Source organism: Rosa rugosa, chromosome 2 (genome assembly GCF_958449725.1).
Source record: "Rosa rugosa chromosome 2, drRosRugo1.1, whole genome shotgun sequence".
Classification (NCBI taxonomy): domain Eukaryota; kingdom Viridiplantae; phylum Streptophyta; class Magnoliopsida; order Rosales; family Rosaceae; genus Rosa; species Rosa rugosa.
Genome location: NC_084821.1, coordinates 66,247,376 through 66,308,596, shown reverse-complemented (window position 1 = coordinate 66,308,596; position 61,221 = coordinate 66,247,376). Strand labels below are relative to the sequence as shown.

General features: G+C 40.1%; 8 protein-coding genes across 12 annotated transcripts; 5 read left to right on the top strand and 3 right to left on the bottom strand.

Moving 5' to 3' along the window:
• The first annotated feature begins 5,629 nt into the window (after positions 1-5,629).
• Positions 5,630-11,011, top strand: LOC133729447 (protein MALE DISCOVERER 1). 4 transcript variants are annotated; one of them, XM_062156979.1, is made up of 14 exons: positions 5,630-6,062; positions 6,206-6,634; positions 6,737-6,869; positions 7,027-7,098; positions 7,604-7,747; positions 7,829-7,963; positions 8,056-8,157; positions 8,260-8,315; positions 8,399-8,806; positions 9,289-9,479; positions 9,579-9,711; positions 9,814-9,971; positions 10,071-10,262; positions 10,380-11,011. In XM_062156979.1, exons 2-14 carry the CDS (start codon positions 6,532-6,534, stop codon positions 10,632-10,634), a joined length of 2,082 nt encoding a protein of 693 aa, XP_062012963.1. In that variant the 5' UTR covers positions 5,630-6,062; positions 6,206-6,531; the 3' UTR covers positions 10,635-11,011. The 4 variants fall into 4 exon arrangements, with proteins under 4 accessions (XP_062012963.1, XP_062012965.1, XP_062012962.1 ...); XM_062156978.1 differs by having other exon boundaries at positions 5,631-6,062; positions 8,254-8,315; XM_062156981.1 differs by lacking the exon at positions 8,056-8,157.
• Positions 11,012-18,163: 7,152 nt separating this feature from the next.
• Positions 18,164-18,930, bottom strand: LOC133729455 (protein DOG1-like 4). The gene has a single exon (XM_062156993.1). It carries the CDS (start codon positions 18,901-18,903, stop codon positions 18,193-18,195), a length of 711 nt encoding a protein of 236 aa, XP_062012977.1. The 5' UTR covers positions 18,904-18,930; the 3' UTR covers positions 18,164-18,192.
• Positions 18,931-24,484: 5,554 nt separating this feature from the next.
• On the top strand, positions 24,485-27,405 carry LOC133729454 (protein WUSCHEL-like). The gene is made up of 2 exons (XM_062156992.1): positions 24,485-25,495; positions 25,585-27,405. The coding sequence occupies exons 1-2, from the start codon at positions 24,907-24,909 to the stop codon at positions 25,800-25,802; spliced, it is 807 nt and encodes a 268-aa protein (XP_062012976.1). The 5' UTR covers positions 24,485-24,906; the 3' UTR covers positions 25,803-27,405.
• Positions 27,406-30,909: 3,504 nt separating this feature from the next.
• Positions 30,910-31,679, top strand: LOC133731322 (protein DELAY OF GERMINATION 1). The gene is given in 2 exon segments (XM_062158721.1): positions 30,910-31,206; positions 31,209-31,679. Coding segments are annotated over 2 exon segments (768 nt in total).
• A 4,241-nt stretch (positions 31,680-35,920) lies between these two features.
• LOC133729451 (CBL-interacting serine/threonine-protein kinase 20) lies at positions 35,921-38,029 on the top strand. The gene is made up of 2 exons (XM_062156986.1): positions 35,921-36,079; positions 36,323-38,029. The coding sequence occupies exon 2, from the start codon at positions 36,445-36,447 to the stop codon at positions 37,831-37,833; it is 1,389 nt and encodes a 462-aa protein (XP_062012970.1). The 5' UTR covers positions 35,921-36,079; positions 36,323-36,444; the 3' UTR covers positions 37,834-38,029.
• A 3,270-nt stretch (positions 38,030-41,299) lies between these two features.
• Positions 41,300-43,210, bottom strand: LOC133729450 (CBL-interacting serine/threonine-protein kinase 12-like). The gene has a single exon (XM_062156984.1). It carries the CDS (start codon positions 43,114-43,116, stop codon positions 41,644-41,646), a length of 1,473 nt encoding a protein of 490 aa, XP_062012968.1. The 5' UTR covers positions 43,117-43,210; the 3' UTR covers positions 41,300-41,643.
• Positions 43,211-46,865: 3,655 nt separating this feature from the next.
• On the bottom strand, positions 46,866-57,407 carry LOC133729449 (lysine--tRNA ligase, cytoplasmic-like). 2 transcript variants are annotated; one of them, XM_062156982.1, is made up of 13 exons: positions 57,095-57,407; positions 50,153-50,218; positions 49,892-50,054; positions 49,711-49,804; positions 49,081-49,166; positions 48,879-48,970; positions 48,591-48,794; positions 48,202-48,484; positions 48,005-48,101; positions 47,749-47,908; positions 47,452-47,595; positions 47,285-47,353; positions 46,866-47,206 (listed from the first exon to the last, which is right to left on the bottom strand). In XM_062156982.1, the coding sequence occupies exons 1-13, from the start codon at positions 57,290-57,292 to the stop codon at positions 47,003-47,005; spliced, it is 1,860 nt and encodes a 619-aa protein (XP_062012966.1). In that variant the 5' UTR covers positions 57,293-57,407; the 3' UTR covers positions 46,866-47,002. The 2 variants fall into 2 exon arrangements, with proteins under 2 accessions (XP_062012966.1, XP_062012967.1); XM_062156983.1 differs by lacking the exon at positions 50,153-50,218.
• Positions 57,408-58,165: 758 nt separating this feature from the next.
• Positions 58,166-60,679, top strand: LOC133731320 (uncharacterized). Its single transcript, XM_062158720.1, has one exon. The coding sequence runs from the start codon at positions 58,166-58,168 to the stop codon at positions 60,677-60,679; it is 2,514 nt and encodes an 837-aa protein (XP_062014704.1).
• The last annotated feature ends 542 nt before the right edge of the window (positions 60,680-61,221 follow it).

Here is a 61,221-nt window from a genome sequence, read left to right as displayed (position 1 = left end):
AGAGGATGTCAACTCAGCATCCCACAGGACACCATTAGGATAATACTTAGCTCTGTACAAGCGAACTATTCCTTCAAGGCCTTCCAAATTGAACCCTTAACACTAACTATTCCTTGTAAAAAGATAATTATAATAATTACCTTAATTAATTGCCTTAATGTATAAAATTCTATAAAATATTAATTAATGAGTGCATTTAAAGGAGAATATTAATGCATGCTTGATATATGGCTTCGACAATGAAGAAAAAATAGTGATTCTTTTTCGTTATTTAATATTTTGTATATTTGAATTTTATAGTAAATTTTGATTGTAGAAAAAAAAAATATATAAATATTTTTGCCTCCCACCACTGAGAGGAACCCTAACCTAGCTAGGAAAATGCATTCAACCACTATATAGATCAATTTGTGATAAAATCAGTGCATATGATTGAATAGTTATCCTTTTTCGTTATTTAATATTTGTTTTTATTTAAATTTTATAGTAAATTTCAATTGTAGAAAAAAAAAAACTATAATACACCCCCCAAAGAGAAGTTTCAAGTTCTGCCCCTGAGAGGAACCCTAACCTAGCTAGGAAAATGCATTCATCCACTATACAGATCAATTTGTGTTAAGATCAGTGCATGATTAAACTATGGGGTTGGAAGAAAAGCATTTGCTCTCTTGTCTTCACGTATGCATGGGAAGTTGACAATTTCAATTTCTTTTTGAAGTAGGAATTAAGAATGTTTCGGTTACTGGTTTGCTGTTATTATTCAACGTACAATGTGGACGTCCAAACTAGCTAGCATCTGATCACACTATGCAATATCATGGTGTCTGTAAATAATTGGGATAGAATTAATATATAGTTAAATTAACGATAAAGGAGAATCATGTCTGATTATACTATTGTAATGGAGTTTATTAATGTTAGTGATGCATCTCCGGGTATTAATCTGTCGATCTGTTTGTTTCCTATCATTGCAGGAAGAAATATATAACCTCAAAGTTCTTTATGGATTATTTGGGAATCCATCATTGACTAGCTAGAAAATGAGTGAACTGTCTGACCACCGTTCAACGATGACATGCATGCATGTATAATGGTGTTGTTTTTTATGAGTGCCTGTTTCACACCGTCCCTTAATTTAAGGAATACAAGAACAACCTTTGTGTAACAGTGAACCGACTGCAAAGTTGTTGATACTCTACGGATGATGCTAGGTCAAGCAGAGTAATCATTAAAGTTACCGCAGGTTCAACCTACAGTTAATTGATAATTAATAGAGATGTCCAAAGTCTTATAAATTATAGTGGAAAATCTTGAATCTGGATGTGATTAAGATTTTTACTCTATAGATACAGGATTGAATCCAAAGAATTTCTCTTATTTTATTGGGGAATAATGGCACAAAGTACATGTAAGAGCAAGTTTACTCGTTGGGTCACCAGGTCACCTACTATTCACTGCTTTTTAGTGTATATTTTCATTCTCTGAGTCACGAAATACACTGTGCCCGTGACCTAGGGCACGAAATACACTGTGTAGGTCACCATGGTGACCCAAAACACTGTACAGGGTGAGTGACCCAGGGCACGAAATACACTGTGCTCGTGACCTAGAGGGTGAAATTAACACTAAAAAGTAGTGAATAGTGGGTGACTTGGTGACCCAACGGGTGAACTTGCTCTAAAGGCTAGCTAGCTAGTTAGTGATCGATCCACTATCTGCTCATTAATTTTAAAGCTTTTAGCAGATGCTAATCAATATACTAGGGCTGGGCGTCCGGACCCGAAAGACCGAGGACTCGACCCGAACCGAGGAAAAAAGCCCGATTCGGTTCGGTTTTAGAATAGAAATTTTCGGTTCGGTTCGGTCTCGGGTTCCATATTCATGTAATCGGTTCGGTCTCGGGTTCCATATTTTCAGGGCCCGAAAGCCCGAACCGACCCGAAAGTTTTCCTTACATAAGTTTTCCTTTCTCTTTTCTTTGCAGGATGACTTGTAAAACGTTCCAATGTACAACCTAGAAAGGTTCCCTTATAGTTTCCATTAGGATAGTTATATTCTTGTGATACTTTACAATTTATATATTACAACACAGTGACACACCTTATATTAGGTTGCCAAAAAGAGACCCATCCAGGGGCCCCGTGGCTGCTGGTGACCTTTGATTTTGTAGCTAAATGAAATCTTTATCTTGATCACATGTAACATATACAATGATGTGGTGTTGGGCATTAGAAAAGGAAAAAAAAATGTTTCGTTTTTGTTTTTCGGTGGAAAACTGAAAATAAATGTTTGGGCCCAAAAAAGACCGAAAAAGCCCGAAAACCGAACCGGCCCGAATGGGTTCGGTTTCTGTAGGTTTTCAGTTTACAAAAAGACCGAACCGGCCCGAACCGACATTTTCGGGTTCGGTCTCGGTCTCACTAATTTTCGGGCCCGGCCCGACCCGAGCCCAGCCCTACAATATACAGTTCAGAGTCTTGTTGATTGATATTAATATTTTAAGGTTTTGTGTGTCCAAGCAGATATCTATTACACAGGTTATATATACTAGAATTTGATTCGGACATTAGAGCAAGTCCACCCGTGAGTCACCAAGTCACCTACTATTCACTGTTTTCTATGTGTATTTTCACTTTATGGGTCACGAGTACAGTATATTTCGTGCCCTGTGTCACTCTGGTGACTTGCAAGCTGACCTGGTGACCCAGGTCTTATTGGAAACTATGTCCATGACCCAGAGAGTGGAAATAAACACTAAAAAGCAGTGAATAGTAGGTGATCTGGTGACCCAACGGGTGAACTTGCTCTTTATAAAACTCATAGTTCCCTTGCTTTTTATTTTTCCTCTCTTGCAAATGATGAATAACTACAAACAGAAGCCTTGAATCAAAAAAGAAAAAAACTACAAACAGATTAACAGAAGCCTTGAATCAAAAAAGAAAAAAACTACAAGAGACATGTGCAGATCTATATTCATATGAAATGTTCGCAGAAGATCGGCACCGCCAACATGGGAAGTTCATCAAATGAGGGACAAAAATTCTGACAAACATGTGGGGAAGAGAAGTTGTGAAGGAAGTAGATTGATTAGTTGACCTTCTTCCATCTGCTTTTCTCTTCTCAAAACCCCAACAATAATACCAGTCTGGAAACTGAGAAAACCACTTTGTTAAACACGCCCATCGATCTGAATTGGGCCTTAGCCCTTAAGCAAAAAATGTACGACTATATTAAGCCCACATTAGTAAAATCTAAGCATACTCATGAGCTGAGACTGGATCATGGCAATGGCCCATGTAATCACACCTAATCAAGATTGATATTTTGTAAGTTTGAGTTCGGGGTTATTTTCATGTTTTGGTGGCCAACGAATTATGGTGAATGTCTTAATGATGACATAATTTTCAACAACTCTTAGCAACTATGATTACAACTTAATACTAAAGATCAGTATACCTATAATAACTTAAGGATATTGCAAGTTTGCAACTACATTAGCATTGAGCTCATAATATCCAATCAAGTTTGGAGCTACAGTGCCCACATGACCATAGTGAAATGATGCCAAAACAAAACCTATCACTGGCCTACTCTATATACTTAGGAAGTGAGGTGAATCTAACTTTTTAATGCATCATTCTAACTAAAAACATCAAATGCACGCAGTGTATATAGCTTGTGATGATAGATTTTTTATGTCATACAATCTATAGATCTATATATGCAAAAGGCATAATTTCTGCCAAGGAGATAATCCGGGTCCAATTTCTGGGCTTGTTAAGTTCTTAACTGCGATTGAATATGAATCTTGATCGACCTACATTTCATCCCAGAATTACTACTGCCATCAATCACCGGTAGTGGACGGTACCGATAATGAACAATCATCAATTAAATTTGACCAAATAATATTTTCGAAAAAAAAAAAAAGTTAGACCAAATAAGAAAACAATTATGAATTACGAAACATCCGCTCGCTAGCACTGTTAACCAGCAGCTAGTGTTCTCCATCTTCTTATTCCATCCTCCACATTCACTTTCTCTATATATACAAAGATTCTCATAGCTTCTTAGGTCATCAAGATCCTCGAGTGCTGACGGCGTATTTTCGTCTATGGATATATAAGAGCAAAGCAACAAGAGTGAGTAGAACTTAATTTATTCTCTCTTCATTTTTCATATTATTAATTTTACTGGTATTTAAATCGCTGTTCGTATATATATGTTTGAGTTTATGACATTATTATCATATAGATTATTGCAAAAAAAAATTGTGCTTCTTATCTGTGTAAATAATAAATATTTCGAGGAACCCTAACTCTTAAACATCTGCTTAATTCCTCAAAACAGACTTTTCACAGTTTTTAATGGTAAATAAAGGGTTTAAAAAAATTAGTGATTCAAGTTTGAAACCTATCTAGTTTTGAATTTGATTTATGGATATTTAATGATGATTTTTGGGAATTTGGCATGTGAAGAAGGTACATCAATATCATATCTATTCATCTTCAATTTGGAATGGGTCAGAATGTTTTTGAATCTATTGATTTCAGTTTCCAATTTAATAGTTTTGTATCTGATCAGTTGATATATAGTTATGATCTCGTCACATTATCGACTATTGGAAAGGGCTCTTGTTGAAACTTGAAACGCTAGTTTTGTACTCTCAACTTCTCTTTGTACTCCCCATCTTTCTGTTGGCTATGTATAGTCTTATATTTACATATAAGAAAATAAATACTATCTAGAGTATGATATAAATAGCAAGATATTTATAGCCCACCTGTTTTATAACCAAAACTAACAAGATATTAGTATACATAATATGTTGATGTATGATAAACTTCATTTCCACTAAACTATTTTATATCTACATCAACTAACCAAACTAGTTTAATATATAGTAGTACTGAAGAAAAGGGACAAAAATCACTTTCCAAACTCTAAAGTAGTGGTTGTTAAGATTCAAATGAACACTCACAAGATTCAAATGTAGAATAATAATATTGCAAGATCAAAGCTTTTCAAAATCCTCTAGTGTAGAAAATGGTGGGTGGCGCCATTGCCACCAAATACACTAACCTACCTACGTGCCCAAACTTAAAGAGATGATCATGTCGGGAGATAATAAAAAAAGTTCAGAATTTTAGGAGAACAGGATCACGTATATAATCTTTGATTTTTCTTCCTTAGTTTAAAAAAAAAAAAAAAAAAAAACTAAATTAGGGAGGTTCCGGTCCTTAGAGGGAAGCACGCAAATTAGGTGGGCCCGGTCAGCTATTCACGGAAAATAAACATTGGAAGCGCGTCCGATTACGCCGGAAGTGGGGGCCCTCCCCACCAATCATTGGCTCCAAAATTTCCAAAATGCCCCTCACTCTTTACTGCAAAGCTCTGTAGAGAGTTTCCCGCCCGAATCAAACTAACCCCGATTAACAGCAAAGAAAACCAAAAGTAACCCCTGTGGACCCCACCCTAATCTCTACCCTCCAAATAAAAACATTCATGGGGCCCCACCAGGCCCAATAAACAATGTAGGGAAAAAATAGAAGAGGAGGGGAGGAAAAGAAAAAAAAAAAAAAAAAAAAAAAACAGCTTGTAGGGGGTGGCTGGTGGCTGGTGGGGGTTAGAGCGAGAAAGGAGAGAGAAAGCAAAAAAAAAAAAAAAAACAGGAGAAGAAGAAAAAAAAAAAGAACTGGGAAAAGAAAGAGAGGAGAGAGAGACCCAAAAAGATGGTCGAAGAGAGGTTTGTCCTCTGAGATCATCCTGAGAAGGGCAGTAATAGAAAAAAATCCCAGGGGAATAAAGAGTTTCGAAAACTTGTGCAAGGTTTTAAGGCCATAAATCATATTTGTGTGTGGTTTTTTCTCTTGCTGCCTTTTGAAGTTTTGAGTCTCGATCAATCTTCCCCCCACCAATCCAAACCCCCTTTAATCTTGTCAAATCCAATCCAATTCATATCACATTTCTGGGTTGTTATCATAATCATCACCCACCGCAATAGATGAGAGTAAAAAAGAAACAGAGCTACTTCAACACCTGTTTTGCCCCCCTTCTTTATGGTAAATGTACTCTGTTTTTGCCCTACATTGCTTGCAATGGAGGGCATTCCCTTAATTTTTGTGTCTTTATCGCTTTTGGTGTGTGTGTGGGGTCATTGGCATATTGCTAACATTGTGTTTTTGTTTTGGTTCTGGCTTTTCAGCTCTGCCCTGATAAATTTTGGGCGAAAAATACAATCTGCTAGAGCCTGGGAACAGGGCTATGCGTGCGTTGAAGAACAGGGTATTGTAACCTCGACTCAATGAGTTATCATGAGGGACCTTGATATGGTTCTGGGTTTGCGTTTGTATGTAGCATAGGTTTTGGCCTAGTTAGAAATTGTAAGCAACGTTCCTTTTTGAGCATAGTAGAAGGGGTGCTCGTATCGAAAAACCTGGCGATTTTGTATAGGGATTTTTGTAGCTTCTTGGCTTTCAGAGGAAATAGTTACTATCATCTCCAGCATATCTGCATCTGGTTCATCAGGCAATGGGGGCTAGATGGAACCCTTTGGGGTTCCGCTTGCTCTCTCTCTTGGCTCTGATATTTGCTTCTTCTGGGATTCCGGGTTATTGGTCCGTTAATGATGAAGGTAGTACTTGTTTTCCTGTTATTTTTGGCTTTTGGATTGAACACTCTTTAATTGTTTGTTTTTGTGTTTAACGTGTTGATTTCAATTGGTGTGGACATGCAGGAATGACTTTGTTGGCATTCAGAGAGAACATAAAGTTTGATCCTTTTAGTGCTTTGGAAAATTGGAGTCCTGACGATGGTGACCCTTGCCTATGGACCGGTGTTCAATGTGTGGACAATAAAGTGCAAATGCTGTAAGTCCCTTCTGCATTTGTTCATGTTTTTCACAGTTGGATAGTTTCGAGAGATCTCTTTTGTTTTTGGTGAGGAGTCTCAGTTTAGGCATTTTCAAGAGATGCGCTTTTGTTTTTGGTCTGGTTTTTTGATGGTATTTTAATTGACTTATTGTAGGAATCTGACAGATCTTTCTTTGGAAGGAACGTTGGCACCTGCCCTTGGGAAACTTAGTCACTTAAAATCTCTGTAAGGACTCTCGTCATCACTGAGTTTATGGCTTTTGTTGAATGTGAGGTTTTGGTATTTAGTGAATGGTTTTTTGCACCCTGATGTCTCTTCTTAAACATATATTGCTTGGTCTTGGAGAATTTGAACAATGATTGGACCAAAAGTTGCAACCTTGTTTTGAAGATACTTACAATGATCTAGAAAGCAATGGAACGTTTATTTTTGGTTGAAAATAAAGATTTCTTAATAAGGTAGTAGTAGAAAGCAACGAAGCTGACACTTTTTGCGTTAAAACATGTAGAAAGACTGATATATGTTATTTGATCTCATGGTTATTGTGATATTAAAGTTTTTAGTTGATTTCATGGACCTAAGTGAAAATTCAGTTTATAATAGTCCAATTTTATGAGCAATACTGATTTGAACATTTGATAGATCATGGATCTAGGGTCGTCTTATGTTGTCATTAAGTTACTCTGTAACCTTATAGAGTTTCCTGGTTACTGCTTCCTCTGATTAACAGTGTGTTCTACAAGAACCATTTATCTGGTGAAATTCCCAAAGAGATTGGGGGCCTTGCAAGGCTAGAGCTTCTTGATTTGAGGGACAATGACTTGAGTGGAACAATTCCAGTTGAGATAGGCAGGATGCTGTCACTGAAACGCTTGTGAGTAAGCTGTTGCATCAATCCATCTCTAATTGATTCTCTAGCCTTCAGGTACCTGTGTTAAACTCTTTTGCACCACAGGTTGCTTGGTCACAATAGATTTGAAGGCAACATTCCCCTAGAGCTAAAGAGTCTCAGCTTGGAAACTGATGGTGATCATTTCACATCTACTGGAGTCACTGGATTTGGCTCTGTAAACAGAAAATTTGGACACTGGTACGTACTGTTATTGCATGATTTGGATTTGGATACATTGCTGATTATTGGTTGCTTTCTAGTTTCCTAATTTTTCATGCATTTGTTGGCAGCACCTGGCAGAGCAATTTAAAACATTGGAATAATGCAAATTCCTTAGCATTTATGCTTAAAGGAACTTTTATGCATTATCTCAACTACTTGCGACTGCCACGGTAAGAAGCCAACTTTATCCTTCCCATAGCATCCCAATTATGTTGGTTTGTTTGAATCATGTTCACTTCTCTGAAAATGTTTGCTTTTATTGCAAGGCCCAGTATCATACAGGACTCTCTGCATGTCCATGGAGACACTTGCTGTGATAATTTATCTAGTAAGTGAGAATGCTTTACACATGCAGTACTGAAATTTATACTTCTGAGAAAGTCCATTGACCTTGTATCTTTCATTAAGCAGGTTCATTTGAGTCACACATGAGCTTTGCCCGCCGTAGGCTGCTTGCACAAGCCTCCCTTAACCTCCCAGCTGTACCCTTTGGTGGTGCGAAGCCAGCTATACAGATCATTGCTCTTCCAACCAGCCGAAGTAGTGGCGCCTTCCCAGCTGTACTAGATGCAAAAAAGAAGCCTCCTGCACCTGCACCAGTGCCTTCATCTCCTCAGCCTGCACCACCGAATACTCAACAACAATCTTCCCCAAAATCAAGCAGCAATATGTGGAAGTATATCGTTATTGGTATTAGTGTGGCTGTGTTGCTCATGGTTCTTCTCGTGATGCTCTTCATGTGTCGAAGCCAAGCAGTTAAAACCATAAAACCTTGGAAGACTGGAATAAGTGGACAGTTGCAGAAAGCATTTGTAACAGGTAATATTATGATCGTAGTGGTGATGGCAACAACTGTTCTATTATTTTGTTCACTGAAACACAAGCTGATAAACCCAAGAACAAAGAAAATCAAGGGTGATAAGCACACTAAAATGGAGGAAACAATCATATTAGAATTAAATAACAATGTGAGAGAAGTAAACCAGATCCTCTGTTTTCTAAGTGACTAGGACAATTAGACTAGCGGTTTAATGCATCTAACATCAGAATTCATTTTTAATGCTGCCTTGATTTAACTTAATAAATTAGACATTTTAACAATTAGCATCTAAATATGTTGGTGTGTGCTGGTTTATTTTGTTATGGAACGTTTACTGATGTCAAATCATGGCCTCTCTTTTATAGCTGCTAATTTCATTATCACCAATATATGTTGGCATGCCCTCATTGATACTAAACCGGTCCTGTATGAAGAGATAATGTAAAATAAAAACTGAATTACGTCATTATATGGGTTGCAGGAGTTCCCAAGTTGAACAGATCAGAACTGGAAACCGCCTGTGAAGATTTCAGCAATATTATTAACACAATTGATGGCTGCATTGTGTACAAGGGAACACTCTCCAGTGGAGTTGAGATTGCTGTTGCATCAACCACACTGACTTCTTTGAAAGACTGGTCCAAGAATGCAGAGAAGGCTTACCGGAAAAAGGTAAGCTATTTCTGTAACCAAAGACACCATCCAACGTAATTTTACTCTTTTCTTTCTCCTTCTCAAGTCTAATCATATGTAGTCTCGCTCCTTCTGTAGATCGATGTATTATCACGAGTGAATCACAAGAACTTTGTCAATCTCATTGGATACTGTGAGGAGGATGAACATTTTACAAGGATGATGGTGTTTGAGTATGCTCCAAATGGAAACCTCTACGAACATCTGCACGGTAATGTTCCTACTTATATCAACTACGAGGAGGAGGTTTCTTAAGTCAACTATTTTATTTGGAGGGTGTAAGTGTAACGTTTATTTTCTTTGTTTCTTTCAGTTGAAGAAATGGAACACCTTGACTGGACCGCAAGGGTTAGGATCATAATGGGAACAGCTTACTGTCTTCAGTATATGCACCATGATCTAAATCCACCCGTATCACATCCCAACTTAGTTTCATCTTCTATCTTATTAACGGATGATTATGCTGCAAAGGTACATCTTTCCTTTCTCACATCCACCTTGCGTTAACTCCATTGGATATCATGCACTTTACTCGATCTAACTCTTTCTCATACATGCACGCAAACACAGATTGCAGAGTTATGTTTCTGGGCAGCAACACTGCCGAAGTCAAAGAAGGACTCTGATGAGGACGATAAAGAGCATTCTGAACTACCACCCCTTGCTGATCCAGAAACAAATGTCTACAGTTTCGGACTATTGTTAATCGAGACCATCAGTGGAAAGCGCCATAACTCAGAAGTAGGGTGCCTTGTGGACTGGGTAAGTCTCAAACTAATTTGATGGTCGAAGCCTTCAGAACAATATATATGCATCCTCCTCCGGAAACAAATAAGAATCTAGCATATGTTGACTAATAACTTGGTGTAAACTTTCCAGGCCTCTGCTTATCTCAATGAACAAAGAAGTAGCCTGGTTGATCCAAGCCTCAAATCCTTTAAAAACGACGAGTTGGATGTCATCTGTGAGGTGATCAAAGAGTGCACTCAACAAGATCCAAGAAAAAGACCAGCAATGATTGATGTCACTGAGAAACTGAGGCAAGTGATTCCCATCACTCCAAACCAAGCAGTCCCAAGACTTTCACCACTCTGGTGGGCTGAGCTTGAGATCTTATCAGTGGAAGCAACATAAGCTCAGCCTCCTCTGATTCTCTTCTCCGTGTTGTAAGCCAACAAAGTCTCTCTTTGTATCAGTAAAAATGCTGAAGAATATATAGCTTTTGACAACAACTCTGTGCTCCCCCAGCATAAAAATCATCCTCAATCCCACCCCACATACCTTCATATACTTGTATTCATATCCCTTTTTGTCCTCCTTTTGTTTGTGTCCTTCGAGATTCATCTTATTCTATTCTTTGTGTTTAATCAAAAGTCCCATTGTTTTACTGGAGGAGCGCTGTTGTCCTAATTTAGTTTATACAACATATGTATGTATCTTTGTGTGATCAAAAGCTTGGATGTAAAACTAACATGGCGCTGGCGCTGGGATATGATTATTAATTTTAATTATTCTTAGTTGTTTAAGGACAAGCATAAATTGACAGGAATATAGAGAGAGTAATAATTCAGAGAGGATGGAGATTCATGTGTGTTTATTCATCTCATACAAGAGGGTATTTATAGGAATACATTACAAGTGTGAAAGCTCAAAGATAATCTCAAGCTTGGTATCAACTTGATTTACAGCTGCAGCTCAATCATGGTAGCTGTGATGATGATAATTGTCATGCTTGTTGCCCTTTGGCATAAAGCTTGTCACACAAGTCTCTATACCTATATTATACACTCAAGTACCTTATCTATACACTCAAGTGCCTATTTATACATGATATAGACATTTATACTATGACTCATATATACTACAATATGATTCATGTATACTACAACACTCCCCCTTGGATATTTCATGTTTAATAGCATTGTCTAGGCCGTGCGCTTCGAAATTGCCTCGTTAAAAACCTTGCCAAGTAATAAAACCCTGTGGGAAAAAACAACCTTGGTCGAAGGAGCTAGAAAAAGAGCACAACGCGCGTTGAGTGTGGAGTATGTTTCTGGATACTCCCCCTGATTTAGATACTCCTCCTTGTGTCTCCCAAACGTGGTGCTTCTCTCGTTGCCTCATTAAAAACCTTGCCGAGTAATAAAAAACCCTATGGGACAAAAATAACCTCGGTCGAAAGGGAAAAAAAGAGCACAACACACTCTTCACGTTTCGAGACAATATATGTAGACATCTCCCCCTCTGTTTGATCTTTTAGGAGAGTCTGTTGTTGCTGATTTTATGCTTGATGTTGTCGCTTTTGATGCAGCCTTGCTTCATTTGTTTCAAAACAAGCAGCATTATCTTAAATGCTTGTAGGCTCATCTGTGGTAGACTTCAAACCACAACTGTTCGAACATGCGTAACTATGGATCCAGTCCATATGCATTCACGAACTACTTCGTGAAGAGCAATAATCTCTGCATTGTTCGAGGATATAGCGACTAAGGTCTATTCTGTAGACCTTCAAGGTATCGCGGTCTTACCCATAGTGAACACTTTACCAGTCTGGGAAGGCCTTTGTATGGGTCAACAGATACCAAATATCAGCAAAACCTTCCAAAACACTTCTGTCGTTTTGGGGTAGGAATAGAAAACGCAGGCCAGCGTTTGGCGGCGTTTCTGGTGTGTGATGGGTTTGATTCCATCATTTCTTTGTAGGGATAGAATAAGCCCATATCGATCGTACATCTCAAGTTATCGAAAGATATCTTTTTATACCAATCTAATGGCATTGCGTTGGCGCAGAGCTATACCTTTAGCTAACAAGTTTATGGCAAAGTGAGATGTCCAGTCTTGTGCATTGAGCTAAGTACAATAATGCGCTTTATTGTACTTGAGTAAGGCACTTCAGCCTCTCTAGCACTTCTTCGTCCGATCATCCATTCAGACGAAGAGGATCATTTTCAGGATCAAGACTACGAATGATCATGGGGTGCTTGAAGGCTTGACCTTGTCAAAATGCCTAAGCATCTATCAACACGGTGCTCAAGTTAAACCGAGGCTTAATCGTGTTTCCCCAAAAATCCTTCATCTCAAACTCGGATTTCAAGTGTTCAACGGTTTCCCTTAACTCTTTAAGGGCTTCTAATGAAGATCATGTTTAACATGAAAACCGTGATAGAATCCGAAACTTGTTATGGAAACGCAAGGGCATATCCCTTCCCAATCAAGTAGTCACTTTAGTGAGCGTTTCAATTCTATTGCAAACGCGCTCCGTGGTCTAGAGCCACTTGATTTGGATAAATAAAGTTTCACTATGAACTTTCATGTATATTCCGTATCTAGATCCCCATAGAGATACTTAGTGACCATATTTATAAGCTGCATGTTCAGTTATTTGGAAACTACCAAACTGACAGGGTAGTGGATGTAATGTCATCCATTACGTGAGAATATGTCTCATCGTAGTCAATTCCAGGGCGTTTTGTGAGAAGCCTTGCGCCATAAGGCGAGATTGCCATCTCGTTTTCTCAACACGCTTTCTAACGAAGACCCATTTAATCAATAGGTTTTATGTAAGGAGGTGTTGGCATCATTGGCTCAAAGACCTTCCTCTTCGTTTAATTTGGATCGCATCTTTCCATTTAGGCTAAATTTGTCTACGTTGGTATTCATGCTTCAACGGAGCGTGGTTCGATATTATCAATCTCAACAAACTCATGCGCATCAAAATGCGCATCTACATCATCAATTATGATGGAGTTTCTATTCCACGTCTCATGTACACTAGTGTAATTTTCATAGAGCTCTATATTCTCAGGAATAGGTTCTGACGTTGAGGCGTCCCCAACGATAACCATAATCCAGAAGATACTCATGAGACGGATGTTGAGTGTCGATGATCTAAGGATGCCAAAATATCCTTCGAATCCACGGGCTTCCCACGCATCCTAGCTGGGGCCATGGCCTGTAACGCCAGAATGCCACTTTCTATGGCGTTGGCGCCTTGCCTACCTCTGTGTAGGGTGGCGCTACGTCCTCTTATAGGGACGTCCTTCCTTGCAGGCATTTTTGCAGCAAATGTGTGTGATCTCGTCACTTTAATAGGGATCGAGATGAGACATAGTGGGGACAGACTACGACATTTCCTGTCGTTCCTGCTGAACAGTTTGTGTTCTTATCTCCCCCTAACGACGGGAAGACTGTCTCATCAAAGTGACATCCGTAAATCAAACGGTAAGGAGATCGCCTTGCAAGGGCATTAAGTGGCGGACGATTGTTGGAGTCTCAATTCCAACTAAGTTGCTCACTTGTTTTTAAGGACCTACCATAGGCGCTGTGGCGGCGCAATTGGCACATAAATGGCTCACATTGGCACATAAATGACTCACTCGAATGTGCGTAAGTACAAAATATTTGTACCCAGTCACTAGCTGTAACGCAGGGATACATTGAGTGGGGGTAGGTCATAGAGGAATTAGCATAGTTGTATGCGATATTGCATCACCCCAAGCGGATATAAAGAGATTGGTGCGCATCGCCAATGTCTGAACTACCATCGTAGTTATTTCCACGAGACCATTTAGGTGTGTATATGGGAATGTGATGTCCAACATCACTCCCTTTGCAATAACCATCGAAAATCTTCGATGTATACTCACTAGCATAGTCAAAATCCAAATGACTAAATAGGATGATCCGGGGAGTGAGCCCGTTGTCATATTATATGTGCTATGAGTATAGCATAAGCAGCTTTTATAGATGGACAATGGCACAACACGTGATTAGTGTGTTTGCGTGTCAACCAACATCATGAGATATTTAAACGTCCGCAAGTTAGTTGAATAGGTCCACAAATATCACCTTGAATTCTTTGCAAGAATGGCATATTTTCTTTAGTGTCCTTTGCATAGGATGGTCTCAATCCTATTTTTGCTAAAATAGCAAGCTTTGCAAAACGAATGATATCTTTTAGAAGTAACTCTTTGGACCAATCTTTGGTTCGTACTTCTTTTCGTTGTGAAGAATGGATGTCCGTGTGAAGTCTTTAATATACGGAGCATCATATCACAACCTGGATATCTCAAACGTTCTTGCCAAAGCCTATATGTGTCAGAATCCCATAAGTCATCTCTTATGACATGGTTTGATTCAATGACTTGAATAGTGGTTGCATGCAACCCACTAGAGCGACACATAAGTTTCTCTAATACTCGTTTTATGTCCGTAGTCATTAGAGGTGATGCAAAGGAACTCTTGTCCATTCTCATAATGTGTTTTCACATGAAAACTATTGGCTCTTTATATAAAGTTCGGAATTTAACACATGTCCATGACATTGAATAATAATGCGACACTTTATTAATAAGGAAAATAGCCAATGATTACATCAAAGTTTTCCAAAGTCTATTCCATAATAAAATCAAACTTTAGACAAATTGTAGTTACTCAATCCGTTTGGTAACTCCAATGAAATATGACCAGGAAAGTAGAGAGATGTTGGTGGAGCGAGGCTCGCTTAAGTACCCCGATCTCAATTACTTTCCTAGACATCATACTACATTGGATGCGCCACATGAGAAAAAGTTTTAATACAATTGTCATTTGACTAAGGCACATTTGCCATTCTTGGAAAATAGAAAGGACTATTCTAATCAAAGTCTGCGGCATCCTCGTGCTCTTTATCTGCAGCTTTGAAGTCCTCAGTGGTGAGAGTGATATCTTCACCATCTTCATCTTCAGCAAGATTGATATCTTTACCTTCAGCAAGATTTATATCTTCATCTTCAGCAAGATTGGTTTCTTGCTCTCTCAATTGCCTATACTCCTTGTAGCTTGCAGCTAGTTGAGTACTTGCATAGCATTGCTTGAACCAATGCTCAATTGATCCACATCGATGACACATGTCATTGTGGTTATATCCATCCATTTGAGGTGCAGGTTGTGCACGTTGTGGATATTGCCTAGGAGGGTTGTTGTTACCACCATGTCTCATGGTGCGACCTCCACGGCCCATGGTGCTACCTCGACGGCCCATGGTGTTTCCATATCCACCTCTCCTACGTGTGGAATTGCCACCACGTGTGTCCGCTCTAAAGTTGCGGTTTCCTTCTTTATTGGGGCGGTTATATGGACCCATATGTCCTTCATGTCCCCTGTTATTAGGGTACCGCTCCTTGCGCCCTCTTTTGGGTGCATTATAATTCGCCTCACGAACGCTCTTGGTTTCAATGGGCCTTGAATTATAATTCTTTACGAGGATGTTGTCGTGCTTTTCAGCTACCGACATAATATTGATGATCTCATTAAACCTCGTAATTCGTCCAGCATTGACTTCAGTGCGATATTGCTTTGATATCACAAGTGCTGTGACGGGGAAGGTGGAGAGAGTTTTCTCAATTAGTTCTTCTTCTGTGAGAGGTTTTTCACAGAACCTCAACATAGCTTTGAGGCGAAGAGCTTCTGAATTGTATTCAGCAACATACTTGAAGTTGGAGAAGCGTATATTGTTCCACTGAACCTTCAAGTCAGGGAGGAGGGAATCTTGGATATTGCCAAAGCGCTCTTCTAGCGCTACCCATAGATCTCTTGCATCCTTGATCGACATGTACTCTAATCTGAGAGATTTATCCATGTGGCGTCGCATCAAGATGATTGCTTGAGCATGCTTTGTGGGTGTTCGTTGGAACACTAGGCCCTGATCAGGTGCCTGGATTATGGGCAATATCCCTCTCGCAGTGAGATGGTTCTCAACGTCGATTACCCAGCCATGGTATTCCGAGCCTGTTGAGTCAAGCATTGGGAAGTTGAGTCTAGGTTCATTCGACATCCTGAAAAATAGGAAGAGAAGATATAATAGTTTCGGAGTCTATACTTCCACGAAAACTAAAATAATAAGATTTCCGAGCTATGCTACCAAGAAATCAATTTCCAAGAATATTTGGATTTAGACCAAACAATGATGTTTGCGGACGCTCTTAGTCCGAATATTATGAACACTCTTAGTTCATTGATTTACGAACACTCTTAGTCCATTTAGCGTGAATCCCCACGATTTCGCTTTTAGTCCATAAATTAATACTTGCGGACGCTCTTAGTCCAAATATTATGAACACTCTTAGTTCATTGATTTACGAACACTCTTAGTCCATTTAGCGTGAATCCCCACGATTCCGCTTTTAGTCCATAAATTAATACTTGCGGACGCTCTTAGTCCGAATATTATGAACACTCTTAGTTCATTGATTTACGAACACTCTTAGTTCGTTTAGCGTGAATTTCTATAATTCCGCCTTTTGATTACAAGTCCCTGAAAAGAAGAGAAAAGGAATACAAACTCAAAAACAGGAACTTTTAATAAGAAATACCTTGAAATAGTGTCGCCGGAAAATTTGTCCAGAAAAGGTTGTCGGAGGTGACTTTAAAAGTCACTGGAAAAAGTCAAGAAAATTGTCCGAAAAGTCGCCGGAAAAGTGCACGGAAAGTCGCCGGAAAAGTGTCCCGAAAAGTCGACGGAAAGTTGTCGGAAAAGTGCCCGACAGATCTGTCGACAGATGTGTCGACAGCTGCTCGGCAGCAGCTCGGCAGCAGCTCGGCAGGTGTCTCGGCAGCTGCTGCGCAGCTGCTAGGCAGGGGCTCGGCAGGTCTTCGGCAGCAGCTCGGCAGATCCTTTCGGCAGCTCTCGGCAGGTGCTGTCGACAGCTTCTGCGCAGCTGCTCGGCAGGTCTCGGCAGATGCGCTCGGCAGCTTCTCGGCAGGTCTCGGCAGGACTCGCTCGGCAGCTTCTCGGCAGATCTCGGCAGGACTCGGCAGGGCTCGGCAGGACTTCGACAGCGGTTCGGCAGCGGTTCAATTTTTCCGGTGGCCGGTTCAAGCTGTTTCCGGCCGGTTCTGGCAGTTCTGAAACCGGTTCTGGGCTTCTTGGATTAAGGGCTTTGATATGTGGTAGGATTTGGAGGTTTTTTGTATGGTTGGAAAAATGACTTCGATTGCTTGATGAACTTCCTCTTCTTGTCAATTTTCGATTCTAAATCTAGAGCAATTTCGTGCTGATAACGTGTTTAAGGACAAGCATAAATTGACAGGAATATAGAGAGAGTAATAATTCAGAGAGGATGGAGATTCATGTGTGTTTATTCATCTCATACAAGAGGGTATTTATAGGAATACATTACAAGTGTGAAAGCTCAAAGATAATCTCAAGCTTGGTATCAACTTGATTTACAGCTGCAGCTCAATCATGGTAGCTGTGATGATGATAATTGCCATGCTTGTTGCCCTTTGGCATAAAGCTTGTCACACAAGTCTCTATACCTATATTATACACTCAAGTACCTTATCTATACACTCAAGTGCCTATTTATACATGATATAGACATTTATACTATGACTCATATATACTACAATATGATTCATGTATACTACAACATTAGTCTATTTTTGAACCTTTCTTTGTTAGATGTATGTATTTCTCCACTGGTTCAACTCAAGCTACTGTTTGTCTGCATTATAAATAGCAACCTTGAAACACTGATACTTGGCCCAAAACACCCAAAAGAAATCAAACAATAAGCACTGAATTGATTTTAAATCAGTTGAAGCCTATGTGGGACATGTATTTCCTATTCAAAATTGTGAAAACACAAAACAAGGTAAACATCCACCCACACTATACAAAACTAGCTAGCTAGCTAAGTCCTTAACTTCATTAGTTTAGGTCTATTAGGTTGCTCCTTTTCCTTCCCCATTGCCTCAGCTTAATCTGAACCATGCCAGTAGCAGCCAAAAACTCCACACACTGCAATGGACTCAGCAAATCCAACACACCCTTCAATGCCTTCAGCCTCACACAATCTGCAGCCTTCATGACTCTCTCCAACCCACTCAGCATCACCTTCATTGCAATATCCACCAGCCCTTCCACCTCGGCCACCGCCCCACCGCCGTTCCTGACCCGGGTGGCCAGCCGGGCCAGCTCCACCGTCTTCCGGTCTGCCATGGCCACCTGCTGCCTCTCCATCTCCCTCTCCACCCTCTCCTCCTCGTACCGAATCTTCAGCCTCAGCTCCTCTATCTTCCTCAGCTGCTGCTCGGACACGTTCCGCAGCCGAGCTTTTCTCAGTAGCTGGAACAACATTGAGGGCTTCCAACCTGTCAGCCATGAAAAGGCATTCTCCAAAGGGCTGGACCAGACAGGGCAGAAGAAGGCAAGCACATCTTGATGAGCAGCAGCCCATTTTGCAGTGTAGTATTCTTTGTGCAAATTTGTGACCTTGGACACCAAAGCTTGGAGCTCTGCATCATTATGAAGCAGTATCTTCTCCTGGGACAACTTGAGCAGCTGGTGTTGGACTTGCTCAAGCTGACAAACCCACTTCTCAAGAAACTCGGAGAACCTCTCCTCAACTTGGGTTTTCATTACGAGTTCTCAAATTCTTAAGAGTGGTATTCCAAAGACTAGAAAAGGGTAGGTGGAAAAAGGGTTTAGGGGGTTTTATATAGGGAGAGGGGGGTTAGTGGGGGTGACCAGATGTAGAGATTTGGAGGGAGGTGGGGTGCATGGATTACAAGTTGTAAGTGGTATTTGACGCTTTGCAATAGCGCTAAGGATCAGAGAGACAAGAGTCTAAGCGCTTTCTTTGATTTGGTGCCTTGAAAATTTGAATGAATCAAATTGGTGTACGTATGTAGCCTCTGGCTGAGGTGAAGAGGCATGCAGAGCAACCAGGTGGCGGGTGAGGCTGTGTATGGTGAGACGTGGCAGTGTGGGAATGAATCTGGGTTCGACGTGGAGCATGGTGAGGGCTGAGTTCAAATAAGGTTGACAGGTCCAGACATGTTGACTCTGTTGTCATGCTTTTGGGGGTTCGGGGTACGGCTGCATTTCATGCTCTTTTAACTTCATTGGATTTAGACTATGAATCGAAAACTTTTGTATAGATTACGTATATACTCTTCATTACTTAGATAATCAATACCGACAGAGCACTAGTGTGTGTGTATATAGTCATGTACATAACTTGTGAAAACAGATTTTGGGAAAGATGAATCTGTTCCAATTCAATTCATCAGTATAATTTTTAGGGGACAGGCAAGCTTTTTAACTTGTGTTGTGTAAAACGTACAGAACATTTACAGAGTTTCTGCTGCAGATTTTTCTTTGTATTGGTTTCTAATAATTAAGTTTTTTTTTTTTTCCGACAAATGTTGCAAAAACATCTTGAACACACCTCCTTTCTCACTAAATTCTGACCAATTGTTTAGTATACTTTCTCATTTCACCTCAAACTCTAGAATTAGGCAATTTGTTGCCTAAATCATATAATTTTAATGGTTGTTGTTTGGTTATTTGACTTTAACGTAATGATCATGAAGTGTTTATTAAGCGATCACGTTACATTATGAAGAAAGTTTGAAAGTCAACGATTATATAACATATGTGACGAGAATCTAATAACTAATTAATTAAAATCACACAATCAGAATCAAATAACCAATCAACTAATATCACAATATAACTCTATATTTACTTGCAAAATGCAAAATAAAAGTTCTAAAAGGAAATTATAGTTAAGACTTTCGTCCAGAAACATGCGAGGTTATAAGTTTTTAATTGTAAAATTTAATGTAAAAATAAGATTCAATTGTTAAAATGTTCAAGAGTCAATGAAATTTCCAATTTAATTTTTTTTTTTTTGGCAATCTCCAATTTAAGATTAAAATCAACCTTTTTTACTCCACAATGACACCAAGAGAACCTATGTCACGCCCCGAATTTTGAATAACCAATTCAAATCCGAAACATGAATAAACAATTAATACAAATACGTTCTGAATTTTTTTCTCACAAACAAACACACCACTCGCCACTCAACACAAAAACTCGAAAACCTCGAGTTAATTATTACAATTCACTCTTACAAAGTAAAATTGCAAAGCTCTAAATGAGCATAACAAACCTCACAATATAATGCTGTAATTCACATAACACTACTCTAAGCAGCCCGATCACCGTCCTGGTTCTCCTGACCTGTAGGATTTCCCGCTACACAATTTGAATAGTGTACCGGGAGTTGCAACAACACAAAACCCGGTAAGCTTTTTACAGCCAGTATGAGTAAACAAGAAAGAACTGTTGATTTTAAATTACAATTCTTATAACTCAACAACACAACCAACAATCTCAACATCCACGACGCAAACGTCAAACCCATTCAATATCACCACTTTGGTCTTATCACACAACACTATCACCATTTTTGGTCCTATCTCACAACACTATCACCACTTTGGTCCCATCCCATAACACGTTAGAGCTCTAACTGCCTCGTTACCTCTGACACCTTGGCCTAGGGTCAAGCAACGGCAAAAATACTTCGGTTAACACTATAACCGTCGCGCTTTGGACATCCCCGTCCTCAGCACCATATACTTCGGTTAATAATAAACCGTCGCACTTTGGACATCCCCGTCCTCAGCACACAACTTCGGTTAATAATAAACCGTCGCACCTTGGACATCCCCGTCCTCAGTACACAAACACTCCGGTTATCCTTAACCGTCGAACTTCGGACACCTCATCCTCAGAATCCTACATTCTCTAACTCTATACATCCTCCAATGTAAATCATGAATATTAACAAGAACTCATCAATCATGTTCATCACATATAAATATGGTAAGTTACATGTCAATTCATGATAATTTAATCATCCCAATTCCACACTCTTCAATGTCACACCATTCACATATAATCACGTAAATATATATATACGTAATTATCCGCTCAGGGATAATCACTAATACCAACTATAGTTCACATGCAATAAACCGAGAAATTCATTTGTATAGTAAAAATCATTTTACTTACCCATGGACCGTAGTTGATCAAGTCCATATGATTTTAAAACAAATATTTATTTCATAAATATTTTCACGCAATTACGACAAAATAAGGTAATTAAATTTATTCGGTTCGTAATATGAACCACGTGAGGTTTACTCACCTCTAAATTCCCGCTGCGTCTTCTTAACAGCTCAAAATACAATTTCACGAATCGTCCGCCAAATCAAACCGTCGATCACCTAATCAAACATGACCTTAACTTAGCAAATAACTCAAAAACATAATCAAACGACAATCCAACGGTCGGATTGAAATTAAATGATGATCCAACGGTCGGATCCTCACGGATCGCCTTCCTAATCACTGTTTTGCATTTATACGAAGATCCAACGGTCGGATCTTCGCCCATGACTACACAAAGCCACTGGGACTGTCATAAGATCATCATATCAAAACTACAAGTCCATCTGACGGTACTAACTTCACAGATCACAAATCTAACGATCGAAATCGATCTAAACTTAAAAATTCATAACTTAATCATACGATATCCAAAAATTGCGTATAATATATCGAAATGATCGTATTGAAATATAGAATCTGAAAATGTACAGAAACCATATTTTTGATCCCCGGAGGTGGCCGGAAAGGGCCGCCGGAGTTAGTGGCAGAGCCGCCGCCGACCACCACCAATGGTGTCGGGGCCGGGCTGCTCTTCTTCCTCTCATCATGCTTGACAACTTTCATAACTAGCACGAAGTCTGAAAATGACCGGAAGGGGTCGAAAATTACCTTGAACAGTATGAAGGTGGCCGGAATTTTCCAGAAACCGGCGAGAAACTGCAGAAAACGGCGAGCTCCAATTCGACGTAAAAACGTCAATTTAAGGCTTCGATTCCTTCTGAAGAGTTGTTAAGAAACTCAAGAAGAACTCACTGGTTCAAGAATCACAGAAAAATATGGTCTGTAGCTCGAGATATACCGATCGAAAGCTTCGGTGGTCGGAAAAATTCCAGAATTTTGCAGAATCCGGCAAGGCTTGATTTCGACGTCAAAACTTCAATTTCAGGCTTCGATTCCTTCTAGAGAGTTGTTAAGAAACTCAAGGTGAGTTTACCAGTTTAAGAATCACTCAAAACGATGCACTACAACTCGAGATATACCTATCAAAAGCTTCGGTGGTGGTGGAAAATTTCCAGAATCCGGCGAGCTCCAAAATCGACGTGAAAATTACAACCTCACGCCTCGATCCCTTCTGGAGAATTGTTCAGAACTTCCTTATGAACTCAACAAGCCAAGAATCACAAGAAACGATCGTGTATAGCTCGAGATATCTTGATCCGAAGGTTGGTTGTTCGATCCGCACGGGTCGAGCTCCGACGAACGTGAAAACGTTCGATCCAGTTCCGATCCTTCTTGGTGCTTGTATAGGAAGATGAGGCGAGCTCAATGAGCCAAGAATCAAGTGAAATGGTGCTCTGTAGCTCGAGATATCGAGTTTGGAACGAAAACGAGCTAAACCGGACTCGGGGTCGCCGCCGTCGCTGCCGGCCGTGCCGCCGCGCAAGGTTACCTCCGGTAGCTGCGCAAGGTCGAGGCGAAGCCGTGGAAGGTGGTCTGAGGTTGTTTGGTGGTCTGTGGTGGACGGTGCAGCACGATGAACAAAGCTCTGTTTTGTTTCTTCGACTGTGACGAGAGGAAACGAGAGAGAGAACGAGAGAGAAATAGAGAGGAAAGGAATTAAGTTTCTGCTGTCGGTCGATCGAGTGTCGGCAACAATTCATAGTGCTCTAATCGACAATCATCATGAAAGGTAAAGAATGAAATGATCATGTTCCTTGCTTTTGATTAATTATAAAAATCCGGTTATTACAATCTACCCCCCTTAAACGAATTTCGTCCCGAAATTCAAGCACCCAATTCCACAAAGAGCTGTGGATACTTCACTCTCATGTCAGACTCTAACTATAGAATCTCCATCTTTTCCAAATCTGTAGTAATCTACAAAGCCTCAGCCCTTTGTATAAAAATACATTCCTATGGCCACTAAATCCTTTCATCACAAACGTAAACTCACAACACAACTGCTCAACATCACTCCACATCAATTACACAAAATCATCACATGGATCATCACATAGATCATCACTTAGATCTTCACAGAGATTATCTCATAGATCCTCACATAGATCTTCACCCTGTACTGGCATACAAGCACAGTAAACACTCCCACAAAGCGTTTCGCTACTCAATTAGCATCACTCAAAACAAATCATCCCCAAAAGCACGCCAATAAAATATGTCACCCAGTGACGATGACTTGGGCTTGCTCAATCCTTGGCTAAGCATTAGGGCTGGCCAATTGGGCCGAAGAAACCGAACCATTCACATTTCGAACCGGCCCGAACCAATTTGGGTTTAACATTTGGGCCTACCATTCGGGCCGAACAATTGGGCTTAACATTTGGGCCTACCAATCGGCCCACCGACTTCCAGCTCGGCTACGGTATGAAATTGTACATACCGTAGGTATACCGTATATATGTATGCATACCGTACAGACCGTATATACGTATGCATATCGTACAACTGTATATACGTATGCATACCGTACAGACCATATATATGTATGTATACCGTACATACCGTATATACGTCCGTATATCAAGCATATACGAGATCCAAAAATATTTGTAAGAGGTAAGGTTCGAACTCCCGACCTCGAACACGAAGGTTTTGCTCCCAACCACTGAAGCAAGAGCTACCTTCATTAATATATGCTCACGTGTTATATTTATTATGTCATAAGCGACATAAATAAAATAACAGGGAAGACAAGGTTCGAAACCTCAACCTGCCGCACGAAACCTTTTTCCCCCAACCACTGGAGCACAAGCTGTGCTTAATATAATGTGTACAAATGTTATACTTATTATGTCATAAGCGAACATAATAAAAATAAACGAGAGGCAAGGTTCGAACCTCTGACCTCTTGTACAAGAGCCTTGCTCTTCAACCACTAGAGCACCAGCTGCTCTCGTTACTATCCATGCAACTTCTTTTATTTATTCTATCATAAGCGATAGAATAACGACAAACTGTCGGTACACTCCACGTGCCACGACACGTCTCTTCCGTGATTTACGGAAAGCAAATCACTTTCGGCTAAAGCTGTCTGCCACAGCGTCTCGAGGTTCGGCCTGTCCCCTTACACGCTCTCCACGCGCCAACAACTTTTCCGGGTTTTCGGATGACTTTAATCCAACGCGTAGATTGAATCTCAGAGATCGTCCATCCAACGGTGGAGATCTGCTCACCTCGTTCTATAAATAGGTGCATCCTGGAGAAAAACTGTTCACACCAAAGAAAAGAATTTTTCCCCAGCCATTCTCTCTCAAACTCTGCAGTCTTCCTCTCGAAACTCAAATCCTTTCTTCATCAATTTCAATCCTTCTCTTCTGATCTTCTCTCCCATTTGAAGATTCGATTTCATCTTTCCTCTGAGAATCTCAGATCTCCAATCACCAGTTCAACAACTCCAATCCTTCTAACAAAATCTCCCTCAAACACTAAACCATGTATTCCTCGATATTCACATCCTCTCACCTCATGACCCAAGAGCCACGAACTCTGCAACTAATGGAGCTCCAAACCCCGCAACAAATGGAACCACAACAACAGCAACCAACAGAGGAGGGAGGAAACACCCAAGCAGCTGGAAGTAGTGCCAACATGGATTTCTGGCGAAGCCGTACCAGATGGATTCCTACTCCAGAACAAATAAGAATCCTCAAGGATCTTTACTACGTCAAGGGATTTAAGTGCCCATCTACAGAGCACATTCACGAGATCTGCCTCCAGCTGAACCAGTATGGACATGTTGAGGGTAAGAACATTTACTTTTGGTTCCAGAACGTCAGGGCTCGAGAGAAGCAGATGAATAGGTGTAATCAGGCTGCTCCAGTGCCCATGGGAACTAGTTCTCTTGGTACTGGTGGATCCATCGATCTCAATTTTGGGTCCACTGGTTCTACTGGTGCTGGTGGATCCATCGACATCAATTTTGGGCCAGCTGGTGGATCCATCGACATCAATTTTGGGTCCACTAGTTCTACTGATGATGGTAGATCCATTGATCTCAACTTTGGTTCCACCTATTCTACTGGTAATGAAGGATTTCTTGATTTAAATTTTGTTTCATAATCTTCCTCACACTTCAACACTAATACCAGTACAACTCTTTTGGCACAACAGGAGGACAAACATCCCTACAACAACGAGGAGGAGATCACCAGGAGGTTCAAACTCTTCCTCTGTTCCCCGTGCACGGCGAGGACGTCTTTGGTAACCTGAAGACTACTTCCGAGGAAGGTAGCGCATTTGGTTACTATTCTGGTGGCTCAGGCGGTTACCACAGTGGCTCAAACGTTTCTCTTGAGCTCAGCCTCAACCCATCCGGAGCTGCTGACTAGGCTTAGTATAGAATAGTCCTCGTTTCCCTTTTTGTAATATAAAATCAATAAGATTGTGTGCATGTTTTCTTTTCTTTTTGTTTAACCAACAACAACACCAAGGATCGAACCTTGGTCACTCAATACTCTTTTCAAAAACCATCGAGAACTCTGCTGCACACATCTTTCATAATGATGCAATAAAAACAATCACTCAAAACCTAGCAATCAATTAAGTCACACAGAGGTCAAGCTAGTATCCTCTGAGTCAAACCAAACACAATAATTTCGTCGCTAGAATTAGGGATTAATAAAGCTAAACACTTCCTGAGTTAGTTAGGAAAAACCCACATCTTTAGAGTTACACTTACAACTCTAAAAAAAATCTCGATCATTCCATCTATCAATTGCTTCAACAAGCAATATGTACCATCTTAGCATCCACTAATCGATACTGGTACAACACTCAGTATCTCACCCACGAATCACCTCACTGCTCATTTGGTGGTAAGTCAACATCTAGTGGTCAAAATTCTGTGATTATAGCACTTCACACTAACCACGTCATAATCCATAATCTGTCCTCACAACAGTATCTGGCCTCATAAATTAGTTATACAACCCTAGCACTCCTAGAGTTGAAAACAACGTTATTACCTAAGCTCATACATCAACACAATGTCTCTTCACAGTCAATCCTATCACGAGGTCATATCAATCTTTCCATAAGTCAACCATACACAAAATCCATCATAGTAACAACGAATTATGCATCACTACTCAACAATAGTCAGTGAAGCAGCACTCCACAATAATTTCCAATACCATCCGCAGACCTCAAACCACACCCCGACATTTAGCTAATATATAGTAGCTATCCTAAACACCAAACAACTGAGCATGAATGAATGCTCCATTATAACACAATTCCATCACTAAGCAACCAATAACTGCTAAGTATTCTTCAACTCAAAACATCTGCATATCCAACTAATGGAAAGTATCACAACTACTAGTCAAATACTCGTAACGACTTTAGATACAAGCATTGGTCAAACACCATGACCCCAACAACCAACGACTACAATGCACATAAGGATACTGTTTTTCGTGGAAACCATCCTCAATAACTCCACCAGAGTTTAATCCAAAGGTTCCCATTCCTCAAAGGTTATAACTCAAAGAAGCTACACAAACTCCACCACTTCACTTACAAAGTCAACCTATGCCATGATCACTTAACATACTACCCTTATTAAAGGTAACATAAGTATCTCCCAAATTACATCACTACACTCGTACACCAATATAGTCTTGAGAATTCTGTCTCATAATCTCTCACACTCCTATCATCTTGAGTTGGTGAGATCAATTCTCTTTTCAACTATTCCTAGGGTCTTAATCTCTTTCACCATTTCAACCCAAGAATAACATCCATCACATCAACTACAGGTAGACTAGGCAACTCAACCTCTAATGCCTCCACCTCATCCTCAACTGTCTCCATAGAAAGATCCTGTCCCTACATCAGACTCGACCTCTACCTCACCGACTCATCAGAGTTAAATCCAGAGGTTCCTATTCCTCGAAGATCACAACTCGCGGAAACTAAACTTATTCTAATACGAACTTAGTAGACAACTCTACCGTCCTACGGACTTACACGTTGTCTAGACCCCATACTAAGACATACCCAATGATTATACCAGTACCGAAGAGTATATGATGGGGATCCGCTGCAGACGGGCCATCACTCGGGAGGTACTGATTATCACCAAATATGTACCTTACGCTTTGATACCAAACTGTCACGCCCCGAATTTTGAATAACCAATTCAAATCCGAAACATGAATAAACAATTAATACAAATACGTTCTGAATTTTTTTCTCACAAACAAACACACCACTCGCCACTCAACACAAAAACTCGAAAACCTCGAGTTAATTATTACAATTCACTCTTACAAAGTAAAATTGCAAAGCTCTAAATGAGCATAACAAACCTCACAATATAATGCTGTAATTCACATAACACTACTCTAAGCAGCCCGATCACCGTCCTGGTTCTCCTGACCTGTAGGATTTCCCGCTACACAATTTGAATAGTGTACCGGGAGTTGCAACAACACAAAACCCGGTAAGCTTTTTACAGCCAGTATGAGTAAACAAGAAAGAACTGTTGATTTTAAATTACAATTCTTATAACTCAACAACACAACCAACAATCTCAACATCCACGACGCAAACGTCAAACCCATTCAATATCACCACTTTGGTCTTATCACACAACACTATCACCATTTTTGGTCCTATCTCACAACACTATCACCACTTTGGTCCCATCCCATAACACGTTAGAGCTCTAACTGCCTCGTTACCTCTGACACCTTGGCCTAGGGTCAAGCAACGGCAAAAATACTTCGGTTAACACTATAACCGTCGCGCTTTGGACATCCCCGTCCTCAGCACCATATACTTCGGTTAATAATAAACCGTCGCACTTTGGACATCCCCGTCCTCAGCACACAACTTCGGTTAATAATAAACCGTCGCACCTTGGACATCCCCGTCCTCAGTACACAAACACTCCGGTTATCCTTAACCGTCGAACTTCGGACACCTCATCCTCAGAATCCTACATTCTCTAACTCTATACATCCTCCAATGTAAATCATGAATATTAACAAGAACTCATCAATCATGTTCATCACATATAAATATGGTAAGTTACATGTCAATTCATGATAATTTAATCATCCCAATTCCACACTCTTCAATGTCACACCATTCACATATAATCACGTAAATATATATATACGTAATTATCCGCTCAGGGATAATCACTAATACCAACTATAGTTCACATGCAATAAACCGAGAAATTCATTTGTATAGTAAAAATCATTTTACTTACCCATGGACCGTAGTTGATCAAGTCCATATGATTTTAAAACAAATATTTATTTCATAAATATTTTCACGCAATTACGACAAAATAAGGTAATTAAATTTATTCGGTTCGTAATATGAACCACGTGAGGTTTACTCACCTCTAAATTCCCGCTGCGTCTTCTTAACAGCTCAAAATACAATTTCACGAATCGTCCGCCAAATCAAACCGTCGATCACCTAATCAAACATGACCTTAACTTAGCAAATAACTCAAAAACATAATCAAACGACAATCCAACGGTCGGATTGAAATTAAATGATGATCCAACGGTCGGATCCTCACGGATCGCCTTCCTAATCACTGTTTTGCATTTATACGAAGATCCAACGGTCGGATCTTCGCCCATGACTACACAAAGCCACTGGGACTGTCATAAGATCATCATATCAAAACTACAAGTCCATCTGACGGTACTAACTTCACAGATCACAAATCTAACGATCGAAATCGATCTAAACTTAAAAATTCATAACTTAATCATACGATATCCAAAAATTGCGTATAATATATCGAAATGATCGTATTGAAATATAGAATCTGAAAATGTACAGAAACCATATTTTTGATCCCCGGAGGTGGCCGGAAAGGGCCGCCGGAGTTAGTGGCAGAGCCGCCGCCGACCACCACCAATGGTGTCGGGGCCGGGCTGCTCTTCTTCCTCTCATCATGCTTGACAACTTTCATAACTAGCACGAAGTCTGAAAATGACCGGAAGGGGTCGAAAATTACCTTGAACAGTATGAAGGTGGCCGGAATTTTCCAGAAACCGGCGAGAAACTGCAGAAAACGGCGAGCTCCAATTCGACGTAAAAACGTCAATTTAAGGCTTCGATTCCTTCTGAAGAGTTGTTAAGAAACTCAAGAAGAACTCACTGGTTCAAGAATCACAGAAAAATATGGTCTGTAGCTCGAGATATACCGATCGAAAGCTTCGGTGGTCGGAAAAATTCCAGAATTTTGCAGAATCCGGCAAGGCTTGATTTCGACGTCAAAACTTCAATTTCAGGCTTCGATTCCTTCTAGAGAGTTGTTAAGAAACTCAAGGTGAGTTTACCAGTTTAAGAATCACTCAAAACGATGCACTACAACTCGAGATATACCTATCAAAAGCTTCGGTGGTGGTGGAAAATTTCCAGAATCCGGCGAGCTCCAAAATCGACGTGAAAATTACAACCTCACGCCTCGATCCCTTCTGGAGAATTGTTCAGAACTTCCTTATGAACTCAACAAGCCAAGAATCACAAGAAACGATCGTGTATAGCTCGAGATATCTTGATCCGAAGGTTGGTTGTTCGATCCGCACGGGTCGAGCTCCGACGAACGTGAAAACGTTCGATCCAGTTCCGATCCTTCTTGGTGCTTGTATAGGAAGATGAGGCGAGCTCAATGAGCCAAGAATCAAGTGAAATGGTGCTCTGTAGCTCGAGATATCGAGTTTGGAACGAAAACGAGCTAAACCGGACTCGGGGTCGCCGCCGTCGCTGCCGGCCGTGCCGCCGCGCAAGGTTACCTCCGGTAGCTGCGCAAGGTCGAGGCGAAGCCGTGGAAGGTGGTCTGAGGTTGTTTGGTGGTCTGTGGTGGACGGTGCAGCACGATGAACAAAGCTCTGTTTTGTTTCTTCGACTGTGACGAGAGGAAACGAGAGAGAGAACGAGAGAGAAATAGAGAGGAAAGGAATTAAGTTTCTGCTGTCGGTCGATCGAGTGTCGGCAACAATTCATAGTGCTCTAATCGACAATCATCATGAAAGGTAAAGAATGAAATGATCATGTTCCTTGCTTTTGATTAATTATAAAAATCCGGTTATTACAACCTAAACACTTGTCTTGCCTACAAATTAAAAAACCCAGCTCTTCCATCATGGAACAAGTCCGAACAACGAACAACAAAACAACAAACAAATCAAATTAAGTTTTTGGGTTCTCAATTGTGATGTGTCAATCTCCTCACCTAGGTGTCACGTGCATGAGATCAAAATCTGAGTCTATGGAACTCGAGCTGCTGAAAACCAAGCGAGACTAGTCATCACCATCTCTACGTGTCCTTCCAAAACATCATGAACATCCCTAACACACACCACCGCTTCAATTCTTTCCCTTCTTGCAAGGCAAAAGATGTAATGCAAATACTTCTTTCTTTCACTGCTTCTCCACAATAAATCCCAAACCCTAAAAATGGCAAGCGGTGACAGAGAGGAATCCAAATGCTGCTTCAAAGAATGGATGACAACCCAAGAGAAAGACCTCTCGGAGCTTTCCCAAGCTCTCACCGTCGAGCCGGAAAACATAGACCAACTTAAACAGCTCGCCGAGAAGAGCATCACTCACTTCCAGGACTACATCAAAAAGCGTAACAAACTCGCCCACAAAGACATCTCTGCCTACTTTGCACCGAACTGGTGCTCTCCCTGGGAGAACTCTCTTCTCTGGATCGCCGGCTGCCGCCCTTCCTTATTTTTCCGCCTCGTGTAGTCGTGTACGTCCTCAGCGGCTCGGAAGTCGAGTCCAAGCTCACCGAGTTCCTCCGTGGCACGAAAGAGGGGTACCTCAGCGAGGTCATGAGCTCCACACAGCTTCTGATGATCAACGCCTTGCAGAGCAAGACAATAAGCGAGGAAGAGAGGCTGACGATGAAGCTGGCGGATCTGCAGGAGGACATAGCGGACCAGCCGATTGCGATGATTGCGAAAGGGCTGAGCAAAGTTGGGGAGATGAACGGGGTGGTGGAAAAGGTTCTGGATAATCATGGTCGACAAATGGTAAAGGTTTTGGAGGAGGCAGATGGGCTGAGGATGAACACGCTTAAGGAGCTTGTGAAGATATTGAGTCCTCTTCAGGCAGTGGATTTTCTGGTGGCGAGTAAGAAGCTTCATCTCTGTGTGCATAATTGGGGAAGCCAGAGGGATCAGAAGCACGGGAGGAAAGAAAGCGATGAGGAATGTTAATTAGTTCGATTATTTGTTTTTTTTTTTTTTTTTCTGTTTTATTGAGTACAACTTTTAACCGATTAGTACAATATCTCTTTTTACTTCTTCATGTGTGTCACGCCCCGAATTTTGAATAACAAATTCAAATCCGAAACATGAATAATAATTATTACAATAACGTTCTGAAATTTTTTTTTTCAGAACAAACACACCTCACACCACCCAATATTACATAACCAAATCCTCAAGGAGTTTATTGATTACAGCACACTCTCTCCAAATATAAATGTAGCTCAATGAGCATAACACACCTCACAAAAGAAAGTCAGATTCACACAAATGCAGCTACTCTACGCAGCTCGATCACCTTCCTGATTTTCCTGACCTGTAGGATTACCCGCTACACCGTTTGAATAGTGTACCGGGATTGCAACAATACAAACCCGGTAAGCTTTTTGCAAAGCTCGTATGAGTAAATGAAAGGATTGCACGATTTAAAGTAACCAAATCAACTCAAGCATAAATTCAACTCAAGTATTTTCTTTGCATCATAATTGAAGTGTACAACGTCACTTCAAGCATCAATAAACTCACATCTCACAATGACTACTCAAAAACAAACAACTTCTTACTCAATATATACTCACAGGCTTATGATTTATTTATATAAATCATCCCATGCAGTATATTATACTTACAGGCTTATGATTAATTATATTAATCACCCCATTCAGTATATCATACTTACAGGCTTATGATTAATTATATTAATCACCCCATTCAGTATGTCATACCCAAGGGCATATGATAACTCGTTTATCCCCCAAGCAGTATGATGTACTCAAGGGCATACGATAACTCAAGGTTATCCCCCTAGCAGTATAGTGTACTCAAGGGCATACGATAACTCAAGGTTATCCCCCAAGCAGTACAAAGGCAGACAGACTAGAGCTCTAACTGAATCGTAGAGTGTCACCTTGGCCAAGGTTCACCCTTACGAAAATATTTGCCTCAAATCACTCGACTCCTCATTTAACTCATCTCAACGACTCAACTATAGAACTTTACTCAATTACTCTTTATCACACTCAACTCAACCTATAAGATAAATTATATCTTCTAGAGAGTAATGCTCGAATTGTAAATCAATCGCATCAATTCCACACTTCACCAAATACCACACATCCAATATATATTCCACGTAAATATATATATACGTAGTCACCCACACAAGAATGACCACTAATACCAACTATAGTTCACATGCATTTAAAAATCGATAAATTCATTTTTATACTTTAAATACATTTTACTTACCTATGGACCGTAGTCGATCAAGTCCATATAATTTAAAACAAATATTGATTTTCTTAAAACAGTTTTCACAAAATCACTATAGAATTCAATCACTGAATTTCGGTTTGTAAATGAACCATGTGCGATTTTACTCACCTCGATATTCCCGCTGCGTCTTCAATTCAACACAATACACACCAAAACCGCTCACCCAAGGGAGACCGTCAATCACCTAATCACACATGACCTTAACTTAGCCAATAACTCAAAAACATATTCAAACGACAATCCAACGGTCGGATCGAAATTAAATGATGATCCAACGGTCGGATCCTCACGGATCGCCCTTAGGATCACCCTCCAAAAATCATCACGAAGATCCAACGGTCGGATCTTCCTGAATCGTCCTTACTAACATCTTCACAAATTTATACGAAAATCCGACGGACGGATTCTCACGAATCGCCTCCCTAATCACTGTTTTGCATTTATACGAAGATCCAACAGTCGGATCTTCGCCCATGACCACACAAAGCCACTGGAACAGTCATAAGATCATCATATCAAAACTACAAGTCCATCTGACGGTCCTAACTTCACAGATCACAAATCTAACGATCGAAATCGATCGAAACTTAAAAATTCATAACTTAATCATACGATATCCAAAAATTGCGTATAATATATCGAAATGATCGTATTGAAATATAGAATCTAAAAATGCACAGAAACTATATTTTTGACCCCCGGAGGTGGCCGGAAAAGGGACGCCGGAGTTAGGGCAGAGCCGCCGCCGACCACCGCCAATGGTGTCGGGGCCGGGCTGCTCCTCTTCCTCTCATCATGGTTAACAACTTTCATAACTATCATGTAAGCTGAAAATGACCGGAAGTGGTTGAAATTACCTAAAACAGTCGAGGTGGCCGGAAAATTTCCAGAATCCGGCGAAATTTGCAGAATCTGGCAAGGCTTGATTTCGACGTCAAAACTTCAATTTCAGGCTTCGATCCCTTCTAGAGAGTTGTTAAGAACATCAAGGAGAACTCACTGGTTCAAGAATCAATCAAAACGATGCACTACAGCTCGAGATATACCGATCGAAAGATTTTCGTTTCGGATTGAAAACTTACCGAGCTCCGACGAACGTGAAACCGGTCACTCTAGGTGCAATCCTCCTAGTATGATGATCAGCAGGTTGAGGGGAGTTCATGGAGCCAAGGATCGGAAGTTTTGGTGGCCGGAGCTAGGAGAAAACTGGCGTTGACCAAAATCGAGCTTAAATCGAAACCGGGCCGCCGCCGCCGCTAGGGGCCGTGCCGCCGTGCAAGGCTGCCACAGACAGGTGCGCAAGGACCATACGAAGCCAATGGAAGAAGTTTGGTGAGGATCGGTGGCCGGAGGAGGAAGAAATAGCCGGAAGAAAATCGAAGGCGATTTCCGGTCGGGGGAGGGGCTGCAGCTCCGAGCTTCCATTTTTGGAAATTCTGAAAATATTTTCGGAAATTTCCGAAAATGGAAGCTTTATACTAATTTGGAAACATTTTCAAAAAATCATAACTAATTCATACGAACTTCGATTTTTGCGTTCCGCATATGCACGCGATCGTGTCGACGAGCTCTACAACTTTCATGAAGGAAGTTTCCCCAAATTTTGAACGTATAAAAAGTCAACTTTCGCGAGCCCCTAAATAACGTTCGTTTTCGAAAATTAATCGTTCGAACTAATTCCACAACTTCTCCGAGCCTCGTACTCGCTCCCACTATCGTGAAATCATTTCTAAAAAATCCACGGAATTTAATTTGGATTTTTCGGGGTATTACAATGTGTGTGCTTGAGTTTGATAACTTTGGTTTATGGTGTTGTACATGTCTCCATGAATGACATTAATTATGAGTTTCGGATGTGAAATTTTTGTCACTCATTAATTTTTTTTTTTTTTTGGTCACATACTAATTTTTCTTTGTATGGTATGTGTCTCTGGTAGAATATGTAGAATCTCAAATTGCAAATTAGACAAAATTGACTAAAATTGTAGCCTGGGGATCTTAGAAGATTTTGACGCTATTTCTAAGTGAGTTAGTTGTGAGTTTGCTATTACGACCCTAATTAGTTTTTGGGTTTGTTAATTACTTTGGAGTCAAAGGTTTGAATACATTTAGCCCTTTTTTCGTCGGTAATAGTTTTCGGTCAAGCTTTCATCGATAATAGTTTTCGAAAGACACCTTCACCTTCTGCCAACACATTGTGCGTCGGGCAAAGGATTTCTTAAATGTTTATATTTTACCAACGAATCCTTATTGGCCTTGCAATGGGCTTCTTGATGGCTTGAACTCTGTTTGATGGGCTCATTGAGTGATCCAAATGACAGACCCAAAACCCTGTCCCTGTACCTTCGTCTTCACCAGAGAGAGTTTTTTGATTTGTTACTAGGCCTCCTCTCCATCTTCTGAGTTCTGAATATATACAAACTTGGAAAAACCTAAAAGTTAAAAGTGAATATTCTTGATTTCAAGAACAGAGTCTAGTCAGGAAAGATAACAGGAAAGAATCCTATCTATACAGAGTAACTGGATCACCCCCACCATCACATAGTGCCTTTAAGAGACAAAGATATATAGATATCAGATTGGACTTCGGAGTGGATATTTTGTGGGCAAGCCACTAATTGAACTCATTCCATTTGGCACCATTCTCTGAGTGGACCAACTTTAACCACCTTCCACCGCCACAACCTCTCTCATTCTCTTCCACTGTATCAACTTTGTGGCCAACAATTGGATCATGTAGGTCACACCAGATTACCCACGTGGTATCCACATGGATTCCTTCCTTGGCTCAAGTTCAATGATAGTTAGCATTGTGGTCCAAATTGGACAAACTGTCTGAGACTCAATCTCAACCAGTAGTCCAGATTGGTGTGAGTCAGATTCTAGTAAGTGTAACTTTCTTCTCTTATAATAGCAAAACCACCAACTGTCTATTACTATACATAGCAGCTTAAATCAGGTCCAGTACTCCTTAACAGAGAACATAATATAGTGCTGCTATTTTTACACAGAGAGCAAGACAGCGTGGTGCTGGGAATAGGAGGGTCTCTTTGTTCTATTAAGAGAATGATCGGGTAGGCTTCTTGTTGATATTGCATCGTGTTTCCTTGCGCAAGGGATTTTCTCATGAAGCCATATGGCATGGGTTGAAATCTTTTTGCATTGATTTTGCATTCACAAGGGATTTCCCTCATCCTGCCTTTTGGCATGCATGAGTTGAATTCCTTGTGTCCCCACGCTTTGATTTCTTTCCTCCATTTTAGTGTTTAATACATAATTTAATTTACTTTTTTCTTCTTTTGTATCAATGTGATCAGCATGGGAGACATCGAAGGTGTAATGCAATCGAGTGAACATTTTCCTTGATTGCTCGTCTTAATCTTGTTTCGTTTTCACCATCTGTTTCTGTGGTGAAAAGGGAAGCAAGGTTGGTATCAAAATGTCCAATATGGAGAACAAGAAAGGAAACATATTGATGCAGAAGTACGAGCTGGGGCGCCTTCTCGGGAAAGGTACATTTGCAAAGGTATACCATGCTCGAAACATGAAGACCGGCCAAAGTGTTGCCATTAAGATCATAGACAAGGAGAAGGTGCAACAAGTGGGATTGATTGATCAAATCAAGCGTGAAATCTCTGTGATGCGCCTTGTTAGGCACCCAAATGTTGTTCAGCTCTATGAAGTGATGGCCAGCAAGACCAAAATCTACTTTGCCATGGAGTATGTGAGAGGTGGTGAGCTCTTCAACAAGGTTGCCAGGGGAAAGCTCAAGGAAGACATGGCTAGAAAATACTTTCAACAGTTGATTGGCGCCGTTGATTACTGCCACAGCCGCGGAGTTTATCACCGTGACATCAAGCCAGAGAATCTCCTGGTTGATGAGCATGGTAACCTCAAGGTTTCAGATTTCGGGCTGAGTGCATTGTGGGAGTCGAGAGGTCAAGATGGTCTGCTGCACACAACTTGTGGAACTCCTGCTTATGTAGCACCAGAAGTGATCAACAAGAAAGGTTATGATGGTGCCAAGGCTGATATATGGTCATGTGGGGTTGTCCTTTACGTTCTTTTGGCTGGTTTTCTTCCATTCCATGACACAAATCTCATGGAAATGTACAGGAAGATCAGCAGAGGAGACTTTAAGAGTCCGCATTGGTTCCCTCCAGAGGTTCGTAAGCTTCTTGCACGGATTCTTGATCCGAATGCCACCGCGAGAATAAGTGTGGACAAGATCATGGAGAACAGTTGGTTCAAGAAGGGGTTTAAGCACATTGATGCCCCATTACCGATTCCAGGTGATCCAAACACATCTATCACTGATGTGCATTCTGCTTTTGGATCACCAGACAGTTCTAATAGGAAACCAGCAATTACTACTGCAGCAGCAAGCCCCATGAAGCCAACTAACTTCAATGCCTTTGACATCATATCTCTCTCACCCGGATTTGATCTATCCGGTTTGTTTGAGGGTGATATGAAGCAAAGATCATCACAGTCACGATTCACCACTACAAAACCAGCCTCTACTATTGTTTCAAAATTTGAAGAGATAGCGCAGATGGAGAGATTCAGATGCATGAAGCAGGACGGAACTGTCAAGTTGCAGGGCAGCAGGGAAGGAAGAAAAGGGCAGCTTGGTATTGATGCTGAGATTTTCGAGGTCACGCCTTCGTTTTTTGTTGTGGAGGTGAAGAAAACAGCTGGGGACACATTGGAATACATGCAATTCTATGACCAAGATTTAAAGCCCTCTCTTAAAGACATAGTATGGACTTGGCAAGGAAATGATCCACAGCAACAACATCAGCCAGCAACCCAAGTTATTTCTTAGGCTTTTCGATATCTTGATACATGCTAAACTGTGTATTAACTAATTCTAAACATTTGTATCTATGTTTCATTACATTTTCAGGGTTTTTAATCTTTTTTGTCTTTTTTGTATGTTGTGTTTGTCCTCTCTTCTGATTCGAGAGATCTAAATGTAAGAAGGTACTTCACAAATAATATGGTTTCAAATATTTGTAAAAGGAGATGCTGTGGTAAGGTTCAAACCATACAATGGTAACCTCTGGAAGTTTAATTTCTGCATAGATGGGCAAAGCTGGACAGTTATGAGGTATCAACACATGAAAAAAGAAGCAAATTTATTGGGAGTATCTAAAATCACATGATCATGAATGTCCTGGTGTTAACTGTTAATACCTTACCAAATTTAGTGGCAACTAGACCTTTCAAGTTTCATCAGTAACATGGCTCCCTATATGAGCATTAATTAATATCTAAATTCACGTTCTCTTGTTCTTGGCACCACTAACTCGTTTGGCTCAAGGATTAGAGAATTGGAAATGAAATTCCCTTCCCATGAAATGAAATCCTGCCCATTAGATATGCGTTTCCCTTCCCTGGGGAAAATTGAATAGCCTCCATTCCGCGAACCAAAATGATACACTACTGAAGATTTAAGCTGGTGGGCAGAAGTTTCAACTACACCAGAGTTTCAGTGCTGAAATAGTCCACATTTTTGACAGAGATGCATAGACAGCAAGAAATAGCAGTATAATTAATCTAAACACTTAGGGCACGTTTACTTACTTGGAAGGAAAGGGAATGATTACGGGGTAAAAACATTCCTGCGTTTACTAACACATAAATGGATCGGAATGATTCTGAGTAAAAGAATTCATGCGTTTACTAACACATGAAGGAATCGGAATGGATGTAGGTCCCACCTCCTTATCAGGAATCGATTTCTGAATACTCAGGAATTCGATTACGAAGGGGGGAGATGAGTTTAGGAATCATTCCTCCGGAATCAATACCGATTCATTTCTTCTCCCATTCCACTTGTCTCCGATTCATGATTATTTCCATTCCAAGTAAGTAAACGTGTCATTCCACTTGTCTCCGATTCATGAGTATGATAGGGTTGGGAAGCTTCTGGCTCAAAGAAATAGCATTGAGCAATATATGGTTTTCATTTTAATTATTTAGTCACATTTCATTATTATTTTTTAATAATTTTGCTTATTATTCACAGTCAAGTTTCATTATATATATGTTGAAGTCCTGGTTTCAATAAAATTCTTGCATTTCATAATATAGATTAAGTACCAACTAATAACTGCCACAAAATATGAAACGCTTCAATGACTATCAAACTAGCATCTGTTGCTATCACTCTATATCTAATTGTTTCTATATAGTTCACCCAATTGGTCCACAAACAACAATAAATTGCAGAAAGGAAAATGATGTTTCAGATAACAGTGAATCAGTGATGTCTGTATGTGACTTGGATTTAGCTGAGTTAATAATGAAAGCTGACTCACCCTATGCTTTGACCCAATTGGCAAAAATCTAGGCCACTCAAACTGATACACAAATTAGTTGTCAAAAAAACTGATACACAAATTTTCTTTTCATATAATTTGCAAAAAGAACTCTGAGTCCAACCCTAAACCAATCCAAAAATGAAAGAAGATATAAAAGAGAAGATTGATACCTACCATAAGATGTAAAGGAGAAGTGAGACCTACCAGTCACTTCCTCAATTATTGTTGGAACGGAGAGACTGGAGGTGGAGAAAAGGCAGCCAAGTAATAACATCTGTAAAGCCATACCATACAGATTATAGTTGTAAGTTTTTGTCAAATAAAAACAATTTAGTTTCTTCTACGCCTAAAAAAGGCTAAGATATCCAATCCCTTGAGGATCTCTGCTGTTTTTGGTCCAACAATGACCTTTTTTTCCTGTCCTGATTCTTCTTATACACGTCTTCTTGTTCAGGGTTGCATGTGGAATTTGCTTCGTATTTTTGTCATGGAAATGGAAACTTGTACCAGTCGGTCATTCACCACCAGTTTTTTGTAGATTCGCATGCGTAATATAGATAGACCTAGTCACATGTTTAACTAACGTTTCTAAGTTTCTTCTTATTAGGATAGTTAACTAATGTCTGCGGCATCAGATTCTTTATTAACTCTTAAAATTAACCAGTGGTCATGGTCGAGGTCGTGGTAGCTCCTGGTACTGGTAAAAGAGAAATGCTAACAATTTTCTCATCTCAACCTTGTTCATCGACGACATCCAATCTTCATGGTCGCAAGTTTGAAACTCTTTGTTTTTTGGTAACTTTTTAATATAAATAACACTTTTTTTTTTTTCAAATAACTTTTACCAAAATAATTGGATGATTAAACGAGTTGGTGAAAATAGTCTATTTTTAGACCGCGAATAATAAAGGAAGATGCTAGCATTTCATATTACGTATGAGGATTTTCTTATTATTACTCTAAGCAAAAAGAGGCATATGTGATATGTGTGATGGATCAGTAAAATGACCAAGTGCTGAGGTTCAAAGCTCTATTACCATAAAACAACATTTGATTTAGTCAGCTTATCAATGTCGACCAGTGTTAGCATACAAATTTGAAAGGCAAATCAAACGAGCCGACCCAAATTCGATTTTTCTTTAACATATAATCCTATATTTGTCGACGGCAAACAAAAGATGACAATTCCCTCACAAGATTGAAAATTGTGACATGCATATTTTGCTAATACGACGACTTTTGTTGCAGACGTCAGAACCCCTTATTCAAAACTGAAGAAAACAGCTCCAGAATTCGACAAAATGAGAATAATGCCAAAAGGGCAAAAACTTGTTCACCAAATATAACTGGTAGTTTGCCATCACAAACAAACAGAATTGAAAAAAAAAAGGCAAATTCCAAGCAAGCCAGAATCAGTAATACAAAGATCAAGTAGCCACAACAGCTTAATGTGTTCTTGGTTTTCAAGATGACCTTAACCAAAATGTGCCCATGCCTTTACCCAATCTCATCTCACTGAAGTCTGAACTGTGTCTTCAATTTTGGCCAAAAAGAAAAGACAAAAGACTCTTGTATACTAATTTTTTTTTGGAAATGATCTCGTATACTAAATTTGAATGCAAAATTATGCAGTTATGAAACAAACAATATACTATTAGATTTTTCAAGATTTCAGACATCCCCTAACTGGTCTACATCCAAAAGTTTCCAGCACTTACTGACACCCTTCCTGATGACCATAATTGCACCTAATTTAGGTGATGAATGAAACTGACTTCTCCATGCCTCTCATATGAAAACAAACGTTTCACCTAAACATGGCACTAAATAGAAAAGAAGGAAAATGGAAAACCCAACAAAATGCAACTCAGCACCTACATTTTGCATTCTCATAAAAAAAAAAAACAGATTACCAAAAAATGCCACAAAGAGCAGCAAACATTGTAAAACCCATGGCTAAATGAGTAGCAGAAAGAGCCTTAAAGCTCAGGTATCCAACGAATTTATGTTAGTATGAAGTAGAAGAAGCTTAATGTAAGCATATAGAAGCTTAATGTAAGCATATACAATCATCCATCCACCAAAATTCCGAGATAAACTAGAGAGATGCGCATTCCATTCTCTGTAATTCTAATCTAGGCTCTCTTGATAAACGAACAGGAAATACAATAACATAGAAGTAATATCTAGAGCTCGCCTATTCCCAAAACAAAATAAATCAACAACAAAGGAGGAAACTTTACAGAGGCCTCACTTAGCAAATTAGAGAAGAGACAGAAAAAAAATACCCAATTCCATTCTCTTCCTCCTTATTCAGTATCCGAAGGTAGATGATGAACTGAAGACGGAGAACCTACTGAAACAACGGAACCTCCTGAAGCAAGAGAACCTGCAGCAGAGTCCTCAATCATCAAATTCTGCAACCCGGGTCTCAACTCCGAATTACAAAACTGCTCATACTCTGTTCTGTCCCCTGCTTTCTTCTTCACTTCAAGCACCACCAACGACGGTGTCAACTCGAATATCTCAGCCGCAATGGTCAGCGGCCCCTTCACACCCTCTCTAGACCCTTCCATGCTCACCCTGCAATCCTTCTTCCTCACCGAAAAGCTCACCACTTTGGCAATCTCCTCCAATTTCGATATTATCTTATCAACCGGAGCACCCGACACAAACCTAGCCTCCTCCCCGCGCTCCTCAAACAAGCCAGACAAATCAAACCCCGGCGAAAACGATATTATATCAAACGCATTCAAACTCGCCGGTCTCGGCAAAGATGTAAGCTTTCTCCTGGTCTCAAATTCGGCCTCGGATTCCGACATACACGACTGATCAGACATCACCGAGCTGGCATCACTATCATCCTCCTCATCCTCATGAACATTACATAGCCTGTCATCATGGTCAATGTAAAACTTAATATGCTTAAAACCCTTCTTAAACCACCGATTCTCCATCACCTCCGCAATGGTGATCCGAGTATTGGGGTTCGTATCCAAAAGCTTAGTCAGCAACCTGACAAGCTCGGAGCTGAACCACCTGGGACACCGAAACTCTCCCTTGTAAATTTTCTTATACATGGCCATGACATTGTGGTCGTGGAAAGGCAAGTACCCGGCCATAAGCACAAATAAAACCACTCCACAGGACCAAATATCCACCTTGGCTCCGTCGTACCCCTTCCGGCCGAGAACCTCCGGCGCCACGTACGCCGGGGTCCCGCAAAACGTGTGAAACATGCCGTCCTGCCGGATTTCGTCCGAGACGGCACTCAACCCGAAATCCGAAACTTTGAGATCTCCGTTCTCGTCGAGGAGTAGATTCTCGGGCTTCAAGTCGCGGTGGTAGACCCCGCGGGCGTGGCAGAATCCGACGGCGGAGATTAACTGCTGGAAGTACTTTCTGGCAACCTCCTCCTTGAGGCGGCCCTTGGCGACCTTGTTGAAGAGCTCGCCGCCGCGGACGTACTCCATGACGAAGTAGATCTTGGCCTTGGTGGCCATTACTTCGAAGAGCTGGACGATATTGGGGTGGCGGACGCGGCGGAGGATGGAGATCTCGCGTTTGATGTGGGCGATCAAACCGCCCTTCAGGATCTTCTCTTTGTCGATCACCTTAATGGCGACGCCCTCGTCGGTCTTGATGTTGCGGGCGTGGTACACCTTCGCGAAGGTGCCGTGGCCGAGGAGCTTCCCGATTTCGAAGCGGCCCAGGAGGAGCGGGTTGTTCTTCGTCTTCGACGTGTTGGAGGAGACGGCGCCGTTTTGGGTGAGCTCAGCCATTCCTGACGGCGGAATGGGGTGGCCCGTCGTGAATGAGATTTGTGTTTTTTTTTTTTTTTTTTTTTTTTGAGTGGTGTTGAGTATTGTTTGTTTGTTTTACACAGATGCTCTTTTATAGTAAGGGGAATATACCGCCCTTCTCCTCCACTAGTTTTTCTTGTTTTTGTTTTTTTTTTTTTTTTTTTTTTTTTGAGTTAGTTAAATGTTGTTGCCAGGTATGTAGGTAGAGACGTTTGCAAAATATATAGGAAGAAAAATCTTGGGGGATGTCTACGGTTTGAATTTTATAACCTTTTTTTTTTCTTTATGCCTAGATCTTCCTAATGATTTTGTTACTCTATGGGGTAACTAATTAAGGTTATGACTATTTTGTTGTATATTGAGATCTTTGTTTCGAAAATAATGCACGTTTTGTGTTTTGATAGGTTTAAAGTTTAGTTTTTACGTGTTTCGGTTTTTTTTAGTGTATATGGAGTGTAATAATTCGTTTTTATATATCTAATTTTTTTTATAAATTTTTTTTTTGAAAAAGAAAGATTTCTAAATATGTCATTATGAGGTGTTTGAAATTTAGAGCGTTATTTTCAATTACTAAATGCAGATGTCCTAATATTTGAATAGTTTTGGCACTTGCCAAACAAATAGGTGCCTCCAGGATTATCGAGATTTGCTTTTTTGCAATTGTAGTTAAGGGTAAGTGGGGATATGAACACATAAACTCTATTAGATCTTCCTATGTTTGCATAAGCTCGATAAACCCTAAGACTCCTTTTTTGCAATTGGAGTCTTAGGGTTTATCGAGCTTATGCAAACATAGGAAGATCTAATAGAGTTCATATCCCCACTTACCCTTAACTACATCTTGCACTGCTTGAGAGATTAAATGTTAACGTTCATTTCTCTAATGAAACATACAAACTTTTTTAACGAGTCAAAGTTTTGTGTGTTTCTCCATGTTAATTGTTGAGATACTAAAATGAGTTAACATCAGAGACATTGCATAGAACGATTAGAATAAATTATTTTTGTACCATTAATTTCATTGTGTTATTGTTTTTCTTGCATCATTATTCTTGATCGTTAATTGTGCGCACCATCTTGTGATATGAATGCAATATTATAAGGCGTTATTTCTACATTATAAATTCATAGTCGTCCAACTTCCTAATGTTTGCTAGCAACTTACCAACAGATGTATTAAAATTAATATGATTGTTTAACTATTGGTCATCAATTTAACCTTATTATGGTAGTGGTCACAAACTGCTCGCACAACATTTTTGTTGGCGTCAATTTTTATGTAAAATGCTATTGTCATAACAGGACAACATTATATTCTAAAAGAAGAAAAAATTAGGGACCATTATACTAATTAGTTGCTGATAGTGACTTAATACTTAGATTAATGAGAAGTAGTCTCACTAATCTAACCACTAACTTATCATTAAAACTAATAGTCATACTCTTGTACGATCAAACTTTTATTGTAAACGTACAAGTGTGAAGACATGTTATCATTACAAGTTTACAACTGTAAACCTTACGCGTTAAAAGAATTTATCTTTTTATTTGAAAACAGAGAAGAATTTTATTGAACCAACACTATAGGGAGATATTTAAGAGGCTTTTGTAATTGGCCCTTATAACTTTAATTTCAAGCGCTCTTCCTATTTTCGATGAGTCATGTTGAAAATTAAGTAAGACTCCTTAGCTTAATTTCCAACTAATAATTTAGAGCCACTTAATTGCCACCACGTGTTGCGTACTCAATGCTGGTGGCAACGCGTATGCGTGCATCCCACGTAGGCAATCACGCCTCCCCTCTATTCCAATGAACCCAATCACACGTAACCGAACCTACCTCAACTGTTCCAAGCCGTCGATTATAATTACTTTAACAAGACCATGAACTTGACCAATCAAACTCATCCTTTGACTCACTTGATGAAGCAAAAAGTCAACTAGATGGTCGGTGATGATTTACACATGTACGGCACGGAATTAATAAAGAAAAGATGAACAAGCAACTATAATTATCAAATATTTATTAGCAAACCTTTTTTTTTCTGGGAATATTGGCCCTTGAAGTTTTGATGATTGCAAGTCCATGTGGGTGGAGGGCCTCAAGGGTTTTTTTGTTGATGATGAAGGGATGAAGTGCATATATGAATGATTGGAAGTGTGCCTACCAAGGTTTTGAAAAGAATTTATAATCTTCATAATTTGTTTACCAAACTTCTGGGAATCAAATAATTGTTTGTTTAAAATGAAATATATTTCTTCAACTTGAAATGTTCAAGTTGTACAGTTCATCACAGAACAGCCTCATCTCTACAATGCATTTCTTCTGTTTTCTTCTCTTTGGGACCTGGCTAGCTAGCTAGTAGCAAGTTAGCAACTGTCAATGGGAAAAAAGAAAAATGTAAATTAATTTTGACTATGTTCCTCCTATTAAGATTCTGGAGTATGTTGATTCCATGATTATAAGTTCATTCCATACCAGACCAGATCGGAATAGGGTTATATATATCCTAATTATGAGAATGAGTCATTCGAGCGTGTCAAAATAGATACTATGTTTACATACCGATCTCTATGTCATTACATTTCACATAGGATAAGAATAGAGTTTTTTTTTTTTTTGGAACAATAGATTCTGGAGTAATTAGGATATATCTCTCTTGCTGATGCTTGCTGGTTTTTCAAGTTTCAGGATTTTGGGGCTTTGTCTATCTCTCTTTTGTTCCGCAATTTTTTTTTAACGCTTATGAATTATGACCTAATGGTAGGCTGTGGATAAGAAGATAAGAACTGATGGTGTAATTGACCATTAGTACCGGCATGGCACATATAGGCACACTGCATTTTTGGTTTGCATAATTTTTCCTTTCTGCTGATCTCATCTCATGTGCTTCAAACTTCATGCCAGAATATTGAAACGTAAAGGAGCAACTGCTAAAGCTCCGAACTGTTGAGATTGATGTTCATCCTCATCCAAAAAGAAGTAATGATCCACGTACAGGTATTAACGTGGCAATTATGTTTGACAATTAACATAGTTGGTGTAGAAAACATTGTTGCATGTTTCACGTAGTGCATATGTGGATAAATTGGCAAGGTGAAATAGTTATGTGAATGTATTAATTGTTGTAAGCTATTAATGGAGGTGGCATGTTGAATGAAGACTAGTTTGGTCTTTGTTTGTTGCTCCACGTTATATATTCACAAGATGGGAAACTTGCCACCCATTGCTCTTGGTACGCCTACATATATGTAAGTGTTGTTTACCAGGTCAGTTGCTGACTAAATAAATTGTGCTCAATCATCATTGGATATAAATCTAATGGTGAAAAATAAAACAATTAACTTAATAATAATTCTCTCCACCATTGAATTTACACTCAAGGTGGTTGAGCACAATTTATTTGGTTAGTAACTGACTGGGTGAACATTATTATATATATGTGTAGCAAGCAAGATCTATTAAGCAAGCATCTAACAAGCACATAAATAGTTTGTGGGTTGTGCATGAGAGTGAGAGAGAAAAGAAGTGCTAAGAGGGAAATTCTGTTAGGTGAGATATTGTGTTCTTGGGTAGTCTATGAGTGAGGGTGTATAAGGATTTTGGGATTTAGGTTATGAGATTTAACTCGTGTGTCTTGTATTAGTTTTATTCTCATAGTGAAAGAACATATATCTTGGGTGGACCGTGGGCGTAGGCAGGAAAATTTGCCGAACCACGTTAAATCTCATGTCAAACACAAACTTGATTTAAAGGAAGTGGAGTATTCTTATTCTTAAACACTACATATTTACACACCAGCGCGACGAAGAGCTTCTTGAATTATGTCAAGAGAGTTATTGCAAATTATAAGAATTAGTACTTCTAGCTGGGTCTAGCTGAAGGCTGATCCTGTGGCTTCATGGTTGGGAAGGGGATGACTTCCTTAATGTTCACAGAATCAGTTAAAAGCATACAAAGGCGGTCAATGCCAATTCCCACACCACCTGTTGGAGGTAAGCCATATTCAAGAGCTCTACAAAACCCTTCATCCAAAGGCATTGCTTCATCATCACCGGATTGTCTATCCTGAAATTCAAATCGAACCTCTTCAGGAAAAGATTACCAATAATTGAGATACGGAATAGTTTGTTAGTTAAGTGATACCTTGAGTTGATTAGCGAATCGTTGGCGTTGGACAATAGGATTATTCAGTTCAGTGTATCCATTACAAAGCTGGGGGAGTAGCACAACATTTGTGGTAAGGAGCATTATTGTAGATACGTAAAGTTAATAATTCACTAAGGGGTTCAGTTGATACATCAGAAGCTTACCTCATGCTTGCTGACAAACAATTCAAAGCGTTCTGTCAAGCCAGGTCTTGATCGATGCCACTTTGCCAATGGACTCATTATCTCAGGATGGTTGATTATAAATGTTGGATTCACACATTGCTCTTCCAAAAAGTGATCAACAAGCTGCAGAGAAGAGAGTTTATTAATGGCATAAAAAATGCTGACAATCAACCAAGATCAGCTCAACATAAGAAAACTCCATTGGAACAATGAAACTACAATGAGGGTATTAAGTCATTAATTTTTTTTTTCCGATCATATTTCCTTGTGATTTACCTTGTCCAATAAACGAGTTGTTGTTTCAGGAGGTGGACATTGGATCCCATACTTCTTGCACGCGACCTTCAGATCACTGTTAGCTTCCTCACTGAAGAGATCCTCCGGATTTATTTCAAGATTTGCAATCTTATTTAATTCCTCAATCATGTCAATCCGTCTGCAACAGGATCACCAGTCAAAATCAGCACACATTATTTTTGCACATGTTTTAAGTTGTGATATGTATAGACATCACTGCTTATGATTTACATACCTGAAAGGGGGTGTGAAGTCTATCTCAATTGGATCCTTATCAAGTCCATTTGAATGATACATAATCTTATATCCACCTGTAAGTTCCTTGACCATTCCTATTCAAATTCAATGTGTCAGCAAACAAATCCAAGTAGTGTTGAACGTAAAATAGCAAGGAAATACATATTTGAGACATATGCATCACTTTGGCCTTACCACTCAACATTTCCTCAGTGAGCTCCATCATGTGATTATAGTCTGCATAAGCCTGATAGAATTCACAGGTAGCGAACTCAGGATTATGTGTCAGATCAATACCCTCATTCCTAAACTGTTTGCCTATCTCAAAAACGCGTTCAATTCCACCAACAACTAGCTGTTTAAGATAGAGTTCGGGTGCAATGCGCATGTAAAGTTGCATGTCAAGTTCATTGTGATGCGTCATAAAAGGACGCGCAGTTGCTCCACCAGCAGTCGTGTTCAATATTGGAGTTTCAACCTGAAGGTGGGAAAAAATAGAAGAGAAAAGATTATAGAGGCAGCACCATTAGCAAATGGCCATGGAAACAAAGTGAATTGAGAAAGCAGGCTTAAGAAACACCAACTTCACGGAACTGACGACTATGAAGAAACCTCCTAATATAGAAAGTGATCTCACTCCTGGTCTCCACCACTATACGTTGAACATCAGGGTTTATCCTTAAATCCAGGTGACGCTGACGATAGCGAGTTTCCTGGTCTTTTAAACTGTATGTTTCAGGATTCCTGGGACGTCCGGGACCCCATTCTTCAGTTTCCTCAGTTATTTTCTACAGAATTCAAGAAATGATATGTGTCATGATATATACTAGCTCAGCCAGTATTAAACTGATCAGAAAACAAACATGGCTCACCTTTGGATTGACAGTAGGCATCATGTGGAGACAAGGTGCTAAGACTACAAATGATCTTGCAAAAATGCTGATCTGGCCACTCATTGTTTTACCTATGAGAATGGAAGTAAGAAACAGAACAGAAAATTGTGTAATGCAGAACAGTGAAAACAATGCCCTCCCAATAAACACAATGAACATCGACAGTTGTGGCATCACAAACCTGGAAACCCGGTCACATTAACAATGTCACCGCGCTTCACATTAGAGTGGATCTTAACAAATTCAGATTTATCCATATCCGAATTGCTGCATGAAAGTGTAGAAAGGGTCAACTCAGTCACATCTAATGTGAAGCAAAACAGCTGCATCTAAGCAGGGGGGTGAAAATTTGAAAACAGAGTTTTCCATGAAAGAGATCAGCCAAGTACAAAAAAAATAGAGCTAGTTTATAATTCTAAAATGATATACAAGAGCCAAGTACTTCACTCCATCATATGATCAAAATATTTCTTTTGCAGAGCACCTTGATATTAATAGGACAATGACTTTAAATCTGCAACAAAATCCTAATTAATTGTAACTCTCTAAGACCTAAGCTTTTGTATTGCTTAACTTAGCTTGTTCATTTCCTTTTTTTTTCTAATCATGCAGGTGGGTTAATTTGATGTATGGTATTGTCTAAGAAACCTATAGTAGTTGGTCGAGCATATTGTGAGCAAGGAAAAGAATAGTGATTATTGGCCCTATTTCTTGTAAAGATACACAAAGGACGTAGTATTTGATGATCAGCAACTGAAGAACAACAATAAACAGCAGATTAAACCAATCATCATACTTGATAGTAAAATACCTGGCACTAGCATAAATTTGTACTCGAGCTCGATCACCACATAAATCATAAAAGAAACACCCTGGGCCGGAGGATCTTTGTTTCATGACCATTCCTTGCATAGGAAAAAAACCAAGATTCTAAGTCAACAAATTAAGAATGAAACTAGCAGAAATCGATAAATTAATAAAAGTTTGAATACCAGCCAAGGATTCTGTGACATTCTCAAGATGCACCCCTTGTTGGTCCTTGAGGAGGCCTTCATACTCCTTCACATATTCAGTTATACTCTTTGAAACAGAGGATTCATGGGGATATGGATTTTTCAGGGTAGCAATGTAATTCAGCCTGTTTTCATAGTATTTCTGCTAGACAAACAAAACAAGCTCGATCAGTATCTAAATCCCAACAGAAATTCCTGAAACTGGTGAAAAACTACAGCAGAAAAAGAATAAAATTTTACCGTCGGATCCTTTTCATCTTCACTTGCTACATATTTCTTGCCGCATGATCTTGCCGTGACATTAGTCTGGATTGAAATTTACAGTTACAATAATGTTTTCTACTATAAGATTAATTTTGTATTCAAGTATGTACCAAAACTAATTTCCATCACTAATGGTTCAAATGCCCATATTAACCTGGATGTTTAAGTATGAACATAATTTAACAGAGAGAGAGAGAGAGTAATGAATCATTGAATCTGAATTGTGTTTATTCATCTCATACAAGGGTGTATTTATAGGAAATACTTTGTAGTGTGAATGCTCAAAGAGGAAACCAATTTGGTAACCATGATCTTTGGCTTGTAAATCAACAATGGCTGCTGCAAAGATCACAGCTGCAATTCCAATAGTAAGGGCTGCCATGTTTGTTGCTTTCCCATTTACTTTATGCTACACAAGTCCTCATACCTATGTTATACACTCAAGTACTTTGTTCTATACACTCAAGTACATATTTACATGATATAGACATTTATACTATGACTCATACAACATGACTCATACAATATGATTCATACAATATACTATAACACTCCCCCTTGGATATTTCATGTCAATAGTATTTGTCTAGGTTGTGCGCTTCTAAGTTGCCTCGTTAAAAACCTTGCCAAGTAGTAAAACCCTGTGGGAAAAAACAACCTTGGTCGAAGGAGAAAAAGAGCACAACGCGCATGAGTGTGGAGTAGTAATATCACAGCTTCGGAGATAAGTGGAGTCTTCTTATCAGCATCATAAGTAGGTAATATGTCTACGAGAGGGATGCAAATAGAGTTGCTGCAACAAAACCTTGCCCGGAAAACCCAGTGGGAAAAACCCGTGGTCGAAGGTAAAAGATGAGCAAAAGCATATATGTTGAATCAAAACATCTTCAGGATGTAGTATAAGTGGGGCGACCATGCTAAAGATGTGCCTCGTTAAAACCTTGCCAGGTAACAAAACCCAGTGGGACAAAATAACCCTGGACGAAGGACAAAAAGAGTACACGATGGTCAAGTGGGTATGCTTCTGGATACTCCCCCTGATTTCAACATCTCCTTTGTGTCTCCCAAACGTGTTGCTTCTCTCGTTGCCTCATTAAAAACCTTGCCGAGTAATAAAAACCCTGTGGGACAAAAAATAATCTCGGTCGAAATGGAAAAAGAGCACAACACACTCTTCACGTTTCGAGACCATATATGTAGACATCCCCCCCTCTTATTGATCTTTGAGGAGAGTCTGTTATTGCTGATTTTATGCTTGATGTTGTCGCTTTTCATGCAGCCTTGCTTCATTTGTTTCAAAATAAGCAGCATTATCTTAAATGCTTGTAGGCTCATCTTGTGGTAGACTTCAAACCACAACTATTCGAACATGCGTAACTATGGATCCAATCCATATACATTCACGAACCACTTCGTGAAGAGCAATAATCTCTGCATCGTTCGAAGATATAGCGACTAAGGTCTATTCTATAGACCTTCAAGATATCACGGTCTTACCCATGGTGAACACTTCACCAGTCTGGGAAGACCTTTGTATGGGTCAAAAGATACCCAATATCAGCAAAAACCTTCCAAAACACTTATGTCGTTTTGGGGTAAGGATAGAATACGCAGGCCAGCGTTTGGCGGCGTTTCTGGTGTGTGATGGATCTGAATCCATCATCTCTCTATAGGGATAGAATAAGCCCATATCGATCGTATATCTCAAGTACCGAAAGATATCTTTTTACACCAATCTAATGGCGTTGCGTTGGCGCAGAGCTATACCTTTAGCTAACAAGTTTATGGCAAAGTGAGATGTCCAGTCTTGTGCATTGAGCTAAGTACAATAATGCGCTTTATTGTACTTGAGTAAGGCACTTCAGCCTCTCTAGCACATCTTCGTCTGATCATCCATTCAGACGACGAGGATCCTTTTCAGGATCAAGACTACGAATGATCATGGGGTGCTTGAAGGCTTGACCTTGTCAAAATGCCTAAGCATCTATCAACACGGTGCTCAAGTTCAAAAACCGAGGCTTAATTGTGTTTCCCCAAAAATCCTTCATCTCAAACTCGGATTTCAAGTGTTCAACGGTTTCCCTTAACTCTTTAAAGGCTTCTAATGAAGATCATGTCCAACATGAAAACCGTGATAGAATCCGAAACTTGTTATGGAAACGCACGGGCATATCCCTTCCCAATCAAGTAGTCACTTTAGTGAGCGTTTCAATTCTATTGCAAACGCGCTCCGTGGTCTAGAGCCACTTGATTTGGGTAAATAAAGTTTCACTATGAAATTTCATGTATATTCCGTATCTAGATCCTCATAGAGATACGTAGTGACCACATTTATAAGCTGCATGTTCAGTTATTTGGAAACTACCAAACTGACAGGGTAGTGGATGTAATGTCATCCATTATGTGAGAATATGTCTCATCGTAGTCAATTCCAGGGCGTTTTGTGAAAAGCCTTGCGCCATAAGGCGAGATTGCCATCTCGTTTTCTCAACACGCTTTCTAACGAAGGCCCATTAATCAATAGGTTTTATGTAAGGAGGTGTTGGCATCACTGGCTCAAAGACCTTCCTCTTCGTTTAATCTGGATCGCATCTTTCCATTTAGGCTAAATTTCTCTACGTTGGTATTCATGCTTCAACGGAGCGTGGTTCGATATCATCGGTCTCAACAAACTCATGCGCAACAGAATGCGCAACTACATCATCAATTATGATGGAGTTTCTATTCCACGTCTCATGTACACTAGTGTAATTTTCATAGAGCTCTATATTCTCAGGAATAGGTTCTGACGTTGAGGCGTCCCCCAACGATAACCATAATCCAGAAGATACTCATGAGACGGATGTTGAGTGTCGATGATCTAAGGATGCCAAAATATCCTTCGAATCCACGGACTTCCCACGCATCCTAGCTGGGGTCATGGCTTGTAACGCCAGAGTGCCACTTTCTATGACGTTGGCGCCTTGCCTACCTCTGTGTAGGGTGGCGCTACATCCTCTTATAGGGACGTCCTTCCTTGCAGGCATTTGTGCAGCAAATGTGTGTGATCTCGTCACTTTAATAGGGATCGAGATGAGACATAGTGGGGACAGACCACGACAATTCCTGTCGTTCCTGCTGAACATTCGTGTTCTTATCTCCCCCTAACGACGGGAAGACTGTCTCATCAAAGTGACATCCGTAAATCAGACGGTAAGGAGATCGCCTTGCAAGGGCATTAAGTGGCGGACGATTGTTGGAGTCTCAATTCCAACTAAGTTGCTCACTTGTTTTTAAGGACCTACCATAAGCGCTGTGGCGGCGCAATTGGCACATAAATGGCTCACATTGGCACATAAATGACTCACTCGAATGTGCGTAAGTGCAAAATATTTGTACCCAGTCACTAGCTGTAACGCAGGGATACATTGAGTGGCGGTAGGTCATAGAGGAATTAGCATAGTTGTATGCGATAGTGCATCACCCCAAGCGGATATAAAGAGATTGGTACGCATCGCCAATGTCTGAACTACCATCGTAGTTATTTCCACGAGACCATTTAGGTGTGTATATGGGAATGTGATGTCCAACATCACTCCCTTTGCAATAACCATCGAAAATCTTCGATGTATACTCACTAGCATAGTCAAAATCCAATTGACTAAATAGGATGATCCGGGGAGTGAGCCCGTTGTCATATTATATGTGCTATGAGTATAGCATAAGCAGCTTTTATAGATGGACAATGGAACAACACGTGATTAGTGTGTTTGCGTGTCAACCAACATCATGAGATATTTAAACGTCCGCAAGTTGGTTGAATAGGTCCACAAATATCACCTTGGATTCTTTGCAAGAATGGTATATTTTCTTTAGTGTCCTTTGCATAGGATGGTCTCAATCCTATTTTTGATAAATAGCAAGCTTTGCAAAACGAATGATATCTTTTAGAAGTAACTCTTTGGACCAATCTTTGGTTCGTACTTCTTTTTGTTGTGAAGAATGGATGTCCGTGTGAAGTCTTTAATATACGGAGCATCATATCACAACCTGGATATCTCAAACGTTCTTGCCAAAGCCTATATGTGTCAGAATCCCATAAGTCATCTCTTATGACATGGTTTGATTCAATGACTTGAATAGTGGTTGTATACAACCCACTAGAACGACACATAAGTTTTTCTAATACTCGTTTATGTCCGTAGTCATTAGAGGTAATGCAAAGGAATCTTTGTCCATTCTCACAATGTGTTTCCACATGAAAACCATTGGCTCTTATACCTTTCAAATAATAAAGTTCGGAATTTAACACATGTCCATGACATTGAATAATAATGCGACACTTTATTAATAAGGAAAATAACCAATGATTACATCAAAGTTTTCCCAAAGTCTATTCCATAATAAAATCAAATTTTTAGACAAATTGTAGTTTACTCAATCCGTTTGGTAACTCCAATGAAATATGACCAGGAAAGTAGAGAGATGTTGGTGGAGCGAGGCTCGCTTAAGTACCCCGATCTCAATTACTTTCCTAGACATCATACTACAATGGATGCGCCACATGAGAAAGAGTTTTAATACAATTGTCATTTGACTAAGGCACATTTGCCGTTCTTGGAAAATAGAAAGGACTATTCTAATTAAAGTCTGCGGCATCCTCGTGCTCTTTATCTGCAGCTTTAAAGTCCTCAGTGGTGAGAGTGATCTCTTCACCATCTTCATCTTCAGCAAGATTGATATCTTCATCTTCAGCAAGATTGGTTTCTTGCTCTCTCAATTGCCTATACTCCTTGTAGCTTTCAGCTAGTTTGGGTACTTGCATGGCATTGCTTGAACCAATGCTCAATTGATCCACATCGATGACACATGTCATTGTGGTTACCTCCCTTTATTTGAGGTGCAGGTTGCCCACGTTGTGGATATTGCCAAAGCGCTACCCATAGGTCTCTTGCATCCTTGATCGACATGTACTCTAACTGAGAGATTTATCCATGTGGCGTCGCATCAAGATAAGTGATTGAGCATGCTTTGTGGGTGTTCGTTGGAACACAAGGCCCTGGTCAGGTGCCTGGATTATGGGCAATATCCCACTCGCAGTGAGATGGTTCTCAACGTCGGTTACCCAGCCATGGTATTCCGAGCCTGTTGAGTCAAGCATTGGAAAGTCGAGTCTAGGTTCATTCGACATCCTGAAAAATAGGAAGAGAAGATATAATAGTTTCGGAGTCTATACTTCCACGAAAACTAAAATAATAAGATTTCCGAGCTATGCTACCAAGAAATCAATTTCCAAGAATATTTGGATTTAGACCAAACAATGATGTTTGCGGACGCTCTTAGTCCGAATATTATGAACACTCTTAGTTCATTGATTTACGAACACTCTTAGTCCGTTTAGCGTGAATCCCCACGATTCCGCTTTTAGTCCATAAATTGATACTTGCGGACGCTCTTAGTCCGAATATTGTGAACACTCTTAGTTCATAGATTACGAACGCTCTTAGTTCGTTTAGCGTGAATTTCTATAATTCCGCTTTTTGATTACAAGTCCCTGAAAAGAAGAGAAAAGGAATACAAACTCAAAAACAGGAACTTTAATCTTTAAAACTTACTTGTTGAAATTTGGAGCAAATTCGCTTCTGAACAGATCCCACTTCAAATGGTGTACAGGTCTCAAAACGACTCCAACATGGCTGAAATTTGGAGATCAGATATAAGAGACATAGATGAACAACTTTGATGAAGAAAGGATTTTGATTAGATGTCTCTAAAAGGACGTTGCTAGGCGTGCAAGCAGGCTGATCTGCACAGGAATGAGCGTGATGAACAGCTCCCACTTCGGATGGTGTACAGGTCTCAAAACGATTTCAACATGGCTGAAATTTGGAGATCAGATATAAGAGACATAGATGAACAACTTTTATAAAGAAAGGATTTTGATTAGATGTCCCGAAAAGGACGTTGCTAGGCGTGCAAGCAGGCTGATCTGCACAGGAATGAGCGTGATGAACAGCTCCCACTTCGGATGGTGTACAGGTCTCAAAACGATTTCAACATGGCTGAAATTTGGAGATCAGATATAAGAGACATAGATGAACAACTTTGATGAATAAAGGATTTTGATTAGATGTCCCGAAAAGGACGTTGCTCGGCGTGCAAGCAGGCTGATCTGCACAGGAATGAGCGTGATGAACAGCTCCCACTTCGGATGGTGTATAGGTCTCAAAACGACTTCAACAGGGATGAAACTTTGAGGTCATATAGAAGATACAGAGATGAACAACTTTGATGAAGAAAGTCAGAGGTTCTGAACAAGATGTTTCGGGGCGTGCAAGCAGGCTGATCTGCACAGGAACGAACGCAGGGGCAGAGCACGGTATGGATAGCAAGGGCTAGGAGCTCGTGCTGATAACGTGTTTAAGTATGAACATAATTTAACAGAGAGAGAGAGAGAGTAATGAATCATTGAATCTGAATTGTGTTTATTCATCTCATACAAGGGTGTATTTATAGGAAATACTTTGTAGTGTGAATGCTCAAAGAGGAAACCAATTTGGTAACCATGATCTTTGGCTTGTAAATCAACAATGGCTGCTGCAAAGATCACAGCTGCAATTCCAATAGTAAGGGCTGCCATGTTTGTTGCTTTCCCATTTACTTTATGCTACACAAGTCCTCATACCTATGTTATACACTCAAGTACTTTGTTCTATACACTCAAGTACATATTTACATGATATAGACATTTATACTATGACTCATACAACATGACTCATACAATATGATTCATACAATATACTATAACACTGGACTAATTTTCCTCTACTAAATTTCAATGAAATTTTGAACAGCAGAAAAACGGCATGAGAAATCTAAACGATGCCAAATCACTTTGACAGTTCAATTCGATATGATCTAGGTTTCACAACTTTATACCTGCTTTGCCTTCTCAGCGGCTGACGTGGCCTCTTGGGTGAGGCGCGGTGGTGAAGATTGCGGCGGTAGTGGTGGAGATTGATCCTTTTCCAAACTGGAAATCTCAGAGGAAAGGAGGCTGATGATGCTGGGGTGCTTGGCCATGCTCCGGAGATGGCGGAGCTCTTCCAAGTACGGCGTGGATTCCTCTCCCGCCATAATTTTGTGACTGATCGAGTACTGTCGTCTCTCTTTTACCCGAAAGAGTAACTTTCCTTGTGGCTTTATGGAAATTCGTCGGTCCGTTTCTGGTTTGGGAAACTAAGTTATTGTAACTTGGGTACCAAGAATTAATATTATACTTGGTGACCAAGACAGCATTTTCAAATGCTAAAGAAGTCCATTAGTAGTTGTTTAAGGGCATTTTATTACAAATGAGTACAAATCACCAATAACAGCTCTCACGCGCATCCTTTCTCCCCATGACTTTGACCTCTCGCTTGTCATGTTTGGCTCGATGCATTCCACCATTTCATACTATTATATGTATGTAGTCATAAGATTTGCACAATCTCTTTCGGTTTTTTTTTTTTTTTTTTTCATTTCTCAAACAATATAATCATCAACTATAGCCTACACTATCACCTTTTTATTTTTCTTTGATTTGAAACATTACTCTTCCTTTTCAGTCTTTTTTTTTAGAATATTCAGTGTTTTAGAATATTGTCATAGGTGCAAGAGAGCAATTTTTTTTTTTTTGAAAGGGAGAGCAATTTATTATTCTATTAGGATTCCTCCATTTCCTATTACATTTAGGATTCCTCCATTTCCTATTACATTTAGGTCTGAATCTCTATAAATACGCAAGAGAGGAGAGGGAGCTTTCATCAAAAACCTTTCCTTTCAAAAAGGGTACAATTTTTGTTAGTCACCTTATGAAAAAGTATTTACTTTTTTCATAAGGTAATTAGGATTCCCCTTAGCCTTTCTGAATCTGTATAAATAGTGGGGAGTAGAACCACCCTGAACAAAAGCCTTTGGAATAGATAGGGGGAGCAGAGCCGCCGTGCCTAAAATTCCAAATATATAGCCATGGACGATTGCTGTGCGGTGTGTGCCGACACCCTGGAATGGGTTGCCTATGGGGCTTGTGGCCATAAGGAGGTCTGCTCCACCTGCGTGGCTCGCCTCCGTTTCATCTGCGAGGACCGCCGTTGCTGTATCTGCAAGACCGAGTCCAACGTCGTTTTTGTCACCAAGGCTTTAGGAGACTATACCAAGATGGTTAGAGACTTGCCATCTAAAGCAAGGGAGGGTCGCTGTGGATCATATTGGTACCATGAGGTCACACAAGCATTTTTCGACGATGCGGATCACTACAAGATGATCAAGGCAGTGTGCAATCTTTCATGCAGTGAATGTGACAAGATGGAGGAGAAATCGACGATTCGGTTTCGGAACATTGAACAGCTCAAGTCTCACTTGTTCCACCAGCATAGGTTGTCTATGTGTCCTCTATGTTTCGAAGGGAGGAAGGTGTTTGTATGTGAACAAAAGCTTTATACTAACGCACAGTTGAAACGGCATACAAGTACAGGGGACTCTGTAGTTGATGGAAGTGAGAGCGAAAGAGGTGGCTTCAAGGGACATCCTATGTGCAAGTTTTGCAAAATTGGATTCTACGGCGAGAATGAACTGTATGCTCACATGACTACTGGTCACTATAAGTGTCACTTATGTCGCAATTCTGGAGAACAGTATGAATATTATAAGAATTATGATGACCTCGAGTTGCACTTCAGCCGAGACCATTTTCTATGTGAAGATGAGTCCTGCCTTGAGAAAAAGTTTGTGGTGTTCCGATCCGAGGCAGAATTGAAGAAGCACAGTACTATGGCACATGGGGGGCGTATGTCTCGCTCCAAGCGTAATGCTGCTCTCCAGTTACCAACTAGCTTCAGATATGGACCAAGTAATGATCAAGATAGTAGGCGTAGAAGAGTTCGTGGCAATCCTTCTAATGATCAAGCAAGCAGTTTGGAGACACCTAATGCTGATGATAGAACATTACATGATCCTTCATCATCCGCTAGGCAAGCTGGTAGTTCGGAATCACTTGGAGATACAAGTGACATTGATCCAATCATTAAGCCACTTGAGTCCTTAAGGACACCTTCAAGTGATTCAGAAGCATCATCAAGGTACCTTCAAGTAGCTTTGGGAAAAAATAGTGGGAAAGTGAAAGCGCAATTGGAGGACTCTTCCTTATTTCCTCCGCTTGCACCTGGCTGCAGCAGCAGTCAACTGACACCCAAACCTGAATCGGATCATGGTTTTCCTAACAACAATACCATGGCAGCACATCTCCGTAGGCAAAACAACCGCAAGATGGCTGTTGAATGTCCTGATACTAAGCCTGCTGTTATTAGTTCTAGTGAGGCTTGGCCAGCAGCGGGGCGTGTAGCACCACCTACTAGTTCATCTCAAACGTCATGGCCTAAAACTAATGTTTCAGGGATGGTCTCAGAAGTTACTAAGCCTACTGTTAGTTCTAGTCAGGCTTGGCCAGCAGCGGGGCGTGTAGCACCACCTACTAGTTCATCTCAGATGCCGTGGCCTAAAACTAATGTTTCAGGGATGGCCTCAGAAGTTACTAAGCCTGCCGTTAGTTCTAGTCAGGCTTGGCCAGCAGCTGGGCGTGTAGCTCCACCTACTAGTTCATCTCAGATGCCGTGGCCTAAAACTAATGTTTCAGGGATGGCCTCAGAAGTTACTAAGCCTACTGTTAGTTCTAGTCAGGCTTGGCCAGCAGCTGGGCGTGTAGCTCCACCTACTAACTCATCTCAGACGGCATGGCCCGAAGCAAATGTGAGTGCAGCAGCACCTACTAGTTCATCTCAGAAGCTGTTGTCTAAAACTAATAGTCAGAACAAGGCGTGGCCGAAGGTTTCAGGTTGTGGTCAGAACAAGATTGCCTTTGGTAAGGGAGCAGGACATTCCAGCTATGCAAGCTCCACTCTGCAGGCTCAAGTTGAGAACCGAGAGACATCAACAGAAGTGCACAAGTGCGTAAGTTTGGATTCCAGCTTGGATTTCCCTCCAGTTTCTGCAGCACAAGTAGTGCAAAAGTTGCCCCAGCAAACTAGTGAGCTTTTGTTGAAAGTTGGGGATTTTCAAGCTGCTAATAAGTCCTTGGTGGAAAATATCCGCGCAGCTGTCGACTTTGATGAAGACAAATACACTGCATTTAAGGACATATCTGTACAGTATAGTCAGGGATTAGTGGACATAAAAGTGTATTTTAATTTTGTGAGGCAGTTTGGGTTGTTACATCTTGTCCTTGACTTGGCTAGACTGTGCCCCAATGCTGAGAAGCAGCAAGAGCTAATTGATGCCTACGATAACAGTATGAGAAGCAATGGTGCAGAAGAGGATGATGGATGGTCTCAGGTCAAGGTCCGATTGAAAGATTCGAAGAAAGGTAAAGGGAAGAGTTCTAAGAATGGCTCTACTGCAGCACCAGTTTTAGATCTCAGTAATTCCGCCAGAGGATTGCCCGTCCAGGGTGTTTGGCGAAATAAAGGCGGCCATAAACTTTTTGGTTAGATAATAATTGTACAGTTGAAGCTCAAACAATTGTACTGGCATTTGGTTTATGTAATTTTCCTTTTTGCGTATCTCATATCCTGTCCTTCTGCATAGTTGCTCTAAGTTCATCACAAAGCTTACACATCCGAGATTATCCTATCTACCATTAGTACACAAGTTGGCATTTCATATGCTACCCAAAAACTTGAAAAATAGGTCATGCAGAACTAGTGACTCCAGCCCCCTGAATGAGTATTGTCTTCAAGACGAAGTTATCCTTAAACAAAGTAATTTTTAAAACAGTAGCTAGCACAGACCATTTGTGACATCGAGTTTTATGTTTGCAAGAGTCTATCCAGATGGGAATCAAAATTTTGATCAACTGGTGACATTATTTTTCATCTGCACTTAAATAAACTAAACCGTACACAACAGAACGTTGATCTGCACCTATTGACATCAAACAAGTTTGAATTTTCACCCAAAAAGAAAGCTTAGTTAAGTTTGAGATATACACAAAACACTAACATCATTAGGACTCAAATTGGTTTATTGCATAT

What these genes read in the sequence shown, in the direction of transcription:
- LOC133729449 (XM_062156982.1), bottom strand. Translation starts at nt 57,292, where the DNA reads ATGGCGGGAGAGGAATCCACGCCGTACTTGGAAGAGCTCCGCCATCTC. An exon ending in CCGCTGAGAAGGCAAAGCAG is followed by an intron (nt 50,219 to 57,094) that starts GTATAAAGTTGT and finishes ATTTCAATCCAG; the next exon opens with ACTAATGTCACGGCAAGATC. An exon ending in TAATGTGACCGGGTTTCCAG is followed by an intron (nt 48,971 to 49,080) that starts GTTTGTGATGCC and finishes CCATTCTCATAG; the next exon opens with GTAAAACAATGAGTGGCCAG.
- LOC133729451 (XM_062156986.1), top strand. Translation starts at nt 36,445, where the DNA reads ATGTCCAATATGGAGAACAAGAAAGGAAACATATTGATGCAGAAGTAC.
- LOC133729455 (XM_062156993.1), bottom strand. Translation starts at nt 18,903, where the DNA reads ATGAAAACCCAAGTTGAGGAGAGGTTCTCCGAGTTTCTTGAGAAGTGG.
- LOC133731320 (XM_062158720.1), top strand. Translation starts at nt 58,166, where the DNA reads ATGGACGATTGCTGTGCGGTGTGTGCCGACACCCTGGAATGGGTTGCC.
- LOC133729454 (XM_062156992.1), top strand. Translation starts at nt 24,907, where the DNA reads ATGTATTCCTCGATATTCACATCCTCTCACCTCATGACCCAAGAGCCA. An exon ending in TGGTTCCACCTATTCTACTG is followed by an intron (nt 25,496 to 25,584) that starts GTAATGAAGGAT and finishes TTGGCACAACAG; the next exon opens with GAGGACAAACATCCCTACAA.
- LOC133729450 (XM_062156984.1), bottom strand. Translation starts at nt 43,116, where the DNA reads ATGGCTGAGCTCACCCAAAACGGCGCCGTCTCCTCCAACACGTCGAAG.
- LOC133729447 (XM_062156978.1), top strand. Translation starts at nt 6,532, where the DNA reads ATGGGGGCTAGATGGAACCCTTTGGGGTTCCGCTTGCTCTCTCTCTTG. An exon ending in AACAGAAAATTTGGACACTG is followed by an intron (nt 7,964 to 8,055) that starts GTACGTACTGTT and finishes ATTTGTTGGCAG; the next exon opens with CACCTGGCAGAGCAATTTAA. An exon ending in TAGGGTGCCTTGTGGACTGG is followed by an intron (nt 10,263 to 10,379) that starts GTAAGTCTCAAA and finishes TAAACTTTCCAG; the next exon opens with GCCTCTGCTTATCTCAATGA.